At 37.5% G+C, this 67,812-nt stretch overlaps 2 protein-coding genes and 2 long non-coding RNA genes across 4 annotated transcripts; 3 read left to right on the top strand and 1 right to left on the bottom strand.

Moving 5' to 3' along the window:
• The first annotated feature begins 3,896 nt into the window (after window positions 1-3,896).
• LOC139139925 (uncharacterized) lies at window positions 3,897-7,040 on the top strand. Its single transcript, XM_070708891.1, has 2 exons — window positions 3,897-3,986; window positions 4,562-7,040. Exon 2 carries the CDS (start codon window positions 4,569-4,571, stop codon window positions 6,126-6,128), a length of 1,560 nt encoding a protein of 519 aa, XP_070564992.1. The 5' UTR covers window positions 3,897-3,986; window positions 4,562-4,568; the 3' UTR covers window positions 6,129-7,040.
• A 10,839-nt stretch (window positions 7,041-17,879) lies between these two features.
• LOC139145307 (toll-like receptor 13) lies at window positions 17,880-20,693 on the top strand. Its single transcript, XM_070716376.1, has one exon. It carries the CDS (start codon window positions 17,880-17,882, stop codon window positions 20,691-20,693), a length of 2,814 nt encoding a protein of 937 aa, XP_070572477.1.
• A 16,247-nt stretch (window positions 20,694-36,940) lies between these two features.
• Window positions 36,941-39,990, top strand: LOC139139919 (uncharacterized). Its single transcript, XR_011553905.1, has 2 exons — window positions 36,941-37,305; window positions 39,452-39,990. It is a non-coding gene; the product is annotated as an uncharacterized lncRNA (long non-coding RNA).
• Window positions 39,991-43,882: 3,892 nt separating this feature from the next.
• On the bottom strand, window positions 43,883-46,539 carry LOC139139913 (uncharacterized). The gene is made up of 3 exons (XR_011553904.1): window positions 46,499-46,539; window positions 45,019-45,226; window positions 43,883-44,055 (listed from the first exon to the last, which is right to left on the bottom strand). It is a non-coding gene; the product is annotated as an uncharacterized lncRNA (long non-coding RNA).
• Window positions 46,540-67,812: the final 21,273 nt, after the last annotated feature.

Genomic DNA, 67,812 nt, shown 5'->3' with positions numbered 1-67,812 from the left:
GCGTACCGTGAGAGCGGACGACCTCATGTGACCTCGTGCCCTCTCCTCTACCCCTTAAGACAGCCTCTATGTGTTGATCGATGTATACACAGTGATTAATTGAGGTGCTCGGCGATTTTACGCAATCAATGAAATTTACTGTATTTTTTAACTATTTTATGGCTATTTTGTGAAATTTGTGATTTTAGACTTCTGTAATTAAAATTTCATTCGTGTGTTTTAACAGACGAAGTATTGTGTGAGGGATTACTTTCCACAAATGAGTAAGGCTACAAGCAGTAATTAGTTATTTTTGTCAGATAAGCACGTTTTGTCAGATAAGCGCCGTACAGACGTCCCAAGAGAGTTAAATATGGGACTCTGAGGGACTGGGCGCCCCCAACGATGTGAATGGGCCATGGGCCAATCATCAAGTACAAAGACTATATTTTACGCATATTCTATATTTTACGAATATTCTATATTTCGTTTTTAGCAAAATAATTAGAAGAAAAAAAATTTCTTTACAGCCCATTCTTCACAATGTCCTGTCTTACGTGGCGCTTGGGTTGCCACCACTGCATGGCGAGAAAGGGTACAACATCATCACAAGCAGATCGTGCGTCAAACTTGATCGAAATGCTTGTAAAATCTGTCTGGAGACGCAAATCGCCAGCCAGAGTGGATTTTCCCGTGTGAACAGATGATAACATAGGTTTAACCAACGGTATTATTCTTAGAAACTGTGAAAATGACTATTGATATGCCCCGGGCAGTTACCGGGTAGAAAATAGTAGGCCTCGTTTGTGTACATTGCAGGCAGACTCCGTTTCTACGTTATTAGACGCACCGCGTTTTGATTTGTCCTGGATTTACCAGTATTCAGCATAAACAGGCCATAGCTGATGCTCTCTGGAACCCTGGAAACTTTGCGTACCCTTTCTTTACAATACAAGGCGTAAAATGTTGAAAGTTGGTAACCGCTGACATTTCTGCGGTGTAACCATGGCACTCGAAGACATTGATTTGGTTGATAAAATGTAACTTGATTGTTGTCGGGTTTCTTCGACTAGGCTTTGACGTGATTTTGACAGACCGGTTTATCGTTGCGTCGTTATGATTACTTCAAGTCATGTGCATGTTAAGAAAAAAAACGTACTGAGAAAATCGGACTATAGCGGGTTTATAAAACCAGAGGTGCCTCACTCATGTCACTTACCTAACCCGATTGAAAACACCGTATAGTCAGGGTAAAACCAGCAGAGTAACTCTTCAAACAAATGTCTCGACGCGACCACATCATTTACCGTTGATTTGAGTCAACATCTCAGCGAAAATATCGATGGCAGATTTGAGGATACGCCATCAACTTAACAAAAAATCAATTGACGAAAGACAAGTATTCGCCTTGTCTGATGAAGTAAGCGATGTTCTGCAAGCTACGACTCAACACAGGGACATGCAATGCATTTACAAAGCAGAACTGGTTATGTAAACTTCCTCAGGTAAGCATCACGTCAACATTTGAGGAAATTCCGTCTCTCGAGGATCTTAAATTATAAAGCGATCATTTCAGCCATGGAGTCAGTGAATTGGCTAGCAAAAGACGATATTGCAATGTTGAAATACGAATCGCTTTTTATATAAAACTGTTGAAACTAGAGAGAGAGTGAATATATGTACATTGGGATAATCTACGATCAGGCGGAGGAAGAAATGCAGGATGCAATATGATCGGTCGTTAAAGGCAAGCGGTAAACCAGCTCTGTGGAAGTGAATGAAGTGCCCTCTCAGAAAAAAGCACTGATATTTCTGCGGTCAAGAAACTAACCATTTATGTCATCAGAGTTATCGTTGATTATTGTATTCCTTGCCACAGACGCAAAATTTCAGTAGCGTCAAGGTGAGGGACAGCAAGGCTGAGAACACCGCTAAAACTTTTCAAGAAAACGTCGGTGCGCGTTGCAACGAACAGCTAGTTTCTCCAAGTTTTTTTTGAGCAGTTTATCGGCAGCGCAATTTTTATCATTAAAGCCCGATCGTACCCAAACATCGTGATTTGTTACGTTCGATGTCGTGCTTATGTGTCGTTACCATTCACATCGTTGGGGGCGCCCCGTCCCGCAGAGTCTCACATTGAAATCTCTGCACAATCCTATATTTTACACAGTGCGGGATGTCGATCCCTTATAAAGGGATCTTATAAAGCCGTATGTAGCAGTTTGCGTGCCCCGCACTTGGTCCCTCACTTGTCCGTTTTTTTGATACTCCGAAATACCTGATAAATCGCAGAGATTAAAATCGCAAGTTGCCCAGTAGTAAGGCCGCGAAGGCAAAAGTTCTTCCTTCTTTCGCCGCTAGAGACGCACTTCACAGTTAAAAGATAAATTGATGACTTGCAGGTTGTGCACAATGAAAGGCCCTGAAAAGCAAATATTCTTCTATTTTCACCGATAGAGACGCACTTAAAAAAAAAAACGCCATGTCACTCACATATTTACATACGCATATCATACGTTAGAACACGTAACACATTGTCTACATATATTGAGCATCTATTGTCTACAGAGTCTACCAAGAACAAATATTGATGACAATGCATCTTTTCGAATTTAAGGTATTTGCATTAAGGCAGCGACTACCTGCTGGGTCAGTATGCAGTCATTTTATGTGGCATTCTTATGACTGTTATGTAAACCAGTGTGAAATCCAGAGGAAGAATGTGCAAGACGTTTGTTTTCCACCGATTGCTATAAATTATCTTTTCATGTAACACTTTATCATGCACAACTGTCTAGTTGAAATAAATCGACCATTTTGGTTATGAAAACGAAGAATAAACGCAACTCTCTCTCTCTCTCTCTCTCTCTCTCTCTCTCTCTCTCTCTCTCTCTCTCTCTCTCTCTGAACTCTCTCTCTCTCTCTCTCTCTCTCTCTCTCTCTCTCTCTGAACTCTCTCTCTCTCTCTCTCTCTCTCTCTCTCTCTCTCTCCTCTCTCTCTCTCTCTCTCTCTCTCTCTGAACTTTCAAGGTCAAAGGAAACATTTTCCTTTCTGCAACAGTAGATCTTTGAGCTCCGTTATTTGCGGCATTCGAAGCCTTTTCTGTATTATCAGAGTCGATGGAGGAAGAAAGACGCTGAGTTCTAGTCTTTTCTATCTGATATCACAGCATTGCTGATAAAATATCACATGATTTCAATTTATAGTCGATTAGTTTCGTAGCAAATATGGTCGCTCCATTTCATTGTGTAGTGAACAAACTGCCATATTACGTAATACGCTCCGAGGGTTGCGAAAACCACAGGCCAAGAAGGCATTTATCGTCCACACAAAATTAATAAGTAGCTATGAAGTATGACTGAGTATGAAAATTAGATTGGTATTTGATCAGGGCTGAGCTTCCTTTCGGTTCTGCAAATACTTGAAAACTAAGTAAACGGATTAAACAGGGTTAAGTTTCCTTTCCGCTCTGTAGTACATGGAAAAGTCACTCCACCAACGCCTTCCAATCACACTTGATATAACTGTGTACGGTGTGAACAATATACTTAGTATATATGCATATTTGATGCTGACAGTTGCCCCTTTGCTATTATTGACATAATAAACATAATATATCAACATATGCAACATATATCAACATATACAACATATGTCACATTTGCTGGAATGACATACAGGCAAACTAAAGGCATTCCTATTTAATATATTGGTTTATGTGCCCGAGTGCAGGTGACAATTCGCCCGACTTATTTAAGTACACAACAATGATAGAAATATTATATGTTATCAAAAAGGTTCATAATCGTAAATTATTAATATCATAAACAAACTTTAGTTTTGTAATGACTAGTAATACCTTTTGGCCCGGTGGTAAAAAGCACACATCCACGGTGCAAAGGTCCCTCGCTGCTCGCAGTATTTCATTGTTCTTGGTTGGCGTCGACTGAACAGTCCTGGCTTACAGCACTTTAATCCATTCACACATTCAATAACGGCCGGTACGGTAAGTACAATTTTAAAACGAATTGCATCAGTGTAACATCTTGTGTGGGGTGAATTCTCTTGGTACAGGGTCGCAATTACTCCTTTCTTGTAGTTGAACTTGTACCAAATCCATGGTCACGGGGAAAGCATGCCCATGGGGCTGATTGGGCTGATTGCTATAGCACAGTCGTTCGATCAACAGGAGCTTGCATTATGTAACAATTTAACAAGCTTGTTATAAATCATTATTAAGAGCCATATTTAACCGCATGGTTAGAATTTCCGCGTAGCTCCAAGTGACGCGAACTTTCATAGTGTTTGTTTAACGTCTTATGTCTCATTCTACACAAATGAAGAGAATACCGGTATTAATATTTTGAGAAGAGCGATTAATTTGGAGATAAGGAAAGAAAACAAAATACGTTACCTTTGTTACCCAACACGTTGGTTATCTGATCTGTTTGCAGTATCGATGGCCATGGACGATTCTGTGTAAGACGTTCGATACCATGCTAAAGTCGGTATTGCTAACCATTGCTGATTATAATAGATAAGATTTTTCGGTATATGTAATATCAATATTTTTTGTCACAGAAAAATCATGGATGCCTTAACGTCAATGGATGGACAGCATTTTCTGATCCTGTTTACTTGCTTGGTGTCAGCTGTCTCTGTTTTGCTGTTTCTTAAAAAGAGAACGGTACATTCACCGTCTTCTTCACAGTCTGGAAGATCTGAAATCATGTTTTCGAAGAACGCGAGGAAACTTGGCCCCTTTGAGAGCATTTTGTACGAACTGAATACAAATACGATGGAAATCAATTGCTACATGGCATTTGTGGAGTCACGTACACCCCTGACACTAGATCTCCTGGAACAGGCAGCGAGTGTCTTGCAAAGAAGACATCCACAATTTCAAGTGAGAGTACTTGAAGATGAAGACGCCAATGGACGGTCTTACTACTTTGTTCCGATGGAAGATTTGGTGGTAGATGTTGATGAGGTTGAGACGGAATGCTGGGAAGACGTCCATGCTATGGAAACCAAAACGCCGCTCAACTTTTCAAGAGGTCCATTATGGCGCATGCGTCTTCTCCGTTCTAAAGACAAGAACATGTCTGAAGATGGGCTTTACAAGAATATCGTAGCAACCACGTTCAGCCATGCTATCGTAGATGGAAACTGTATTATGAGGGTTCTGAATGAACTAATGGACATCCTTTCTGCTTTATCTAATGGTGATGACATCGACACGAGTTCTTATCCGCGCCTGCCATCTGTGGAAGAGTTGGTGAATATTGAAGAATACCCTTGGTGGAAAAAAATCATTGCCAAAAGTCTTTTTAAAATATCAAAACTCTTCAAATCAAGAAAAGTTAATCCATACATTGAGCGCTTTCAGACAGAAATCTCAAGGAACCCCTCCGTTGTCAAGGAGACCAGGGCTCTTTCTATTGAATTCACGGAGGATGAAGTGAAGAAATTAAGAAATATCTGTCGTCAACATGGAGCTACAGTAAATGGTGCTACAACCGCAGCAGCTTCTATTGCTATTTGCAAAATCATGCAGGGAGGAAAACTGAGCCGTGATCAGAAAATTCCCACCAGTTTAGCAGTAAATATGAGAAAGTACTGCACCCCTCAACCTGATCCAAATAAATCTGTAGGACTATACATTTCAGGGATGAAGCAAGAGATCAAAGTGTCAAAGAATGGCGATTCAAGTGCAGAGTTTTGGGAGTTGGCAGCAAAATGTACAAAGGAAACAAGATACAAGTGTCGAAATAATGGCAAGGAGGGAAGAAACTTCCTTCAACTGATCTCGTTCTTCATAAAAGTCTTGAAACTGTCACTTCTTGATGCTCTTGCCGATGATATAGTTGATGAGCAGACTGGGCGTTCTGAGGAACTCTTTCTGATGTCCAATTTGGGAGATCTTTCGTACTTTACGAAATCCGCACCTAGGGAGTTTGAATTGGTTAAGAGAGTGAGTGCCTGTAGCGGGTTCAAGTGGGAACCTACATTTGCCCATTACATAGCTACATTACATGGTAAGATGTTCTGGAGTCTTGCATATCATACTAATGTGTGTACCAAATCCCAAGCCCAGGAGTATGCTGATACTATAGAGGAGGTCCTTATGATGGTGATCAATGACTAAATACAAACCTTTATTCTTTTTCATTAGACCTTCTAAAATATCATATCGTATATAATTCCTTCAATTTCTGAATTTTTGTGAAATGTAACGAAAGAGCACCCCATTCGACAGCATTGACCTGCCCCCCACCCCCCAACAATCCGACCCTAGATGAAGCAATTGGTCGTTTGCGCAACGTCAATGAAACATACTGTAAAGAATTGTGTTTGAAACAGTTCGAAATCGCCGATGGGGTGTAAATTTTAAAGTGACGACTTTTATTATTCTTTTCTTTTATTTCTTCGATTATTTTTCGTTTTTATTCATGTAACTAGTGATAATTTCAATAGAATTTTGTTCAATTTCTCTCGGTTTGCGACCAGTGTAAGTCACCTTGGGAATGCGTGACTGTTCCGTCATTAATTAAAATCTATTCATCCGCAATAAATGTGGACACAAATATAAATTGAAGACAGGTGACTGGTGAAGAGAGTGAATCTTGAATCAGAACTTATCCTGTTTCTTGCACAATTTGAAATATAGTCATCAGGCTAGAAAGAAAATAATAAATTGTTCATCGGAATCGTCGCTTCTACTTTGCCCGATTTGGAATTTTTTTATTTCGGCAAATTTATACTATATAACTGCACTCAGATCACAATACAGTGTTGTTAGACTATTGTGTACAATGTGTCGGGACAGTGGTAAATAGGCCCAAGACATGGGGCCAAAGTAAATTGGAAAACTCAGATGCTACGTTCTAACAGAAGGATATTGAAGTACAATACTGAATTGTTGGATTTCAGTGATTTCAGTGATTTGCTGTGTATATCAGTTTTATTCTGTTGTGCAAACATCGACTGTATATGTAATTCCCTATGTTATTGTTGAGAAATATAATGTTGAATTCAATAACCAGTATCTTGTCTGAGATATTTCTGGTTACCCTAAAAGGGGAGAAGATAGAATTTCGCTCGCTACTCCTGAACTTTGGTCCAAAATTCCGGTGACCAAGATTTGTTTTTCTCTGGCCTTAGGCTGGCGTATTTGTGTTTGGTAAAAACACGTCAACGATCGAGATACGCAACCCCAACTTGCTGAAATATTATTCGAAGATTTGCTCGACGTTTTTCCCCCCCCCCCTGAACGGTGTGCATTGTGAATGGAATCGCCGCTCTTGGTTATTTCTATCAGTGTTTGTGTCCGAACGTGCAAACAAATTATCTGCCTTCAATTGGCATACCTCAGCAGCCTTCACGGAACTACAGGTGTATCTTCTCATTGCACATTATGCAAAAGAAGAACTCTCCTCCTAGATGCCCGAATATTGACTTCCATTTTAACGATTTGGCGGAAGAGAACTATAGCGTTTGGAATTCCATAAAAATAAATAAAATACGGGGCGGTACCGAAATGGCAAATAACAGTATTCATTGAAATGGAAAGGGTCTTGGTCAGGGCATGAGTCATAGCATGGAGGCCTAGCTCCACGGTCATGGTAACCTGTCAACAATCAATACGGGGAGGCTTTCAAAGGCTTGAAGGGGACCGGTATGACGGTTACGCCGTGACGTAAGATTGAATATGCTGAACAATAAGAACACAAGTAAACAGTAGCAAATAATCCTGTCTGTGCCCCTAGTGAGCAGATAGAAAGATGGTGATGATAAGTTCCGGAGTAGATTCTCGCAGTGACACGTGCACGATACGATCACAGAATAGTGTAATGTAGATTCTACCGGGGAAGACTCTTTTGGGAGTTTTCTTATTTCCGCCAGAACGTAAGAATTGCTTCGGGTTTAACTTAGCTAGAAAATAAACTGTAGCAACCATATGCAGATGTTGTCAGTGTGGTTAACACTTAAATAAAGTGTAGGTTGTGTGAAGATACCGTCACTGACTGAGACATATCAGACATATGAAGGTTAGGGGATGAAGATGATAATGATGATGGTGACGATGTTGATGATAATGATGATGATGATGATAATTATTATTATTACTAAAAATTCTTTAAGCGCTTTATACATTCGTCTCAGCGCGTTGTACATGACAGACGAAGAAAATAAATGCATGACTAAAATGAAAGCAAAGAATGTTTTTAAAAAAGACTGGATTAAATCTCTTAATTTTTCAAGGCGTTCTCTGTATGATGTGCAAAATGTATTTTTGACGGACAAATAATAATTTGATGGACAAATTGTGTATTTTGATGTATCCTATTTTCGTCGCCGTTGTTTGTTTTTACGTCTGTAAATGTCTTGTGTTGTAATATTTTATGCTGTCGCTGGTTCATGTGCCATCCAGATACAGAGATAAGAGTCTTGAGATATCATATCAAAACGTGTGATGTGGGATAATTACTGGGCAAACGACTTGTATATCGGTATAGTACTTTTTTTAATTTCATCGTATTTGTTCGGAATAAATCAATCAAAATCTTAATGACATTTAATGAAGATGTGTTGATAGCGATATCGTAATAAAACCAAGTCTCGCGCTCCCTGAATTGTATTTAAATGTTTGTGAATGCAGTCGTGCAAAAAATATGTTTCATTTATGATATCCGACCTCGTGCAATTTTTGAAGCAAACACCAAAGCACACGTAAAAGATAGCCTAGATATAAGACCTAGAATGAGAAGGCAAAGGTTGTCGCTTTTTGGCCGTTGGAGACGCACTTCAAGGTAAAAATGCTGGGTCATGATCAGAGCTTCCGTTAGGATTTTCAGACCTATGTAAGGCTGTACGCAATTTTTTTTGCGTAAAATGTATAAAAAATGCGTACAACTACAAGTAAGTACCTATAAAATAGCTGTATACGCGATATCGAAAACTAGTTCAAAGTCAATGAATAAAGTGTTCAATAAACACTGCAGCAGTGACAATATTTTTCTTTGATGAGTTTTACAATCTTTAATACTGTTCTGTTCTATTCTCTGACAACGGTATTCATTTCTCACTATAATAATTTAGACTACATACAACTGCCAATGATCTCTGTGCGGCCTGAACTTTATCATTGCTGCTCTGAAGTCAAATTCGCTAAGTTTTGGCCCTTCCATTGTTACCACCGTCAGATCATTTATGACACTGTTTTGTGTACTGAACCCATGTTCACACGGGACAGATGAGACTGGAATCACGGCTGCAATTATGGCCAACTTTGCAATATTCGGAAAGAGTTCACGATAATCGTTGTAAAGAAGCGTGCAGACACTATTTTTTCTAAGTCTGCCTAGCATTAGCTTAAATTGTTGATATTCGACGCGGAGAAATTCAGGGTTTAGAAGCACGCATTGGGTGAAACGGGGAAAACATGTTTTAAGATAACGACGAACTATTGAACATGTTACATGTCTATTGGTACAGCCTTGAAAGAAGCAATTGACATAATTGACAGGATGTAGGACGAAATATACCGAAGGGGTACTGACGACAGACACAGCAGTCATGCAAATAGTTTGGCATTAAAATTGATAATAAGCGGACGCAAGTACCATCCAACGGAATGAGATGAAGATGTGCAGAGAAACGACAGACGAAGAAAGAGCAATATGAACGGCAAAGAGACGGAGACAGACTGAGAGAGAGACAGAGAGACAGAGAGATCTTCAAACGGTCTTTTAGCCCGGGGAAGTTTTTTCAGTATGGAGATATGAGCTAGCACTATAGATTTCTTTGCTGACCATTACTATTCGCTTTGCAAGTTTTCTGAGAAGATCACCAGGTGAATAACATTTCTACATTGGTTATCTAAGACTGACCATTTTAGCTACCAAATACACATGTATACTCATTTTGAGCCTGTCTTAACAGAGTTTTAAATGTGTGAAGGCTGTAAACAAGGGATGGAGAACAAGCCAATCATAGATTTTCACTGGGTGGTCATGTGATAAAAATTGCACCACCGCATAATCATTCAGAAAATTTAGATGAGATCTTTTAACTACGAGTGTATAGGGGAGATCATTGTATTCCTTCGTACTAAAAATTTTCTTGCAAGATAGGAGCATCTGTCAGATATGACTCAACACATAGGCTTAGAGACCACACTGCTTAAAAGGTATACATGTATGCAGTAAAATATGTAGAGTTGCATTCAAATGTAGCTAAAGGGGCAAAAGCTGTAACTTGTGGCAAGTTTTTCAGTTTTCTGCTTCTGTATATCAACTATCAACTATCCGTTTGTCTTGCTGAAATTTCGAGTATTCTTTTTGTCAACACAGCTTGTATGTGTGTAGTGATCACTATTTATTGTTTACAAATGAATTCTAGTCCGGACTTGAATACAATTTTCAACAATAACAATGGAGATTATACTCATATAGGTTGTGTTGAAATGCTAAATACTTGGTATTAAATTACAGTTTAGGGATTCAATGCAGGAAGTGTAGGGAAACCACAAACCAAAAGTTCTGAAAAAACAGCCAAAAGATACAGCTTATTTATTTGCCATATCAAAGTTGTTTACCACACTTTCATAACAAGTACACAGAGATTCAGAGTGTATACTTTAAAAGAGACATTTATTCTACTCACTTTACTCTCTGTTGATATTATTACAATTAAAATACTAGTATGTTTGCAATGCATGTTGATTTGCTCTCCATCATCATATCTGCTATAGTTATACTTGCAATACTCAAACAATGAAACACTTTTCGGCAAGTATCATATAATTAAACAAAAAAGCTATTCAAAATATACAATAATGACATTTTCTCAATATTTACAGTAAATTATATGTTTATGGCATTTTTCTCAAAATGCCAGAAAAGCAGTCAAATAATACAATACTGAAACTAAGTAAATTTGAATTGAATTCTAGTCTTCAACAGATCACAATATATCAGATTACCCACAATTCTCTTTGTTCTGTTCAATGATGACTTTTCTAAACACTGAATAGAAACAAGTAAATAATTATTTCAGTATATCAAATAATAGTATAGTTAGATTTTTAGTAAATGTTTAAAATTACTGTAAATGACAATGAGATCACTGTTTGTAGATGCAGATGCCATAACCTTAGGTAGTAATTTGTACCATATTTTGCTGTTCACTTTATGAGAAAAGTGAATATATACATTTCAAAAAATTAACAATGGCATTTTCAACTAACTATGGACCATTGATAAATGAAACAATGAGAACAATATGGTACACCTCCAATTTGAATTTCCAACCAATCTGGAAAGAGGTTTTAAAACACATGATTTTTTCAACCAAAAATGAAAAAAACTTACAAAACAATTTATTAGGAATTTGCAAACTATTTTAAGGCAACATGACCTTTGTTTCTTGAGTTGTTTACCATTTTCACAATTTTTAGCTCATTTGCATAATTTTGGTAAAGATACATTCATGTGAACATATCCCATCTACAGTTCAAAACATATCTGCACACCAGATACCAAGATGAAATGTGCAGCAGATCTTACGTTTTTGCAGTTAATGGACACACAGACATACAACAGTACTTGAGATATCCCATGATTCATTCTGATTTGTACCATCAGAGATTCCCTCGTCACGCCAGGCCGAGCTCACATGTGTAGAGAAAATTTTAGACTACAAATAAAAATTTTGAAAATGTACTTTGAAGGAGACTCTCATTATCAAGTACCATTTCAAATGGTTTTCAAAATCGTGCGTTATCATCGTTATACGTTTTTTGTAAAGTTTTCAAACAATTGCATAACCATCCATATATAAAAGTTTGAAGTAAAACAGGGATACTTGAAGCACCTGTTAAGTAAAAAAAAAACATTGATTTTTCTATTGACAAGACAAAGGCAATTTGCATGTTAACTTTCAACAGAGATTGGCCACCTCAGTTGGTCATTTGCTTGCTTCCTCCAAAGTGTGACATTAGCAGTATATGCATACTGTGACTTCTATGACTTTTGATTACAAACATTCACTCTAATTCCTTGACATACTTTTCTTAGGTACAAATAAATACTTTGATATGTTCTTTGTATAATTGTCAGTATGTAACAGAGAAAAAGTTATTAAAATGACAACCTTCAATGGTACAAATCATGGAGAATTGTGGGTAAAATATTGTACTGTGTATACATACATATGTCGACACAATACATGCAGGCATCACTGCTAGAAACTTACATTGCTAAACAAAATGTGAGCTAATAAAACTAATACATTTGTATCTATATTTGTTTACAAACTGGAGATATGCCAAGTCACAGTGAGGCATCTACAACAGTGTAAATCATAATGGATCATGGGACATCTTCAGTTGAAGTATGGATCAAGCTTAGATTTGAATTTTACTGATTTTTTAGGAAAATAGTAAATGTTTTTAGATAACTTTGTACAACTTTTTTTATCCATGGCTTGAAGACAGTCAATTTGAGGTTTTGGAGAGGATTACCATTGATATTTAGGAATGCTGAGTGTTGTCGTCCTGCGATAAAATCATACAATTTTAGATCTTCAAACTCTTTCACTATCAAAACATCTGCTTCTGTATTTTTACTTGTGTGTTTTCCTGATGGGTGATGCATGTAGCTGATGGCATTGTAGTTTCTGATAATTCTATCTGTGGTATCTTGACTCCTGGAAACGCGATCAATTATGCGCTGAGTAATGACTCCTCTGTGGGAAGTCACATCATTCTTAAATGATTTATTATCATGCTCGATATCAAGGTCTATTGGATGATTGGTGTAAATTTAACCTTGTTAGTTTACACTACGATCCCAAGTTAGTTGGTAAGCTTTTTTTTCACTAAGCAAACACATGGTACATCATAACTCAAGTGTTGCTTGTGCATATATTGGGCAGCCCGATACTTTATAAAATAGCAGAAAATATTTACATGTATACAAGCAAACAATACGGGAACTATCAGCCATATGAATTGCATTATCATCATTTCTATGAAGAAGACACAACATCACGGTTGTGTGTGTATAATTGAATACTTTATCTTGTGTAGCATGTACTATCTCTGTACTTGTATTGTTCGGATGTATGTTTTCCGCAAATTGAAAATGGGACTGCTCATGCCACTTGAGGGAAACTGGTTGAACAAACTCCAGCTCACAATACTTGCATTTAAATATATGTTGTTCTTGTGTTAATTCCGGCACCTTGGTCATAACATAGTTATCAATAAATGTCCGGGCTTCTGATAGAATGTACTGTTTCGCATCACTCTTAGAATCAGGATTGCCTGCAAAAAATATAGAAAATATTAATTGTTATACTGCATAAATACATCAACGGGGTAGGACTTGCATGTCTACTCAGCAGGGATTTAAGAGCAGATTGAGACATTACACTTAAAGCCTCAATAGCTGCTAATTTCATGCATTAGTTTCATGATTTTATTTTCATACCACAGTTGGTTTGTGTAAATGTGCTAACTGAAGGACGTGGATAGAAGTATCACTTCTCGCTGATTTTCACCATGCCTATGTGTTTTAAGACGTTAAATAATAACGGGTGCTGCACCCATAAAATGGCGCCCAGCAGAAAAGTACAACAAGTGACCTAGCGGCCGATATAGCTCCGCTGTGTTTATGTAGAGAATAACTATTTTTGACACATGTTGATGAAGGTGGAAATCTTTGATTGCTCATTTCAGTGGCCAGTAAAAATGGATAAAATAGCTACAAATATACACAATTGAAGATTTCACCATAATTTGACTATATCACATTGGATCATCACCAAGAACCTCAACCAAAGCTATCTGACGAGTAGTTTTTTGAGGAGAAAATTTTCGACCAAAAATGGGAAAAATTGTCCCCACATGCTGTAATTTTCCACGGCCCCTAACACAATGCATTTCAACACACTTGGGAGGAGAAGGAGATGGTACATGTACTTGTGTTTTGGCAATGACAATATGATCAATCTATTGTCACATTAGCCTTGGCACAGACTTGGCCGCTCATTGAACCAAATTCAGCACCTAGATCATTTAATTTTTTGACACAATGTAAGCACACTAAGAATTTTGTTACATTGTCTATATCACTCGTATACACACTAGCACTCTAGGGATTTCATTTCATTGTTGCTATATCACTCCTTTACCCACTGGCACCATAAAGATTTCATTTCATCATTTCTACATCACTCGTACACCTAGCATTGTTTCGGTGCATGAAGGTTCGCACTGATGCTGACAAAGCATAACTCTGCTCTACATCAAGGTGCACTGCCCTCACAGCCAAACATGATGACATAAAAATCTCCCCTCAAAAAGCCTAACACCCGAGAGATACATGTATGTCACGTCTTGACTTGTACAAATAAGTGATATGCCCAGTTCAATGAGGGGGTACTAATTTTTCTTATTTGCAAAATGTCATTACAACGTTTGATCTTTTGTTAGCCATGTGCAGGGGTGGATTTAGGCCTACAGTAAGACATAGAGGTGGGGCACGCATTTCTTATATACCGGTATAAATACCCTTTTCAGTGACGATGGAAACAAGATACCCACACATTCAAAACATACATGTATACATAGCCATCCATATTAAAGACTTCTGTCACAGAAAGTGGAGTAGACAGGCAAAGGCAGACACATGGAAATCACAGAAACATCCACACATGCTCCCCATATGAACCTTACTCAGATACCGGGGCGGTACCTGTTAGGAGGAATGCGAGGGGTGTGGCCACAAATAAAAACCCATAACACATTTTAGACTTAAAATCTTGTTATTTTTGAACCCCATTTTACACTTCTATAACTTTTGACCCCGGTCAAAAGTGTTGAAATTTGCAAGGCATTAAGGGGCAAAAACTAAGAACTTCTATGGCTGGGGCACATTCCAAATCTGGTACTGTTGTAATGGCCAAGCCACGATTTACTGAAAACATTTATGGGAATAACCAACAATTTGGGTGAAAGAACATATATTTGATTTAAACCCACTTTTTGACCCAGACCAAACTGAAATTTATACCCCGATTTTAGACCATATCGCTGAAAAAACAAACAAATGGATGGCCCATATACAGTGGTCTGTGTATTGAAAAGTAATAGGAGTAACCCCCATACAAAGACATGAACAAACACTTCACTTCCATTATCCAATACCTATAGCCATATGTACACTTTGAATTCATATGCTATGAAGCCACATATTCCATGAAAACAATTCTGATCGAGTATATATATCTGTTTCTGTTGAAAATCAATTATGTCTGGTGTTGGATTCTCCAGCCTGAATTCAACTTCTTGTTCAGCATGCATGGCTATTAAGGTTCACCGGTATGCTGGCTTTCTTGCCAAGGTGTTTGTTTTACATGTCCCAGGCTGTCTTCTGCCTCTGCTCAGATTAAAATTTGAGATACTGTTAGAACGCGCCTCTAGGACAGATATTCGGACTCTCAAACTTTTACAATATTCTTTTGGCCTACCACCACTTGTGGGGCTCATTTTGAAGTGTATGAAGAAAGTTTTTGAACATTTCTAATTTTCTTTCCCCATACAGATTACAGGAAACACAGGGATGGTGGCTATTTTGAATTTAAAACATCAATAAATATTGGATAATTTGTTTCTCTTATACCGAAATTTGCATGGTGAGTGGTGATTCCTGATTTGTATTCTTGTTTTTTGAAAGAGAGAGAATGGTTCAAAGTTTGCCTGAGGGAAGTCAATTGATGACATCCTTAACCCTTTGAGCGCCAAAGTCAATTTTTGTTGCCTTACAATATATCCCAGTCATTTTTTTCCCAAATTTTTAAAAACATTTTGATAAATAGCGTAGCAAATGAAAGGTGATGTCCATTTGGTCAAAAATGTATCAAAAAAATTCAGAAAATGCAGAAAAATTGTACAACGTTGCACTAAATTTTGGCGGGAAAATTTACAGCACTCAAAGGGTTATAGGGTCACTATCAAGCAACTGGGAGGATTGTAGCTTATTAGCTGACTGAATACCATTGTTATTACTGAATAATTTTCAACCAGCCAATTAGCTACCAAAAAGCATAGTTTTCAGACTCCCAGTTTAATTGATGTAAACAATTAAAATCTACCAATCAGGTACGATCTTCTAAGCTGCTGCACATAAGCAGCTCTTGAACTTCAGAGATGGGGACTTACCTGTAAAGGATCAGGTATCTTCTTGAACTTCTCAAATACCATTCAGAACGCTATGTTCTCCTCACTGAACTCCTTCTTCAGGAATTCCTGTCAGATGAGCAAGTCAAGCAGAAAATAATTTATCATGCCATACTGCTGAATTCAACTCAATGGGTCAATTTGTGATAAATATGTACAAAATTCTCAATGACACTGTATTTGAGAAAATCCCAACTTGGGAAAGTCACAATGAACTGTTTTCACACTGATGAAGTTTGCACCGAAAGAACGTCATATGGTGTATGATGCACAGATAGACTATGTGGGGATATCATTTCAGATCTGAACAGAGCTATATGGAATGTTTGAGATGCACTTTTTTTTCTTCAACAAAGACAACCAATGCAAGATACCGCATTGCACATACAGATTTATCAATGGCTGACTGAGTACAGCTGTACCTTACATGAAATTGTTCTTACAATATAAGTGTGACAGGTGTCACCTGTTCAGTATTTTCCATCATGTATAACGTGGTATATTTTCTTGAATTCCATAAAAACCACTGAGAACAAGTACTCGTTGATGACACAGTTCTCACTTGTTAGGGTACTTTGATTACGAGTCCTTGGAGAGGATAGAGTCCTGTTCATTAATTAGATCTGTATTTAATTAAAGATGAGTTCCATGGTGGTAAAAAGGTAAAACAAATGTGGGCTACCATCCTAAATACAAAAAGTCATTAAATAAGTCAATTAGTAATTAATCAACAGGATATTGCCAAATATTTTTGCATTCTTTTATGACATAGAGAGATTATCACGTGTACCACATTGCATAAATGATACCGTCAAGTGTCAATGAATTGTATTACATCACTGTGAGATCAACATCTGTACAAAGTTTCATCAAATTTGATGAAGTGTTTCTTGACGTATCATTCTAATTAGAAAGTTCATTACATATGTAAATCAACTATTAATCAACATGACATTGCGTAGTGTCTTTATTCTTTGTTAAAGCAACATGAGCTCAAGAAAGGGAACCCTAATTGTAGGATGAGGTTACCCATAATCCACTACCCTATATAGCAATGAGGAGTAAGTGTTTTTCTGAAGTGTACAACACACTGCTTGAGTGTTGATATTCACCATAATCTGATGGTGCGGTGAGTCCCTAACTCTGGCCACATCTGGGTTGATCTGAAACTCTCAAACTAACATAAAGCATTATTGAGTTTGTTTAGCCCGGATTTTTTACTGTTTTTGAAGAAATTTGAGCTTTATAGGCAGAAATAGAAGTAGACTAAACATGGCCAAAAGAGGATTTAAAAGTACCGTAAATGATATTTTCTTAGCACTGATTCTTTACAACTGAGAAATTCTTCTGTGCAAATAACAATAACTATCAGACAAAGGTAATCCTAAACTATACAGTAGAGAAAAAAAGAAGTGCTTTCAGAAATATTGAATTTCCATCTTTTTAAACTTCCCAAACTTCACTGCACTCATCGATCAAGACACACAGATCAGTATATGCTGTGGTTTTGATTGAAGTGGCATTAATGCCAACTCTGCAACAGAGCTGCACAGAATTTCAGAAGAAACTCAACATCTTATTGTTTGATATTGACTTAAAACTGTGACTTCTGATTTGGATAATTTGACTCTTAACTGTGATATTTCTACAAGGATGGCTGTGTTCTGTTTGATACTGTTCCTACTCCTACAGTGCACTGAGGCATCTACACAACAGCCCGTATGTAAAGTTTACAATGACACCCACATTGACTGCTCAGGGCGAAGACTTGAAGATGTTCCCAATGAGCTCCCAGTATTTGCATCGCATCTAGACATGTCATCAAACAACATCAAGAAAACTGGTTCTGATTCTTTTAAGGAACTGAACCAACTGCTACTGTTGAACCTATCAGGAAATGTGATCTACAGTATCCATAGTAAATCTTTCAGCCAAATCGTGGAACTAGAAATCCTGGATCTACACAGTAACAAACTTGCATCTATTCCAGAAAAGCTTTTTTCAGATCTTAAAAACTTAAAGATTCTTATCCTGAATTCAAATTCTCTGATTGAGTTGTTTCCGACATCTTTCCATGGACTTGGACTCCTGTCAAGATTGTACTTGGATCAAAATAATATTTCCTTACTGCAAGATGGAATATTCAACGATTCAACACAGCTGAGAGTGATTAGCTTGGCTCAAAATAAGCTGTCTTGCTTTCCTTCAGCAGCACTGAAACCACTGGTTTTCATCAGAGAAATCATGGTCAAGCAAAACCCCTTTAGGGAAAACTGTCCGACTGTTGATCTGAGAGTCTTTCCAAAACTGGAGAAACTGACACTGGCCGGATGGAATGATGGAAATGGCAAGTTGCAGACACAAACTCTAAGACGGAACGGAGTTCGATCTCCAAAGGCCAAGATACTTGGAAACGTTACTGAATTACACATTGACATGAATACCATGTCGGAGGCCACATTGGCTGAGCGACTTTTGGACCTAGGGCACCCAGACATTAAGTCACTGTATATTCGTGGTCTGTACAGCTGCTCTCATGATAGTGGTAGGTGCAAGTCTACAAGTTTAACAAATACAAGTTTTGAAACACTGCAAGAGACAAGACTTGAGAAGCTAGATATTTCAAATAGATATATCTATTCACTACCTTCCGGAGTATTTCAGTGGCTGAAACATCTAAAAACCCTTAGTATAGAGGATAGCCGATTTGAGTCCCTTCATAGCGGAGTTTTCCATGGTATTGATAATTTGAATGAATTGACACTGACAGGTAACTCACTATCTAACATCACAGATGTGTCTCAAAGAATTTCTGACCTTCATCAGTTGAATTATCTAAATCTAAGAGATAATGAATTTTCTGGAGAAATCCCTGCTCATGTCTTTGCAGTTCCTTCTTTGGTAGAACTGGATCTGTCACGTAACAGTTTTTCATCAATTCACCCACATGCTTTCACTTCCCTTCCAAATCTGAAAACGCTAGACCTGTCCGACAATGGTGTTTGCTATCGGGTTGATGGAGTCTTTTCCTTCCTGGTGTCATTGCAAACCCTTTACCTGCAGGGCAATGACATTGGTAGTTGGCCTGCAGTTTCACAAACAGAGATAATAAAGGTACACCCCTTGAAAGGCCTAACTGGTCTAAAATTATTATTTGTAACCACTGAATACCCTGAAATGTTACACCTGGAAGATGTTCCATCTCTTGAACATCTCCAAATTTCTTGTCCTTGGACATCTATAAAGAGTTTTTACAACATGGGATTTTTGAGTTTTGAAATGCTGAGAAAGGCAAATCTTTCCATGCTAAACACAATCAACATCAAGTATGCAAATATCTTTGCTGCTACATCCTTTTTAGATGCTGTTCTCAGTAACAGCGAGCCAAGCTATGAAGACTTTCTCGAGAGGGATCCAGTACCTTGGAAATATTTGAAAACCCTTGAAATTCATGAAGGCTCCTGGATGGTGAATGAGCAAGAATTTCAAGAGCTTTTGAAGTTATTTCCAAACCTGGAGGAACTTTCACTGACAAGCCTTGAATCATTTACAACTATGGATGTACCACCAAACACACTTGTACATCTGCGATCCTTGGACATCAGTTCAAACCAAATCACCAAGATAAACACCCATATGCTGATGTCTCTACCAAGTCTGAAGTACTTTGACATCAGAGGCAATCCCCTCTCTTGCTACGGATGTGAAATGAGAAGTTTTGTACAGTGGTATCAAAATGACAAAAACGTCCAGTTGTCAGGACACATTGACTGTGGCTTTCCAGTAGAAATGCAAGGCACACCAGTATTATCTCTGAAGTTTGGACTGGGCTGCAACCTGGCATTTGCCATCTCTGTTCCAGTGACATGTATTGTTGTTGTAACTCTGGCTACAGCACTCGGCATTCGATTCCGTTGGCACTTGCGTTACTTGCTGTTCTTGTGGAAAAAAAGGCGAGGTTGTTACAAGCCTCCAGAAAAAGATGAGGAACAGCCACTTAATAAGAAATACGATGCCTTTGTGGTTTACAGCGAGCCTGACAGAGCCTGGGTCATGCAAGAATTGATTCCTAACTTAGAAAATACTGATCCTCCAAAGTTCAAGCTTTGCATCCACGAACGTGACTTTGTGCAAGGTATCGACATATTTGACAACATTCTACACAGCATCGATAGCAGCAACAAAACACTGCTTGTACTATCCCCTCACTTTGCACAGAGTGAATGGTGCTACTTTGAAATGAGGATGGCACAACAAAAGTTGTTTGAAGATAAGAAGGATATCTTGCTGATGGTTATGTTACAGGAAATCCCAGACAACAAGATGACACGGGTGATAAGGAAAACACTCCTGACAAAGAGGTACCTTGAATGGCCAGAGAATAACTTAGGCAGGGAGATTTTTTGGCATGAGCTTGAAATGGCTCTAAAGGCAGACAGTAGAGTTAACAGGATAGCATACATGTGATATTATATCATATACCAGTATATTGATATGGCCAGAATACAGCGATCTGATTGGTCGATACACGAAAAGAACCGTGGTATATTGGCGATATACCACGGCGGGCATATGCGCAAGCTCTCAGCTTGAGCAACAATCCATTTTTGACGTTCCATGCCAGAATTTCAATATACTAATATGATATAATAGCAATAAATCACACCCAGCGACGGTAAACCAGTTCACTCCATACGAGCTATCGCTTGTGTATATATGGCACGAGACCACTAATTCATTTCCTATAGGCCACCACAGTAGCGTTGAACTCGATTTTCCTATTTTAAAACATTCAGCGGCACAAATCCTCTTAACAGGTGTTAGGTCAATGTCAGCTTGACTACTGATAAATTTTTCGTGTGGGCAAGTCCACGGAAATTTAGAGATAGCGATGAAAATAGCGCCCTATATATATATACACTGTAATATATATATATATATAATATATATATATATATATATATATATATTATATATATATATATATATATATATATAAATAAAGTTATGCCATTGAGTACAGATCAATTTTATTCGTAACTCAGTTTCATTGATCTTCAGTTGACAATAGAATTCAACACAGACACAGACACACAGACACATACACACATGCGCACGCGCACACACACACACACACACATATATATATATGTATATATATATATATATATATATATATATATATATATGTGTGTGTGTGTCTGTCTGTCTGTCTGTGTGTGTGTCTGTCTGTCTGTCTGTCTGTCTGTCTGTATGTCTGTCTGTCTGTCTGTCTGTCCATGTGTCTGTGTGTGTCATATTATTTTGCTACCTAAACATAATCCTAACTGGACGTGGGGGAAAACTCTTCAAATTGAAAGAAGTTGCAATAAAAGCCAGAAGACTGCCATAACTTAATTGCTTTGCTTGAACTAGCAACCTAAACATGACACACAATCAAAGAGAATCTTACAAGGGGATTTCAATACACAGAATTCTAATTAAAGCAAATGTTACACTGATAGTGTCAGTGTGAGCGAAACAACCAAATATTGTCTGCTATATGATGTCTGATAATCGTACAGTATTATTTTTCCCCAAACGAACACGGGATTACCTCTGACATTAGTTTTAAGTAAGAAAGTTGCTGTAGTAGCCTTGCATTCTGTTCCTGCATATCTTCAAATGCTTGCCCTGTTACGTCCATGTCTGACAACAACACCTCTTCCTCCTGTCAGACGAATATATACAACTTAGCTTTTTACTTTTTGATCAAAAATATGCATGAGCAATAAAGGAGATTGTTTTACTCCTGGATGCACTGTGTACAATGAGTGTCCATGTTTCCTTGGTGCTTGCAGATTCCAAGATCGATGTGCACACATTGCATGTCGAGAAGAACTCAGCATATACATGTATTCTGATCGATACCTGTACATGTTAGATCATTCCAAATTTGGTCCTCTTGTCTATCGACTGGCAAATTGTTAACTTCTTTTTGGATTATTTGGAAATTAAAAATAAATTTGCTGACAGTGTAAACTTAAAGAAGTTCATGGAACTTGCATAGAAGCTGGATATGTATTATGAAACTGCCTGTGGCCTTGCGAAGGGAAAACACTCAAAATACCTTAACCCTTTGGGTGCTGTAATTTTTCCGAACAAAAATTTCAGTGTAACATTTTACTAATCTTTACGAATTTTTCTGTAATTTTTTGATAATTTTGGACCAAATAGACATAACATTTCAATGGCTGCAACTTTTGATCAAAATTTTCAGAAGAATCTGAAAAAAGTTGTCCCGATCTAAAAAAAGTTGCCTGCTATGTCATATTCTATGAAGGCAACAAAAGTTGACTTTGGCACTCAAAGGGTTAACACAGCAATATGCGCCACTAATGCGAAAGAATGAACTTGTTTGCGTTTGTAAGAGGAAGAGTAGGACACCCCAAAGCTGCATGTTGATGGAAAACCTGACATGCATACCGGTACTTGTGCATGTTGGCAGAAAAAAATCATTTCAAGTCTTGAATCACTGATAAGATACATTATGTATTTCACAAAATTGGTATATTCTCTGTAATAGTATGTGATCTATTATTTAACGAGAAAAATGAGTTTTGGAATTTTCATTTCTGTTACAAACTTTCATTGGTTTTATTTCCTGTGATTACATTTGGACACTGAAAACAATTCTCAGAGACATAGGCACTCATTTTTATCAAGTTTACAAAGATAGAACCGAGGACTTTTTGCGATTAAAATAACCAGAAGAATATGGTTTGAAAGTACTAATAAATCGATACATGTATTCTATTTTCTGCCTTTATATATTATTTTGTACATAAGAGTAATGTGAAAAACACAATTGCTTGTGATATCAAGTGACAAATTCTCTCACTTTAGATGACGAACATTAACACATCATTATACATGTGCTTAAGACTGACAAAACATAACAATTCATATTTTGCTTTGCTACAAGTCTGCAATGAATGCAAAGGAAATTTAAAAAATTGCTTAGTTTTTAAGGTAAACAAGTTGATCTTTGATTGAATACTGATATAACCAAGACAAAGTTCCTGTTACATTTCTTCTCGTTAAAATAAACAACCTGTTCCATGTTCAAATAGCTTGTCCACTATCTGTGTTTTCTTCAATTGAAACAAATGTAAGAATGTTGTTATGATACATGTACCTTGAGTATAAAAACTGATGCCTGTTGATGGAAATCATAAGTTACAACATCCCATGCAATGACCAATAATCCAATTTGTTTCATTCTTACGACTCATTTCTACTTTGTGAGAAACCCCCTGACACGATAAAGTCATTTCTACAGAAGAGACTCATAGCACTCCACATGAGGTCTATTTCATGTCTTATTTCTATCACAATGTGACATCGTGGATATATATATAAGTCACCATGAAAATATCCAACTATACACTAAAAATGGCATTATATCTTTGATAATGATGCAATTATGAGAACATTTGAGATCAATCATGAGTTTCGAATAAACAAAATATGAAATCACGTAAAAGAAATACATGATAACTCACTTGTTTTGTTGCGGTAAGTTCTTTTTGAAGGTCTTGTATACAATCTTCTAAGTGTTTAATTTGTCTGATGGCATCTTCATCTGCTATTTTTTTACTTTCTTGCTTCTCCTTCCCTCCGTGTGCCTGAGATGCTGTATAAGATCTTCAACGTCTCCCCCAGCTTTCTTCTCTGCTGCCATCAGATGGACTTTGTCCCTCTGTTCCTTGGCACAGCCTTTGTACATGTCTAGAAGAAGTTTCATTTCTTTTTGACTTTCTTGAGATTTCCTATCACAGAAAGGGAAATGAAAACACCTCAACCAACAAGTTCATTACACCAGGAATAGTTTTTCACTCAACATTAATTTGCAAAAGTCTTTTATTGTATATTCAGACCGAAAAAGGTGATATACTCTACATGCTTTCAATGAGACTCATTGTACATTGATGAATTCATGCTCTGAACAGGCCACACTTTATAAATAAGGGACGAAGTAAGCCATTTTCATGAATTTTGTTTGATGCACGATGCTATTTATATTGTTTGACATGTTTAAAAATACTGAATGAATGGGTGACCATGAATATATTTGACCCAGGTTTTAGACACGATACATGAAACCATGGCAAAACTGAATTAATGGTCATGACCATTAATTCATTTTTGCCATGGTTTCATGTATCGTGTCAGAGGAGAAGAATTTAGACCAAAAACAGTAAAAAAGTCCCAAACTACAAATATGATATTTAAGCAATACACCACCCTCAGTGATGGTATACCACGAGATTTTGACCGGTTCATGTCATATACGCATGATCTGGTCAGAATCTCCTGGTAATCACTGGGGTAGGTTTATTGCTATGTGTATCGAGATCTGTCGTAAAACATTTTTAAATTTCTTTTTCTTTGGCCACGAGCTCCACTGGCTCTGTACATCACATGCTATAATAGTCACATGTTGCCTCTCGTTCAATCAGATCACTGGCTTTCTAACAGGTATTTTATATAATGAGAAACAAACAATTTGTTCAAATCTAACTCGGTTTGCCACTGGAACCTGTATTGAAAAGTTTAGAATAATCGGACAAGTAGTACCATCGGGTGTTGTAGATATGACCGTCCCCAGGGGCAGGGTTGGGGTGTCTTGGTCTCTGCACAGGTTTCTTCTTGCTATAGTTTATTTTAATACGTTTGACAATGATATGTATAGCCAATAAAGATTATACTGCCAACCTTTGGTGTCTTGGTCTTATAGCACTGGTTTTGTAACGATTTCTTTTTCTCCGACAGCGTCGCTTTGTCACATATTTGTCCTTTGACAATCGTAAGCGAAGTTTTGTCACTGTGCTGCGTCTATTATCTGATGCGTTTGATTGCCTAATTCGCCAAAGCAAGCAATGGTAAATTACTAATCTGTGGACGCTGTCACCAGATTATCACCGGATTAACTTTGAAAAAGTCAACAACAAACGCAGCAGTAAGGTATCGGTGATAATCTGGTGACAGCGTCTACAGATTGGTAATTTACCCTTGCTTGCTTTGGCGCATTAGGCAATCAAACGCATCAGATAATAGACGTAACTACCGTGGACGAAAACGACAATCGCCGCGCTGTGTTAAAAAAATGTCAACACAGTGACAAAACTTCGCGTAAGATTGTCAAAGGACAAATGCGTGACAAAGCGACGCTGACGGAGAAAAAAAATCGTTACAAAACCAGTGCTAACATAAAAATCGTTACAAAACCAGTGCTAACATAAGACCAAGACACCAAAGGTTGGCAGTATAAATGTTTATTGGCAATACATATCATAGTCAAACGTATTAAAATAAAGTAAACCATAGCAAGAAGAAACCTGTGCTGAGACCAACCCCCTACCCCCGCCCCTAGAGTTAGGTAGCGGAATTGTGTCTTTTCCTGAAAGCCATTTCTAAACTACGTGTATTCCCTATGGGAGCTAAACTAGCTAAAACGATAAACACGGCAAAAACAACGATAATTATCACTTTCTAAATAGCGCTCAAAGTTTAGAAATTAGCTGTAGAAAGTTTAGAAAGTCGGGCCTTAGGTTGAAATTTTTTTTCCAAGGATATATCGGATAAAAACGATAATTATCACTTTCTAAATAGCGTTCTAAGTTTAGAAAATAGCTGAAGTTTAGAAAGTCGGGCCTTAGGTTGGAAAATTTTTTCCAAGGATATATAGGATAAAAACGATAATTATCACTTTCTAAATAGCGCTCAAAGTTTAGAAATTAGCTGTAGTTTAGAAAGTTTAGAAAGTCGGGCCCTGGGTTAAAAATTTTTTTCCAAGGATATATCGGATAAAAACGATAATTATCACTTTCTAAATAGCGTTCTAAGTTTAGAAATTAGCTGAAGTTTAGAAAGTCGGGCCTTAATTTGGAAATTTTTTCCAAGGATATATCGGATAAAAACGATAATTATCACTTTCTAAATAGCGTTCTAAGTTTAGAAAATAGCTGAAGTTCAGAAAGTCGGGCCTTAGGTTGAAATTTTTTTCCAGGATATATCGGATAAAAACGATAATTATCACTTTCTAAATAGCGCTCAAAGTTTAGAAATTAGCTGTAGTTTATAAAGTTTAGAAAGTCGGGCCTTAGGTTGAAATTTTTTTTCCAAGGATATATCGGATAAAAACGATAATTATCACTTTCTAAATAGCGTTCTAAGTTTAGAAAATAGCTGAAGTTTAGAAAGTCGGGTCTTAGGTTGAAAATTTTTTCCAAGGATATATCGGATAAAAACGATAATTATCACTTTCTAAATAGCGTTCTAAGTTTAGAAAATAGCTGTAGTTTAGAAGTTTAGAAAGTCTGGCCCTAGGTTGAAAAATTTTTCCAAGGATATATCGGATAAAAACGATAATTATCACTTTCTAAATAGCGTTCTAAGTTTAGAAAATAGCTGTAGTTTAGAAAGTCGGGCTTGGAGTGGAAAAGTTTCCCCAAGGATATATCAGATAAAAACGATAATTATCACTTTCTAAATAGCGCTCAAAGTTTACAAATTAGCTGTAGTTAATAAAGTTTAGAAAGTCGGGCCCAGGTTAAAAAAAAATTTCCAAGGATATATCGGATAAAAACGATAATTATCACTTTCTAAATAGCGTTCTAAGTTTAGAAATTAGCTGAAGTTTAGAAAGTCGGGCCTTAGGTTGAAATTTTTTAATCAAGGATATATCGGATAAAAACGATAATTATCACTTTCTAAATAGCGTTCTAAGTTTAGAAATTAGCTGAAGTTTAGAAAGTCGGGCCTAAGGTTGAAATTTTTTTCCAGGATATATCGGATAAAACGATAATTATCACTTTCTAAATAGCGTTCTAAGTTAGAAATTAGCTGTAGTTTAGAAAGTCGGGCTTGGAGTGGAAAAAGTTTCCAAGGATATATCGGATAAAAACGATAATTATCACTTTCTAAATAGCGCTCAAAGTTTAGAAATTAGCTGTAGTTTATAAAGTTTAGAAAGTCGGGCCCCAGGTTAAAAAATTTTTCCAAGGATATATCGGATAAAAACGATAATTATCACTTTCTAAATAGCGTTCTAAGTTTAGAAATTAGCTGTAGTTTAGAAAGTCGGGCTTGGAGTGGAAAAATGTTTCCAAAGGATATATCGGATAAAAACGATAATTATCACTTTCTAAATAGCGCTCAAAGTTTAGAAATTAGCTGTAGTTTATAAAGTTTAGAAAGTCAGGCCCCAGGTTAAAAATTTTTCCAAGGATATATCGGATAAAAACGATAATTATCACTTTCTAAATAGCGTTCTAAGTTTAGAAATTAGCTGAAGTTTAGAAAGTCGGGCCTTAGGTTGAAATTTTTTCCAAGGATATATCGGATAAAAACCATAATTATCACTTTCTAAATAGCGTTCTAAGTTTAGAAATTAGCTGAAGTTTAGAAAGTCGGGCCTTAGGTTGAAATTTTTTTTCCAAGGATATATCGGATAAAAACGATAATTATCACTTTCTAAATAGCGTTCTAAGTTTAGAAATTAGCTGAAGTTTAGAAAGTCGGGCCTTAGGTTGAAAATTTTTTCCAAGGATATATCGGATAAAAACGATAATTATCACTTTCTAAATAGCGTGCTAAGTTTAGAAAATAGCTGAAGTTTAGAAGTCGGGCCTTAGGTTGGAAATTTTTTCCAAGGATATATCGGATAAAAACGATAATTATCACTTTCTAAATAGCGCTCAAAGTTTAGAAATAGCTGTAGTTTATAAAGTTTAGAAAGTCGGGCCCTGGGTTAAAAATTTTTTCCAAGGATATATCGGATAAAAACGATAATTATCACTTTCTAAATAGCGTTCTAAGTTTAGAAATTAGCTGAAGTTTAGAAAGTCGGGCCTTAGGTTGGAAATTTTTTCCAAGGATATATCGGATAAAACGATAATTATCACTTTCTAAATAGCGTTCTAAGTTTAGAAATTAGCTGAAGTTTAGAAAGTTGGGCTTTAGGTTGAAATTTTTTTTCCAAGGATATATCGGATAAAACGATAATTATCACTTTCTAAATAGCGTTCTAAAGTTTAGAAATTACTGTAGTTTATAAAGTTTAGAAAGTCGGGCCTTAGGTTGAAATTTTTTTCCCAAGGATATATCGGATAAAAACGATAATTATCACTTTCTAAATAGCGTTCTAAGTTTAGAAAATAGCTGAAGTTTAGAAAGTCGGGTCTTAGGTTGAAAATTTTTTCCAAGGATATATCGGATAAAAACGATAATTATCACTTTCTAAATAGCGCTCAAAGTTTAGAAATTAGCTGTAGTTTAGAAAGTTTAGAAAGTCGGGCCCCAGGTTAAAAAAAATTTTCCAAGGATATATCGGATAAAAACGATAATTATCACTTTCTAAATAGCGTTCTAAGTTTAGAAATTAGCTGAAGTTTAGAAAGTCGGGCCTTAGGTTGAAATTTTTTTCCAAGGATATATCGGATAAAAACGATAATTATCACTTTCTAAATAGCGTTCTAAGTTTAGAAATTAGCTGAAGTTTATAAAGTCGGGCCTTAGGTTGAAAATTTTTCCAAGGATTATCGGATAAAAACGATAATTATCACTTTCTAAATAGCGTTCTAAGTTTAGAAAATAGCTGTAGTTTAGAAAGTTTAGAAAGTCTGGCCCTAGGTTGAAAATTTTTTTCCAAGGATATATCGGATAAAAACGATAATTATCACTTTCTAAATAGCGTTCTAAGTTTAGAAAATAGCTGTAGTTTAGAAAGTCGGGCTTGGAGTGGAAAAAGTTTCCCAAGGATATATCGGATAAAAACGATAATTATCACTTTCTAAATAGCGTTCTAAGTTTAGAAATTAGCTGAAGTTTAGAAAGTCGGGCCTTAGGTTGAAATTTTTTTCCAAGGATATATCGGATAAAAACGATAATTATCACTTTCTAAATAGCGCTCAAAGTTTAGAAATTAGCTATAGTTTATAAAGTTTAGAAAGTCGGTCCTCAGGTTAAAAAAATTTTTCCAAGGATATATCGGATAAAAACGATAATTATCACTTTCTAAATAGCGTTCTAAGTTTAGAAATTAGCTGTAGTTTAGAAAGTCGGGCCTTAGGTTGAAATTTTTTTCCAGGATATATCGGATAAAAACGATAATTATCACTTTCTAAATAGCGTTCTAAGTTTAGAAATTAGCTGTAGTTTAGAAAGTCGGGCTTGGAGTGGAAAAAGTTTCCCAAGGATATATCGGATAAAAACGATAATTATCGCTTTCTAAATAGCGCTCAAAGTTTAGAAATTAGCTGTAGTTTATAAAGTTTAGAAAGTCGGGCCCCAGGTTAAAAAGTTTTTTCCAAGGATATATCGGATAAAACGATAATTATCGCTTTCTAAATAGCGCTCAAAGTTTAGAAATTAGCTGTAGTTTATAAAGTTTAGAAAGTCGGGCCCCAGGTTAAAAAATTTTTTCCAGGATATATCGGATAAAAACGATAATTATCACTTTCTAAATAGCGTTCTAAGTTTAGAAATTAGCTGAAGTTTAGAAAGTCGGGCCTTAGGTTGAAATTTTTTTTCCAAGGATATATCGGATAAAACGATAATTATCACTTTCTAAATAGCGTTCTAAGTTTAGAAATTAGCTGTAGTTTATGATATGTTTGATGAAAACGTTGGTTCAGCATTTGGTTTTAAATGTGTATTTTTTTCCCATTGTTTCAAGGGAAAATGTGTGAGCTTGTAGGAGTAGTCTCGTAGAACCAGGAAAATACTATTAGTTTCCCAAAGAAGTAATTTTTAAAATGCGAAGCTCAAATATGACTTATCCAATAGACCACCGAGATAGTCTACTTCCTATAAAATTTACCATTGGGCAAGAAGTTTAAAGTTACTAAGTAGGGAAATGTGACAGTGAGTAAACACAAACACAATTTGTGAGGAGTAATTGTAAATGTTTGTTTTGTCCCTCAAAAACAAAGTCTGTCGAATAACCACCCGGCTATTGCTTATGACAAATAAACCAGTTGTGTGTCTTGAAGACAAATGTAAATACCGTAAAAGTAACCAGACTGCCACAGTTCAAATGACCAAGGTGTGTTGGGATTATCTTAGTTCCACGACAGGAGCAGATTAAGTAATGATGCAAATTAATGCTAATGGCCTTATCAAACGTGTTGCCCCTGTGGTTGCCATCACCTGGCAGCTGCGTGCTCGCAGTACAATATGGCGTCATTAAGAAATCCGGGCCTGAAGTGAAACTTTTTCCAGAATAAATCGGATGAAAATCTGCGAGCTTGTAGCAGAATTATTGTAGAACCAGGAAAATACTATCAGTTTTCCCCTGAAGTAAGTTTTACAATCGAAATCTCAAATGTGATGCCCGAGATACTATACCTTCTGCTCATTGCATTAGGCAAGAAGTATAATGTTACGAAGTAGAGAAATATGACAGTGAGTCAGCTTAAAACAAAATTTGTGAAGAAAAATTGTAAATGTTTGTTTTTCAAGGTCTGGTCAAGCAACTTCCCGGCTAGTGTATATTGCAAATAAACCAGCTGTGTGACGTGAAGACGAATGTAAATAAAAGTGACCATATTGCCAAACTTAAATGACCAAGGTGTGTTGAGATTATCTTTGTCCACAACGATCGCGTCCATTTGTGCTGATTAATGCAAATTTATGCTAATGGTCTTATCAAATGTGTTGCCGGCCAGGCCGCCATCTTCCAGCTGCGTGCTCACAGTAAAAGATTGAATCATTCAGAAAATGGGGCCTGAAGTGAAAACAATTTTTCCTTGATATATCGGATAAAAACGATAATTATCGCTTTCTAAATAGCGTTCTAAGTTTAGAAATAGCTGTAGTTTAGAGAGTCGGGGTTGGAGTGGAAAAAGTTTTCCAAGGATATATCGGATAAAAACGATAATTATCGCTTTCTAAATAGCGTTCTAAGTTTAGAAATTAGCTGTAGTTTAGAAAGTCGGAGTCAGTGGAAAACATTTTCGAAGGATATATCGGATAAAAACGTTGGTACACCATTTCTGTTGTCATCTGTATATGCCCTAGTGTTTCAAGGGGAAAAGTGTGAGCTTGTAGGAGCAGTCTTGTAGAACCTGGAAAATACAATCAGTTTTCCCCAGAAGCAAGTTCTAAAAGCCAAAGCTGAAATGTGACTTGTCCAATAGACCGACGAGATAGTACCTCCAAATTATGCATTGGCCCTATCAAAAGTGTTGCCGGCCAGGCTGCCATCTCCAGGCTGCGTGCTCACAGTGAAATGTGGAGTGCGTGAGATGAAGTCCCGCAAACTTTTCCAAGAATATGTCGGAAAAAAGGCTGATACAACGTTTCTGTTGTCATCTGTATATTCCCAAGTGTTTTTATTAAAGTAAAAAGTGTGAGTATGTAGGAGTTTCTTGTAGAACCCGGAAAATACTATCCGTTTCCCCCAGAAGTAAGTTTTAAAATCCAAAGCTCAAATGAGCTTGTCCAATAAACCAAAAATGGAACAATACTACCACAGTTCTAATGACCAAGGTGTGTTCAATTACGATCGCGCGCGTCAATTTGTGCTTCAAGTTAATGCTAATGAGGCATTGATAAGGCTATTAGCATTAATTTGCACCACAATGGACACGATTGTCGTGGAACTATCTGACCCTCTTCTTGTCTGTGTCTGAACACACCTTGGTCATGCGAATTGTGGCAGTATGGTTATTTACATTCGTCTTCACGTCACACATCTGGTTTATTTGTCATTAACACTAGCGGTGGCTATTTGACAGTCTTTGTTTTTGACGGTCAAAGAATAAACATTCACAATTTTTCGTCATCGCTCACTCAGAGCCACATTTCTCTACTTCATGACATTCATCTTGCCCGTTGCAATGGTCAATTCAATAAGGGGTGCTTTTCTCGCGAGTTTATGGAAAAAAACATTTGAGCTTTGGATTTGCCGCTTGGCAAAACTGATACAGTATTTTCCTGATTCTATCCGACATATCCTCGAACAAATTTTTTTCACCCAAGGCCCGATTTTCTAAACTTCAGCTAATTTCTACTAAACTTAGAACGCTATTTAGAAAGTGATAATTATCGTTTTTATCCGATATATCCTAGAACAAATTTTTTCAGCCAAGGCCCGACTTTCTAAACTTCAGCTAATTTCTAAACTTAGAACGCTATTTAGAAAGTGATAATTATCGTTTTTATCCGATATATCCTTGGAAGAAATTTTTCACCCAAGGCCCGACTTTCTAAACTTCAGCTAATTTCTAAACTTAGAACGCTATTTAGAAAGTGATAATTATCGTTTTTATCCGATATATCCTTGGGAAAAAATTCAACCTAAGGCCCGACTTTCTAAACTACAGCTAATTTCTAAACTTAGAACGCTATTTAGAAAGTGATAATTATCGTTTTTATCCGATATATCATGGAGGTAGTACTACCTCCATGGATATATCCTTGGAAAAAAATTTCAACCTAAGGTCCGACTTTCTAAACTTCAGCTAAACTTCAGCTAATTTCTAAACTTAGAACGCTATTTAGAAAGTGATAATTATCGTTTTTATCCGATATATCCTCGAACAAATTTTTTCACCCAAGGCCCGACTTTCTAAACTTCAGCTAATTTCTAAACTTAGAACGCTATTTAGAAAGTGATAATTATCGTTTTATCCGATATATCCTTGGAAGAAATGTTTCACCCAAGGCCCGACTTTCTAAACTTCAGCTAATTTCTAAATTTAGAACGCTATTTAGAAAGCGATAATTATCGTTTCTGGCTAAACTTTCTAAGTTTAGATTTAGATTTAGACAATTCTAATTTAGCTTTCTAAACTTCCAGCTAAACTTTCTAAAACGATAAAAACACAATTCCGCACCTTAATGCGCCCCTACCCCTGGAGACGGTCATTTCTACAACACCCTATGGTAGTACCAGAGAAATAGACTTCTTTCTACAATGTTAACAGGCTTATATGGACAATCAAACTGGAGCTATGGCCAGTAGTTGGTGAAAATGCATGTTTCACATTGTTGAAGCTAACGTGCTATGGGCAATTGTATGCCACTGTACATTATAGAACCCAAACGTGTAAGGCAAACGTGCATGACTAAACACAGTAAAAGTCTGCACGTTAGACACTTTAGACACGTTAGGTCGGTACATGGTAGGTTGGCATGTTACAAGATAGGTTTGCACGATTGGCATGATACATTTTGACTCATGTTGAAAACCTAAAATGATATACACGTTAGACATTTTAGACACGTTAGGTCCGTACACGTTAGGTCTGCACGATACACGATAGGTTTGCATGATTGGCATGGTAGATTTGACTGATTTTGAAAACCTAAAATGACATACACGTTAGACATTTTAGACACGTTAGTTCCGTACACGTTAGGTGTGCACGATACACGATAGGTTTGCATGATTGGCATGGTAGATTTTGACTCATGTTGAGAACCTAAAATGACATACAGGTTAGACATTTTAGACACGTTAGGTCCGTACACGTTAGGTGTGCACGATACACGATAGGTTTGCACGATTGGCATGATAGATTTCGACTCATGTGGAGAACCTAAAATGACAGACACGTTAGACATTTTAGACACATTAGGTCCGTACATGTTAGGTGTGCACGATACACGATTGGTTTGCACGATTTGCATTGCACTTTGCAATGTTTTGGGCATACGCGGATGATGGGTGTAACCTATAGAAGTTCATAAATAACAAAAATAGCGTCAATGACACTGTAGCTCCCATCCTGGACTATTTAGTGTTTTTTCTCTGGTCAGATATTTGAACATGTGTGAAAGGGATAAAGTGCATGAAGTGAAAATACTTAAATGAAATGTACTGGAGACAGTGAAATATGTTTAATGTAATTATTCAGAATATAAAATGGAAAAAATACAGAATTAGATATATCGAATACTGTGATACAACCATTCTCAAGTCATTTACAACGACATAGTCCCCACTTGTAATAGGAGTATTAGTCTTGATGGGGCAGGAAAATGTGGTCATTAAGAAGTATCACTGGAGTGTATATGTTGAGATCTATGGGCACATAGGTCTATGTCGTTGTTCCCAATTTGAAACACATGAGGCATGTCTAAGTTATGGTTCTAAATCGGGAAAAAAGATCAGACCTCTAGCAGTATTGGCCAGCCAAGAAATACATATGCGCATTATAAATGAGGTACAAGATGTGACATCTTAAAGTGTATGTCCCGCATAAATTCAAAGTTAATTTTGCTTAAAATGAGCCATGCTATATGATTTTGCCACCCTACTTTATCAAATAAATGCATCACCCCAATGAAACGACGCGGTTAAATATTATTAAAATGCAATATGTTGTGCGACTTTGAAGTTAGCTGCCATTCGGGTCGTTTCGGAATTCGCGGGCATTGCCACCGGAAATGACGTAACTAATAGAATGTACGAGTGAGTGTGTTCACCTCGGCCATAGCGAATGCTTACCGCGTGGCTTCAACATGGTGAGAAGTTACGCCTTTGGTGGCTGAAGTAACTGCAGCCATTGTCAGTTTATTGCATTTTAGGATGAAGTATTAGCCGCATTTGACAAAATAACACGAAAGGGTCGGAAAAGAGGCATTCAGACAAGCGTTTTCTGCGGTGCACATTTTCGAGTGCCGTGACTTAGAATAAACACGGTTCGGAAGCCAGATGTACGGTAAGATAGACTTTAATTCCTGGAGTTACTACATCGATTATGTATCGCAATGCCGTACCAATACGACCATTGTCACCAGAAAGCTTCGCGTGTATCATCATCAACTGTGGACAAGAGCGAGAACAGCAGCAAGACTGCGACAGGTTGCCCAAAACATGTCAAGGATGCGGGGGCCGCGGAGAAGTATGCACCCCCCAAAGACTGATCGCCGATTCAGATGCTTTACGAAAGTGATTGTAAATAAATAAACGAATACAAGTACCAGATCTCATGCATGTGTGACTCTATAATTAATAACGTTAGGAGATATCTAATTTTATATTCCTAAAAGTTTACGTAGTGATGACTGACTCTTTGCGAGACTGAACGATAGGTTGTGTATAATAGTACAGCACGGCGCTGCCAGTAACAGTGACACAACGTGTAGCAAAGAAGTTTGATACTGTTGACGAAGCAGTCGCATTGTCGTCATCTTTTGCCTTCTGCCCGACTAAGTCTCCCCTAAAATATTTTAGCTTCTTTGAGAATTCCGCAGTCATGAAACAATGAACACTGTGCTTTATATCGCTGACACTTAATCAAGAAAAAAACTGCGGAAGCGTAGCTGATCACTCCGTCACAGAAATGGCCGGCTGAGCCGCCCGGCCTCAGGTGCCAGTGTGCCCGATATTTACATCATGTCAATTTTAATTTATCTCTTCCGAGAATTTGGCTAGACATGTCTTTACGGTCACATATTTTTAAAAGTGCCAATGTTCATGTGAGGTTTTATAACGCCAAACTGAAGATTTTGCGGCGAGAATACTACCTTTGGTGTTTATGCTAACATGACCCTCAGCCTGTTCCACTTCCAGCTGTGATGATAGGAAAGATCTGTGTTATGAAAGGTGGACAATTTTCAACTTGATCTCTACTACATTTATCTACAAGCGTCATGGTGTAATTCAAATTTTTATATACAGATTTTGAACGAGGCAATTTGTGTTGAGAAGAAATAATAAGGTGGGATGGCAACTCCAGACTTATATTTATATTTTGTTAGCTTGCGGTTGTGTGTACGGTAGTGCACTGGTGTGTTTGACTGTGGTCACGGTGGGCTTGTCACTGACGCGACGGTCAACAAGAGTTCCGCTCTTGTTCTCGTTTAGGTTAAGGTTCCGACTGTTTAAAATTTGCAGGCCTGTAAATTCTGAACAGCTGTGCATATCTTCTGTGACGATGATATTCTCAGTTGCACTGCTTTCACTCATGAAATTATCACTATCTCCATAGTCAATGCACGAAGTCACCATCACCCATTCTATTAGTGACGTCACAGCTACCTACGCCAAAACGGGGCGAGCTCGGCAATTTCCGGAAAATGTCGCCATGTTGGAAATCGAAAAGTGCAACTTTTCCTGTGTTTTCGTCGAAATAACAGAATACAACCGTCTGAAAACCGCTCAAATAAGCTTCAGTTGTGTGTAAATGTTTGTTTTATAAAGGCACATGAGCTGTAACTTTTTGCATTATTTCCATGATTTTACATTCAAATTAGAATAAGTTCATGTGTATTAACTTACTGAAGGGTGTGCAAAGACGTGTTATTGGCCACGTGCTCAAATCGCACGTGTAACTTTGAACGAGTCAAATAATAAAACGGTGCCGCACCCGATTATGGCGGCGCCCATGGCTTGAGTTCGCAAGAGTACACATAAAGTGTGAGTGTTGCGCATGCGCATTAGATTCCTCACAAGAAAATGGCGTCTCACAGTGGGAAACGCACGCCCGGTCATATCAGATTCTGACAAGGAATGGAGACAACAGCGCAGTAATGCGTCTAAACGCCATAGCAAACTAGACATCGAAAACCAGATCGGGAGATGGCTTCAGTTAGAGGAAAAAACAGGGCTTGCAAATCCCGATTTGGCGGAGGAGTTAAAGGCACATGAGCTGTAACTTTTGCATTATTTCCATGATTTTACATTCAAATTAGAATAAGTTCATGTGTATTAACTTACTGAAGGGTGTGCAAAGACGTGTTATTGGCCACGTGCTCAAATCGCACGTGTAACTTTGAACGAGTCAAATAATAAAACGGTGCCGCACCCGATTATGGCGGCGCCCATGGCTTGAGTTCGCAAGAGTACACATAAAGTGTGAGTGTTGCGCATGCGCATTAGATTCCTCACAAGAAAATGGCGTCTCACAGTGGGAAACGTACGCCCGGTCATATCGGATTGTGACAAGGAATGGAGACAACAACGCAGTAATGCGTCTAAACGCCCTAGCAAACTAGACATCGAAAACCAGATCGGGAGATGGCTTCAGTTAGAGGAAAAAACAGGGCTTGCAAATCCCGATTTGGCGGAGGAGTTAATTGATTGGTAAGTATAGGACCGGACAGCGAGTGACTGTACACACAATATACCGTGTCGAATAGTGCGTGCGAGTGCTTGACGCACCATGGGTTGTGCAACGATGCCTTGATAAATTCACTATACATGTATTAATATTCGAAGAAGGTCACGTTTTAGCCTTTGAAAGATCAACTTTTGACTCTCCAAATGCTAGGAAACACCATAGCTTGAATAGAAATCACAACAAATCTCATACTCGCGTACGGTAAGCTTTTACAACACAGTGAGTTATGTACTGAATCGTTTCACACATCTTGTCGCAGTTACAACAAGAATCGAAGTAAACAGTCACTGTCCTCCCCGGACCAAGCGACTGCTATTGCTACTGTCTTTAATACCGCCAGTTCTAAGCGCATGTTACGAGTTGGCAAACATCGGCTCTCATAATATGTGGTGACAGGTGCAGCTAACGGAGCTACAGCAATATTTGAGGGCAGGGGAACTATTTATTTTGCTTGGGTAGGGAACATATTTTTAGCTGGCAGGGGAGCAAATTTTATTTTTATTGTCGGGCAGGGCAGATATCGGTTGGTTGTCCCGGGGACAGGGCTTTGCGAAAAACGAGGAGAGGGGGAGCTACTTTTAAAACGGGGACGGGAAGTTGAGCCATTATGTTTTAAGGGGAAATTTTTTCACAGGGCAGCGGCTGGGGAAAATCAACAGGTTTTTCATCACAGGGTAGGGTAGCTCCATGTCTGCAGGGGAAATGGAATGACGAAATTTAGGGGGGAATTGTTTTGCAGGGCAGGGAAATAGGCAAGTTTTTCCGCCACAGGCAGGGGAGCTTCAAAATTGACAGTGGGGAGGGGAAACAGGCAAAAATAAGTGGGGAGAGGGTAAAAATGAAGTTTGAGTGCGGGAGAGCAAGTCGAAAAATTTTCAGTGACAGGGCAAATTATGAACAACTAATTAATTACTCTCATGACTTAAAATTAGTCAGTTCACATTACTTGTAATGCACAATATATCTTGTCATAGTAATGACCCCTTTAAAAGTGCATTGTTAATTGGCTGCACCTGTGTTGAGCCAGTACAGCAAGAAATTTCGTGCACATCATCAGTTTCATCTGGTCATGGGAAATAAATTATCCTGTTGTGTAACCTTTCTGTATAAATTGTCCGAACTATGGATACATCTTTGCTTAATGAGTCAGAAAATACTTGTTAGTAGTAGCACAGACACTAAAAAAGAGGGTCTATGGTAGTAGGAAGTGACGATTTAAGATTTGTATTCAACATGATTCAATTAAGGTGTAACTACCGATCCTTTCAAGCAAAGTAAAAAATTCCATTTGCTTTACAAGTGTATCTGTCTTGAGCCAAAATATAATGTAAACATATTTGTAAAGTAACCACTTTCTCACAGTAAGTGAGGCTACCCACAATTCCCCTTGATTTGTTCACTCAGATATTTTTTTGCTAAAGGCTTTTTCAATTTTATCAGTTTCTTAACAATTTTTAACTTGCAATTTAAGTTCAGGATTATTTGTTAAAACTATGTTCCAAAATTATTGATTATGTTTAAAATTCAAGAATAAATTGAATGAGAAGTCGATGTTTGGAGGTGCTAAAAATTGCACGCTTGTCAAGATAAAGTTATCAGCAACTAAGATGGTCTCATCATACCACCTGTCAGACATGCAAATTTCCTTTGTTACGAACATTAAAAAAAATCAACTTATTCCCTTAGTTTCCTTGAAAATATTGTGTATGACTGTCAAAAATCTATGTCGACAAAATTACAAAATTGCTATCTCCTCCGCGGAAAAGGGGTTGATCTTCTCATTATTCACAGGGAGAAATCAGAAAATTATGATTATCAGAACTATGTTGCCAGAATTTTAAAATATGGACTGAGTTGTTCTCTGTACAGAAGAAATTTGCTTCAGTTCAGTTAGTGATCTCCGTGTGTACAGATCATGGAGAATTGTGGGTAGCCTCACTTACTGTGTTTCTGTTTATCCATGGACACTCAAACCTCATGATTGTAGACTTACTTCAGCCATTCGGTCATGGTGACAAGCAAAAAACTGATAATGCCAGATGTTTAGATTGTTCAGCCTTTTTCTTCAATTTTCATCACACAAGTCTGCTAACATTTTATTCCTTTCAGTTTCAGGTTTTGCAAACTACCGTGCAATGTTGTGAATTGAATGGTGTCTTCAGTATGCTGTAGCTGCCCAAGTTGTGATGTACAGAAAGTACTCTATATGGATACATTTACCATCTTCCCTTTTAGTAGAGATGTAAACTTTCTTAAAAAGCATGACAATTGTATACATTTTAAAATGTTACCTTTTATTCAACACATCGTCACTGTTTTCAATCTTAAAAAAAGCTTTCACCTTTTTTACAGTAAATGAGACAGTAAGCATGCAAGATAAAACATTCAAATAAGAAAAAATTCATGTACAATTAGGGTAAATCCCTTTCAGGTCTAACCCCTATTTATAGGCTGAATTCGGGTACTTTACTGGGAACTCAGGCAGGAAATAAAAAAAAAATTAGGACAATGATTGCACTGAATGTCTTGTCACATTGAGGAATGTCTGTCCCCAGGACTGGCAAAATCCTGGTTATTGGACGAGTGTCTCTGTAAATACATGACATGTATGCAAATAAACGTGTACAACAATAAGTGTACATATAAAACTTTGCGTTAAAAATTCACATCAGTTGCTCCGTAGACATGAAGATAGCCATTGATGAATTTGATGGAAGCAGATATTCAAATTTGTACATGAAATGAGAAATGTGGCACACCAATACACATCACCATGAAAGGGTGATACAGTTGTTTGGCCAAAGCCAACTGTACTCCACAACTACTTGACACACAACAGTTACCAATACAATGGATGGTACGGTATACATGATATGTTGAGGTCAACAAATTAAAACAGTACAGTTCATGAGACTTCCCCCTGGTATATATACATACACCACACAATAAATTCCCACAATTTGGTTTGATTTCTACACACGACATTAGAATTTTTGTAACTTTTTCAGTTCTGCCTGAAAGCAATAAGGCAAACCCTCTAGACAAATGCCATACTTTTGGTGAGCAATTTATGACAAACTGAAGAGGTCATTCTCTTAGATAGAAAAGTCAGCATGTAAATTTCTTTTGTCTTTCTGGTGGATGGGGAAACAATATCCTTTTGTATCATGAAACAGGTGCAACTAGTCTCCCTACTTTCAATCACATTCTGTATGGCTGAGGACACAATCAGTTGGAAATTTATGAAAATACTATCTCCTCTCTCAATCAAGCATAATTTTCTGAGTCATTTAAAATGGCAATTTAGAAGAATGGTGTCCTTAAAAGTACATTTTCAGAATTAAAGAAACCAGTCTGTGATTTGTGTACACAGGGGAGACTTTGTAGATTTCACTGAAGAGTCTCTGAGTGTATAAATCATGATTAACATGTATAGGAAATATCAAGTACTGTGCCAAATGGGAGGTAACCAAGCTGCTGTGTTTGGGTTAAATGAGCTATATATCTTGTTATAATTTGGTCACAATTATGCAATTCAGCACCATTTTACAAGTGGTATAGCCACAAACTGATTACATCAAATCACTGTACACAAGACACAGACGCCCTGAAAGTTATGGCACTGTGTATCGTGTATGGCAGTTTTGACGTCATCAGTTTGTGGCTATATCACTTGTAAAATGATGCGTGCAATTCCCTTTATGCAAAATGTGTTGGAATGAACCCAGGTCCCTGTATATTGACCAAACTGATCAGGATATTTATCTCTTATTGCCCAAACACAGCAACCTGGTATCACTCTACAGTTTCCTGCGCCAGGTTTCCCATGCTCCCACAAAATAAATTGCTGGTATGCAGCATGCCTGTTCAGTGTTCTCGCTAAAAGCCGGCAGCCGGCGAAAATAGCCGCCTGGCAAGTCAAAATAGCACGTGACCTGCCGGCTGGTGTCACACTAGTAAAGTACAATATGTCGCATTTTCACTGAAGCCTTGCTAACGTTCGCCACAGTCGCAAATTGCGAATAAATGTCCGATGTGGCGAAAAAAATTGCTACGCCTTCGCCACGCGTGGCGAAAGCTCGTGACCGAATACTATAAAAATAGTAGAAAGTGAAGAACCAGCTGAAAGTTAGTTGAGGAGACCATTTGCATCTCATTGTCGGCTACATGGACTGTGTTTCCGTGACCGGGTGCCGTGTTGACCCCAGACACCTTCGAAAGTCACGTCAGTCCTGCAATCCCAGACCGACGGTTTTCCCTGAGGACCAAGAATTTCGACATGCGGGTGTTCATTGTGATCGCTCCAAAATTTGTGCTGGATTATTTATGTAGCCTACCATTCTAACAACTAGTCGTTTTTACAAATAAGTCTACGTTATTTTCCGCAATCCAAATTTTCCAGCACAAACGCTGCAAGCATCGTACGAAACATTTGACCACGTACGTCGCGTCAGGATGCAAGCATGAAGCCTTGAAGGGTAATTTGAGTTCACGCCGCGCTGGCCAGCAGTTCAGAAAGTATTCCAAACAGCGTGCACCCTCGTTAATCACGCCGGTTCTGTCACTTTTAACGTATCATAATAACTGTTAGATCGGTCAGACTATCGAAATATTCAGTCATTTAAATATCTAGCCTTTGAACAAAATAATTCGTTGCTTTGTCGTACGTCAACCAATGATCAACGGCAGAGTTTCTAAAATGACCATGCAACTGACAGACTAAAATGATCGCGTTGGACTTTGCCCAGAGCTTAAATGAGCATGCGTCAAAAAGTTTCAAGATCCCCAGTTTGTATACTCCGGTCCGTGTACGGTTTGGGTAGTTTCGAGACACCCAAACAATGCAAATGTGTTACGAATGCAAGGTACGATGCGATGCGGCTTGCGGGCAGCTACGATCCCGGGCTATGATTGCCAACTACAAATAGTTTATTGATTGTTCTCAGCTGGGAAAGAAACTAGGTTTAAAATAGCTTACGAAAAAAAGGAAATAAGGAAACCACCGAGAAGAGAACAAAGACAGACGAACCACGGTCTAGACCATGGTCGAACAAATTTCAGCAAGGTTTTTGTCTGTGCATGGAAGTATAAAATGTGAGACTACAGATGAGTCGGTTGACCATAGGTTTGTGGTATTGACGAAATGCTCTTTTGATTTTTCACTGAGTTTGCGAATTTCAGCCAGGTTTTTGTCTGTGCATGGAAGTATAAAATGTGAGACTACAGGTGAGTCGGTTGACCATAGGTTTGTGGTATTGACGAAATGCTCTTTTGATTTTTCACTGAGTTTGCGAATTTAATTAATTTTCAAAAGATAACGGTATATAGCTGTTTTTAAATCATGTAAAAAATAAAAAAGAGGAACAATTATGGCCAATGATTATACTTTGATGATTTTTTTCATAACATGTTGTGCAAGTTTTGTTCACATAACTCTATTTTGTTGTTTGTGTCATAATAAAGGTAAAAGTTTTTTGTCCCTGTCTATAAAGAGAGGGGTCAATTTATTCACCAGTATTCATGAAATATAGATCGGAACGGAGTTAAGACCAAGTTTTGTTTAATAAATATTTTTTTAATTGAAGGACAGACAACTTTCACAAAGGACCTGGAGTTTTACCGTGCTCCTGGTCATTATTATCTGCAGCTATAAAATTGGCAGAAAATGTGCTCAGCAGTTTACCTGTCAAGGAATTAAAGTGTATGTACAACAGCCCTGGCCCAATATTCGGATAATAAAGTACAAACGTTATTGAAAATAGGGTTTGTGTAATTTGTATGTGAAATTGCTTTGTTGGGTGTGGCTAATAAAAATTGCTTGTGGCTAAAATAATTTTGATCATTTTAGCCACACTAACAGACTGTGGCTACAATGAAAATATTCCTAGCACCAACACTGTTTTTGTATTTGCTGATTGTACCGGGTATAATGTCGAGCCGATGCCATCAACATCGTGATCGTGCCGGACGATGCACGAACGATCAACAAATTTCGTTCACTCCGACGGCGTCGTTTTAAGGCTGTCGTAAAACGAATTTTCATAAACTTGTCATGTGCTCGGCATTCTGTTTTATTTCCTGTACTTTATCGCCGGTAAAATACAATTTTAACAAAATACAAAATAAACGGTAGCATATTTTAGAAGTTCTAACGTGAGAAATGTCAAAGAGTAAAACTGCCAATTGGTGTTCAAGTGAGGCGTACGTTGAAAGATTTAGTACAGTCAACAGTTTGTTTATGCATGGACGTTACGTCCATGGTTTATGTCAGCATATGTTTTCATTTTGTTTGTAATATGTTCTTTTTTTTCATTTCAATAATTGGTGATGATTACTGATAAAGGTACACAAAAAATGAGAAATGAGATGCTAAAAACCTTACTTTTCAAACAATTTAACAAGATCTTTGGTAATAAATTGTAAAGAAAGTCAGGTGCTCAAGTGTCACCAAATAAGCACAATCACACATAGTCACACAAAAAATCGCCAGCGTTTGGGAGGGGGGATACCCCCTCCCAAACCCTCCCCCCGCTCGGTCGCTCCGCTCCCTCGCTCTTCATCAGCCGCCTGTTATTTTATTTCTGCCGCCTGAAATAAAACTTAGAGATAACCCTGCTGTTGCACTTGTGGTAGTCATCAAAGTCATTGGTGGCCATCATATCCATCCATAGGCTCTAGCAACTGCAAGGACTCCTTCGTCAAGGCAGATAACTCTGAAATCATGAAAAATATGATATTTGTTTCAATATGTATTACTTTTGAGTATATTTGCCATTATTGGATAAATTCTCATTGATCTCTACTTCCTTTCCCAAAGTTCTGAGTTTGGTACTAGTTTGCTTGTCTCAAAAATATTTTTGGAAGAACAGTAACACTGTTACAGTATCTATGCTGATCTTCTGAGAGGTGTTCTTCCTTTGAAATACCAAAATGAGGATTTTCATGTACACATGTAACAGTCTCGTCTTACATTTTAGAATTCCTCTGTGACCATGCCAGTGCATTCTCAACACTCAAGAGCATTACATATCCAAAAGTCATTACATAAATAATTTGCCCAGCACACATGGCTTTCCATCTCAGTCAGTTGATATTCATCACATTTATAACAATTATTACATATGCACCAAGACTGTTTACCAGATCTGATCTAAACGCAAAGGATGACTTGCAGTTGATTGGATTTATTGCATTAAATTGACAATTCAGCCCATAAATGATCATGGGTAGGGACAATATGGTTAAAGTAGGAATTCCCTAATAACTTGTATGATGATTTTCTTAGAAAAATTTCATGGCAAACTGTCTGCTTGTTTGCATTGTTCATAAACATGCTGACTCGCAATCTGGAGATACAGAGCCCAGGCACCTCCCCACAACATTTTCTCTCAGCAAGGGTTGGCATCTGCCGACAGTTTTGACGGACACATCAATCCTGACTGCTTTGTGAAGGTCCAGGATGGGATCCTCCAGCCTGTTCAGATAGGACTGCAAAGTCAAATATTAAACTTATGTCCCTCTCAACCACCTGCAACAGAAGATCATGCTTCTGTTCTGGTGTCATTTTCTGCAGCATCTCCTGAAAAGAAGATGATGTTATTGCGATGGCTATATGCTGATGTCAATCTGTATGCCCCATTATCACGGTGTGTATACAAAGCAAAAATTTTACTTACATGAAGAGTATTTTTCCGTTGCTGCACATCTCGCAATGCCTCATCTGCTCTTGTCACAAGCCTTCCCCATCTAGCCCCTCTTCCTCTGCCCAAACCTCTGCATCCCTGTCCTCACCCTCTCCCTGTGCCTCTCCCTCTACCCCTGTCTCCCTCTTCTTGCTTGGGATTCAGTTATTACAGAACTATCAGTAGAATCGGTCGGTGATGTCTGCAAAATGAAAGAATCAGAAAAATTACAAAGGAGATTCAAATGTAGATATACTGCACTCTGCCGGTCACTGATCAGTGTTGAGTTTTTCTTTGTTACCATCTTCTCTTCTAAACAAAGCAAAGTAAGTAGTCGACACTTTACTTTAATTCTTGACCATTACATGGCAAGTAAACTTTGGGTTAACTCTTGGTGGAAATTAAGATGTGTAAAGTCAGACTAAAAATCTGGAAGGAAATATGCTTTTGATGCATAACATATATATTTGACATTTTCAAAGCCACTGCATAAAAGGACCACCTTTGTCATTTATGTTGTATCATAGACCCTAGAGAAATCCACTGAAAATGTGTTGTTTACCCTTCAAATTTCCCAGCAAATTGTACTTCAATCAAAAGCCATGGCGTAAATACAAATCACAATAAAACAGCTGTTTGTCCTTGTTTTTGTATCACCATAGCAACGTTATAGTCACAAGTGCGAACAACGCCGTTTTCTCCATGCTCAAAGTTCATCGCTTTGAAAAGAAAATTTCTAAAACGAGTTGGCATAAGTTTACAGCTGTACTACACATCACACAGCCGCCTTGTACCTTTCTTTCTACCTCCATGGTTGTAATGCTACCGTAATCATCACGAAGCTTGCTAAACTCGTCCTCTCAAACATAGAAGTAGGATCGGGGCCGTATGTCTCAACAGTTCGATTAGAGCTGACTAAAAACACACGAAAGGCATTGTTAAACTCAAGGTTATTCACACAATAATTCCGAATCTATGTGAAGTAAGTAATCCGTTTGCAAAATGACTCGGAAATTGACAGTGTTCAGAAATAAGATCGACTGCATTTGGTCAATGCCGCTCATGGTTCACGCATCATGCGCATGGCTCACTCAAGTCAAATATAATCGAATACGTTCGTAATTACAAAACCCGAACGGCGTATCGCTAACTGAAAACCATTCTGGGTAAATCCAGATTCAAAACGAATTACTAGTTCTGGAAATCCATGCGAAACAACGAACCACAACGAGACTCTAGCGTACGCGATGGGCAGCTACCCGTAGCGTACGCTTTACCGGACTGCGACCAGCGGCCGCCTGGCCGGGCCAAATTGTCATTTCAATCGCATCGTTTATGCCTACAACTGTTGTAACACCCTCTTTGTTCAAATGAAACATCGAACTGGAGAACAATCAGCATTAAATACTAGGTTTGAGGGGGCAGAAAACACGTGAGTTTGTTTACAAAATAGACATAAGCTAAGTTACATTACCTCATGTGCAGACTCCATTGTTGTCGCGAGTTGCGAATGGGGTCACGCTCCCACATCGCGCAGTATCACACAGTAAGATCCCGCTCTCGTCCTCCGTGTGACGTTGCATTTGCTGTGTTCTTTGTCACGTGACTGCTTTTGCGAAATGGCGGTACATTTAAAACGAGGCGAAATCGCGAGAATTCCTTGCGTTCTGTGTCGTTTGTGACTGTCCTAGTATTTTAGTTGAAGGGTATATCGCTTAATTGCAAGAATTCAATCAACATTCGAGACGTTTGGGGGTTATTTTAGGGTAAATAAAATGTTAAAAGTTACAGCTCACGGGCCTTTAATACCAATTTCATTGACAACCAGAACTATAGTATATGCCCCAAGTCAAACGAAAAACTCTCAAAATGTGGCAGGACTCACACTTTAAGGTCTAATATCCTATCAAAATTGGAGGGTATAGAACTTGTGGTTACTGAAATATGCATATATATGTATTATCAAGGTCAAAGGTCATCGAGGTCACATGACATTTTGAAAAAAAAAATTATATTGCTAATTAATCCCTATATGCCAAAAAATCAGATCTCCAGCTCTATTCGCTTGCCCAGAATTAGATGTGTACATAATTAATGAGGTAAAGCGTGTGTTTGTCATAAGGTCTCCATCCTACTAAATACAAAGGACATAGCGCTTGTGGTTACTTATTTATTGACATAAACATATATTTTAGGTAAAAGGTCATCGAGGTCACATGACATTTGGTCAAAAAATTTCTCTCCTATAGTTATCCCTATATACCAAAAATCAGACATCCAGCTCTATTGGCTCACTCAGAATGAGATATGCGCATAATTATTGAAGTACAGTATGTGGCGTCATAAGGTGTCCAAACATACCAAACATGAAGGGTGTAGCACTTGTGGTTACTGAGTTATGGACAAATATGTATATTTGAGGTCAAAGGTCACCGAGGTCACGTGACATTTTGTCAAAAAAATTGTATTGCTAAGTTATCCCTATATACCAAAAATCAGACCTCTAGCTCTATTGGCTCGCTCAAAATTAGATATGCGCATAATTAATGAGGTACAATATGTGGCGTCATAAGGTGTCCCATCATACCATACATGAAGGCTGTAGCACTTGTGGTTACTGAGTTTTGGACAAATATGTATATTTGAGGTCAAAGGTCACCGAGGTCACGTGACATTTTGTCAAAAAAATTGTATTGCTAAGTTATCCCTATATACCAAAAATCAGACCTCTAGCTCTATTGGCTCGCTCAAAATTAGATATGCACATAATTAATGAGGTACAATATGTGGCGTCATAAGGTGTCCCATCATACCATACATGAAGGCTGTAGCACTTGTGGTTACTGAGTTATGGACAAATATGTATATTTGAGGTCAAAGGTCACCAAGGTCACGTGACATTTTGTCAAAAAAATTGTATTGCTAATTATCCCTATTAGTCGGGTCGGAAGGTAGGGTTCCCATGCACCCCATGGATGTATTTTTTTAACCTACATTTTTGTAATCCTTAGGGTCTATATTTAATGTATTTTGATGTTCCCAAAATCAAATCGTGTCCCATTGGGTTCATTTGGCGCCATCTTGGCCGCCATCTTGGCCGCCATCTTGGATTTTAACGATGGGTAGGGGTCACGTATCTACCGCTCGCCGGAAACAGAAACAATAAAATACTATAACCGTTACCTTTTTAGAAAGCCAAGATCATTGCCTTTTCATAGATATATAACTTAATAGGGATTAATTAATATCCGAACGTCGATTAGACTTTATATCGGTCATTGGCCGTATATCGTAAAATTTGCGAAATTTCACACCCAATAATTAGTTCCCCGTTCCTCCAAACAATTTTTCATAAGGTATTTATATATTTTTTTGGAAGAACTCAGTGCAATAAACAAGAAAACAAGATTAAAAGTATGTGTCTTGAGATTTAGTGGGTGCATGAGCTTGTTTTCTTATTACGCGGTATGCCACATATCCGTGTGTAACATAAGGGGTAGGGGTAATGTTTCCCTTTCTGTTTCGAATCATGAATGATGAAACCATAAAAATGTTACATTTTTTGAAAGTGCTGCACCAGACCTTTCTAAGAATATGTAGATTTATGGGGAAAAGTTGCATATTTAAAAGTTACAAAGCTTAAACCTTTCGGTTTGTGTCGATTTGAAGTGATTTTTTAAGAACGAAATTACAACATATGGGGTAGGGGTAATGTTTCCCTTTCTGCCTCGAACCATGAATTACGAAACCATATAAATGTTATACTGTTTGAAAGCTCTGAAATGGCCTTCCCAACATGTATAGTTTTATTGGGAAAAGTCCATATTTTAAAGTTACAAAGCTTATGCCTTTCAGTTTGTGTAAATTTTAAGTGATTTTTAAGGACAAAATTACAACATATGGGGTAGGGGTAATGTTTCCCTTTCTGCCTCGAACCATGAATTATGAAACCATATAAATGTTATACTGTTTGAAAGCTCTGAAATTGGCCTTTCCAAACATGTATAGTTTAGTTGGGAAAAGTCCATATTTTAAAGTTACAAAGCTTAAACCTTTCAGTTTGTGTCAATTTTAAGTCATTTTTTTAAACAAATTTTTAATATAAGGGGTAGGGGTAATGTTTCCCGTTCTGCCTTGAACCATGAATTACGAAACCATATAAATGTTATACCGTTTGAAAGCTCTGAAATAGGCCTTTCCAAACATATATAGTTTTATTGGGAAAAGTCCATATTTTAAAGTTACAAAACTTATGCCTTTCAGTTTGTGTCAATTTTAAGTGATTTTTTAAACAAAATTATAATATAAGGGGTAGGGGTAATGTTTCCCGTTCTGCCTTGAACCATGAATTATGAAACCATATAAATGTTATACTGTTTGAAAGCTCTGAAATTGGCCTTTCCAAACATGTATAGTTTTATTGGGGAAAGTTGCATATTTGAAAGTTACAAAGCTTAAGCCTTTCAGTTTGTGTCAATTTTAAGTGATTTTTTGAACAATATGCACAAAAAAGTTAGTCCGTTGGCCAGGTATCGAAATCATCCCCTCTAAGGCATTTTACCCACTATGATTTTCTGTTAGCTAGTATTCTCAGCTGTCATAATCTGCTTATTTTCCATTTAACTGATGGTGTTTAAGAGTGTAACGACTTGTTTGTGAAGGGCTGTCACGCCCTCAGTAGTAAAATAGGAATGGGTTAGGGGTAACATATTTACCGCTAGTCGGAAACAAAAACAAAAAAGTAACATAAACAATACATTCTTAGAAAGCCCAGATATAAGTTTTTTACTTTTTGATAATTATTCGACTTTAGATGGTGCCAATATTCCGTATGTACATGGCGGTCAGCAGCTGAATCATTCACATAACAATCGTTGATATGGCCTGAAACTTCGGTCAATTCATTCAAGCAAACTCTTGTTTGATTAAGTTGATAGTTTTCCTTTTTTTTTATTTCGAGTATTTGCCATGGCATGACTGAAACGAACCTTAAAACGAAGGCTGTACGTATCTATATTAGTCCGAGCCTGAGCGTGATCTGAGAGCAAACAGATCCGCAGATAATGCAAACGATCGCAACCGTTACCAACAGACTCATTATGCAGAGCCATGCCCCAAAACGCCCAACCAAACTTGGCACTAATCATGATCCCAGTCCATTTCGAGCCGGGCTTTAAGGGAAGTGCGGTGGCCTTTGAAAGACCCTTTGGTTTGGTTTTGTACCGTAGTATAGGAAGAAAACCCGACCTGTCGTCGTTGCTGTGAATGTTTGTGTTGTTTTTAGCCTCTTTTTTGCCTATTTGAAGAATCGTCTTTGCAGCCTTCCATCCTGCGTTCTGTGTAGCGAGTGTCTTCGATCGCTCTCTTAAGTTTGTGATGTACAACTGTCTTGAGTCCCGGTGCTTTATTGGGTGTAGAGGTAAATAGTTAGAGATCAGGGTGATAAATTGGTTGCCGCAGTGCTTTCCAGGTGTTGCCACTTTTGAAGGAATTCAACACTCGGTATTTTGGCCTGGTAAGTATTCTTTAAGGTGTACCTGTAGGCTACGTGGTACTGAATAGGGGCCACTTAGGTTTCAACACATTCGATACTCTTGGCTTTCGCTTATACCCCGTTGTATGAGTAACTGGGATCGGAAATGGGAAAGGCTCAATTAATATCCATCTTTGCTAATATTAATTCTCGTTTGGCTTACAGATGGCCACCTCTACTTGTTTCGGTGAAAATTTGACTTTCAATTGGACAAAACATTGAGTATGACTTTCTTCTGTGTGTTATTTAGGCCTATGAAAAATATGAAAATTGCATACATATTGTTGTCAAATATCTCAAATCTTAGATTGTAAGAGATAGGCTTAGGCTTCCCTGTAATCATACAAATGAGTTAAATGGGAATTTATTGGAGTAGATTACAGTAATCGAAGAGAATGGTTGACACTATAGAAAGACTTATCTCGGATTGCGGGGACCTAACTATAAAAGAACAGCACAGAATACTTGCCGGATGTATTGACTGTTCATGTATAGTACAGGCTAGTACAACATGGAATGTAAAACATACAAATCATAGAAGTGGCAAATTTTCTCAACTTTTCACAAAGTTTATATTCCATCATTACTATCAGGATTAGGATTTTCCCAATCTATAAATAAGCTATTACTTGATTACACCTTGATTCAGCATGACTAACATTTTGCATTTGCCACACCACCAGCCATGCCCGTCCCTGGGATCGCGAACAATGCCTTTAACGAAGCTTTTGAACGCTTTTTGTGAATTGTGTAAGAGTGATCCTCTCTGTAGAGTATAATGTGTGAAGCCGTTGGTTACCTCGCTTGACTCTGATGATTATGTTGACTTATTTTTTCTCAGCTGCTGGTGGCTGATCTAGCTCGAAAGTTAGATCATATCTAGTCTCTCTGATTCGATCATGCTAGTGGGAATGGTATCTTCAAGCATTGACCCTAAAACGTCCGTTTGTAGGGTCTTTGCTTCAAAGACGTCAGGGTCTAACATTGGTTAAATGTCATCCATGATAAGAAACTAATGATAGATTCACTCACAAGGCATTTTAAACATTGAGGTGTCAATGGGAATATAAGCCTTTTTAGTCATTGTCTGAGGTTTGTCTCGCCTTCTTATTGCTTGGTGTAGAGAGTGTTTGTTCGCCTTCTGTTTACTATTTAGTTGCGTAATTTGAATGCATTCTGTGACATTTGGCTTTTCGGGTTTTAGTTCCAGAATTATTTTGCTATTGAATTTTAGTACCCAGTCGAAAATGTAATCCTCATTGGGAGTATATAGTGTTCTGCGTTGTAAAATAATTTCGAAAAATTGGTTATGATCTCTTGTTTTCTGGTAAGGAAGGTAAAGTGTTGTCGATCCATCTTATCTTATTATGGAGAAGCTATATTGTGGATTAATGGTGATTGGTTTTCAGCGATAAAAGATTCTCTCGTGTTCCCGTGTGGTATTAAAAGTAACACTATTAATAGTGAGCTCTGATTTGCCCAGACGGTCACGTGACTGTGCATGTATTTACGATATACTGTAAAGTTGGCCATTCCTATCTCCAAAGTGGGTTTCTTTCACATTGTTTGTATTTTCATCACAAGTTTCAATATACTGATATAATATAGCGATAAACAACCCCTATAAGTTGGGTACACCACTCGAGCTCGGTTTTGACCATTCCACTCCTTATACAAACGACGGAAGTTCGTGCGTATATGTTGTTTACCGGTCGAAACCGTGTGGTATCCTTTCAAAGTGGTGCTTATTGCCTATATATCTCTCGCGATACAATCAAAGAAAAGGGATTGATTGTTGCTGCTGTCATATCAACTTGGCATGACGACTATGACATCCAATTTAGTGTTTGTGGGTTTGGAATATATAATTCTTGACATTTTATAGCTGTTTAACTTTCTTTCCCTAATTTGAGTTATTAAAATGAGTAAAACGTCTTTTATTAACCACCATTTTAGCTTTTTAGTGCTATTCATGCCTATAGAGTATTTTTCTATGTTCCTTTTAACAAGTAAATGTCAGTAAAGTAACACAAACTTTTGAGTTTAGGCATTGTCACTGCATAATTTTTGAGTTTACCCAATCAAGCCATATCTTGTTGGAAAAACAACTGCGTTAGTGTTTCAGAGATATGATATTTATGTGGCTTCCTTATTCGCTGCGTTTGGTAGGAGAGGAAACATTACCCATACCCCTATCCCTTAAATGTATATTATAGAGGGATGTACGGCATACCATATATTAGGTAAACAATCGACGCACCCCATAAGTCTCGAGAAGATACACTCTTTTAATGTTTTTTACTTCTCTATTGCATTAAGTTCTTTCACATGATATAAAATACCTTGTAAAAATTGTTTGGAGGAACGTGAACTTAATTATTGGGTTTGAAATTAAGCAAATTTTACTATTTACATTTCATGTCCGATATAAAATCTAATCGTTGTTTGAATATCGATTTATCCCCATTTAGTTGTATACCAATGGTAAGGGGATTATCTGGGCTTTCTAAGAATGTATGTTTATGGTACGTTTTTGTTTTTGTTTCCGACTAGCGGTAAATATGTTACCCCTAACCCATTCCTATTTTACTACTGAGGGTGTGACAGCCCTTCACAAACAAGTCGTTACACTCTCACACACCACTCAGTTAAAGCCGCACTTTTCAATCCCTGGTTCTCGCATTAGTGGAGTTCTCCTCCCAGTCAAACACATGGCCAGTACGATGTTTGATTTCTATAACATTAATTACACAAACTGATTTCAATCTTTTGTCACCTTTTGCTAATCCTGCAAACAGAGCTTATATAATCGTTTGATTGACGGTCGGTTCAAATTGCCAACGGTCATTTATTCCCCAGCACCACACTCGAATTTCCTTAAAAAACGTCTTCCAGTCACGTTAGAATATGAATATAACCACTGAGTTCGATCGGCAGCAGCTTCGTGCTGACCGCTTGGCAGTCTGTCAGCGTTTTTGCGGTCGGAAAAAACTAAAAAGTGGCATTTTCTGGAGCGTGTGCCCTCATGTTACCTGCTTGGTGTCCACTTACACAATGAACGCCGCCATAGGTTGGCGCCCTTTTAAGGGAGGCTCCGCCTTTAAATGGAAAATAAGCAGATTATGACAGCTGAGAATACTACCTAACAGAAAATCATAGTGGGTAAAATGCCTTAGAGGGGATGATTTCGATACCTGGCCAACGGACTAACTGTTTTGTGCATATTGTTCAAAAATCACTTAAAATTGACACAAACTGAAGGCTTAAGCTTTGTAACTTTCAAATATGCAACTTTCCCCAATGAAACTATACATGTTTGGAAAGGCCAATTTGAGAGCTTTAAAACAGTATAACATTTATATGGTTTCATAATTCATAGTTCAAGGCAGAACGGGAAACATTACCCCTACCCCTTATATTATAATTTTGTTTAAAAAATCACTTAAAATTGACACAAACTGAAAGGCATAAGCTTTGTAACTTTAAAATATGGACTTTTCCCAATAAATATATACATGTTTGGAAAGTCCATTTCAGAGCTTTCAAACAGTATAACATTTATATGGTTTCATAATTCATAATTCGAGGCACAAAGGGAAACATTACCCCTACCCCATATGTTGTAATTTCGTTCTTAAAAATGACTTAAAATTGACACAAACTGAAAGGTTTAAGCTTTGTAACTTTAAAATATGGACTTTTCCCAATTAAACTATACATGTTTGGAAAGGCCCATTTCAGAGCTTTCAAACAGTATAACATTTATATGGTTTCATAATTCATAATTCGAGGCAGAAAGGGAAACATTACCCCTACCCCATATGTTGTAATTTCGTTCTTTAAAAAATCACTTAAAATTGACACAAGCTGAAAGGCATAAGCTTTCTAACTTTAAAATATGGACTTTTCCCAATAAAACTATACATGTTTGGAAAGGCCAATTTCAGAGCTTTCAAACAGTATAACATTTATATGGTTTCGTAATTCATGATTCGAGGCAGAAAGGGAAACATTACCCCTACCCCATATGTTGTAATTTCGTTCTTAAAAAATCACTTGAAATCGACACAAACCGAAAGGTTTAAGCTTTGTAACTTTTAAATATGCAACTTTTCCCCATAAATCTATATATTTTTAGAAAGGTCTGGTGCAGCACTTTCAAAAAATGTAACACTTTTACGGTTTCATCTTTCATGATTCGAAACAGAAAGGGAAACATTACCCCTACCCCTTATGTTACACACGAATATGTGGCATACCGCGTAATAAGAAAACAAGCTCATGCACCCACTAAATCTCAAGACACATACTTTTAATGTTGGTTTTCTTGTTTATTGCACTGAGTTCTTCCGAAAAATATATAAATACCTTATGAAAAATTGTTTGGAGGAACGGGAACATAATTATGGGTGTGAAATTTCGCAAATTTTACGATATACGGCCAATGACCGATAAAGTCTAATCGACGTTCGGATATTAATTAATCCCTATTAAGTTATATATCTATGAAAAGGCAATGATCTTGGCTTTCTAAAAAGGTAACGTTTATAGTATTTTATTGTTTCTGTTTCCGTCGAGCGGTAGATACGTGACCCCTACCCCATTGTTGAAATCCAAGATGGCGGCCAAGATGGCGGCAAAGATGGCGCCAAATGAACCCACTGGGACACGATTGATTTTGGGAACATCAAAATTCATTAAATATAGACCCTAAGGATTACAAAAATGTAGGTTAAAAAAATACATCCATGGGGTGCATGGGAACCCTACCTTCCGACTAGACTATCCCTATATACCAAAAATCAGACCGCTAGCTCTATTGGCTCGCTCAAAATTAGATATGTTCATAACTAATGAGGTACAATATGTGGCGTCATAAGCTGTCCCATCATACCATATATGAAGGGTGGTAGCACTTGTGGTTACTGAGTTATGGACAAATATGTATATTTGAGATCAAAGGTCATCAAGGTCATATGACGTTTTGTCAAAATATCCGAGATATTTTGATGGATGGACTCACGGATGGACGAACAGACGGACATGACCCAATCTATAAGCTCACTGGACTTCATCCGTGGGGACTAAAAATTGTGTCACTGCTTCCTTTTTGCAATATGAATACGATGAGAAACTAAATTTTTATTTTTCGTGCCTTATAAATTTTTATTTTTCGTGGCCTTATACATGGGAGTCTATGGAGATCTGCCTTATACATGGGAGTCTATGGACGTGTAAACTACAAATATGCAAATTTCACCACGATTTGCCCAAATTTGGGAAAGGTCACTCCTATGCACTTCCATACCAAGTTTCAAATCAATCGGACTTTTGGTTTCAGAGCAGGAGATTTTTTGACCAAAAATGGGAGAAAATATGAAAAATAGCAAGTCCAAGATACTGACCCAAGATGTGCACAATCATTTCATGTCAGCCCAAAGTACTTACATGCTAATTTTTCATGTAATCTGCTCAGTGGTATTGAGTTTTTTCAATTTTGACTGTTTTTACATTTTTTCACTTAATTTGCATATTTTGGCAATGACAACTTCATTTGAACAAAATCTCATCTACAGCCCATCATCCATGTACACACCAAATATCAAGATGAAATGTACAGCGGTTTTGGAGTTTTTGATGTTGACGGACAGACATACAGACATACAGACATACATACATACAGACATTTCCCTAGCCTATAAGAATAGCTTCCATTGCCATATCACGGATACATATGGCTATGGGAGCTAAAAATCATTGTAATGTCAGCCGGTCATCGAAACTTCTGAGTAATGTACAAATTGTTGTCGACAGATTACACTTTAAAAACCACTTATCTTCCTGGTGTAAAAAGAATATGAATCCGGATGACCACGAAGTTCTCTGCAATAAAAACACGGAGGCATGTGAACAGACATTTTTCTAGAGGGCTCGCTTTAAACATGCTGTTCGACATATGAATTCTGTGAGGTTCAACTTATTTCTGCTTACTGCGTGTGACATGTATAACTGGAAAAAAATTAAAACGCAAATTCTGAACACAAACTGACGGCAACGCTTTGGACAGCACACAAATTTACTTAGTGTGCTATCATAATTGTTTTGTGTTTGTAAATAAATGCAGCTTTACTGTACAGTATCAAATATCGCTCTGTCTTCTCACTTCTTTCAATTTGTACCATGCCAATCGTGTAAACCTATATAAGTAGGGCCTATAATGGGGCCGACCTAACGTGTGCTGACCCAACGAACGTGTGCGGAACTACCGTGTTTGTGGGCCATCGCGTTAAACTGACGATGATCTGTCCGTTAACTTTGCAATCATACCAATCGTGCATACTATAGTGTAATTTGCTGTGTTACCGTGTACGGACCGAAAGTGTCTATAAACGTCAAAAGTGTACGTCATTTTAGGGTCTCAAGATAAGTAGAATTGTATCATGGCAATCGTGGGACATATCGTATAACGTGCCGACCAATAGTTTACGGAGCTAACGTGTCTAAAATGTCAAACGTGTATGTGATTTGAGGGTCTCAAAATGAGTCAAGAGCTATCATGCCAATCGTGCAAACCTATCGTGTATCGTGCACACCTAACGTGTACGGATCTAACGTGTCTAAAATGTCTAACGTGTATGGTCGAATGGTACCATGCAAATCGTACAGTCGTGATATACACATTTTAGACACGATAGGTGCGTACATGTTGGGTCTTATGGGGTGAGAACACCGCCAAAATTATCTTGAAATCTTTATTTAAACTTATCTCATCATTATTATTCCATTATTTGGTGATTTGGTCATTTTTACGTCCTTATTTGGTCTTTATTATGCGATTATTTGGTGATTATTACGACATTACCTTGACATTATTATGAATTTATTATGTTAATTCGGTTCTTTTTCAATTATTCGGCATTGATGTCTTGATTTGGAACTTATTTCATCATTATTTTGCCATTATTTTGTGATTTGGTCATTTTTATGTCATTATTTGGTCTTTATTACGCGATTATTTGGTCATGATTATGACATTATCTTGATATTATCTTGACATTATTATGAATTTATTATGTTAATTCGGTTCTTTTTCAATTATTCGGCATTGATGTCTTGATTTGGAACTTATTTCATCATTATTATTCCATTATTTGGTGATTTGGTCATTTTTACGTCATTATTTGGTCATAATTATGCGATTATTTGGTGCTTATTACGACATTACCTTGACATTATTATGAATTTATTATGTTAATTCGGTTCTTTTGCCATTATTCGGCATTGATGTCTTGATTTGGAACTTATTTCATCATTATTATTCCATTATTTGGTGATTTGGTCATTTTTACGTCATTATTTGGTCATAATTATGCGATTATTTGGTGCTTATTACGACATTACCTTGACATTATTATGAATTTATTATGTTAATTCGGTTCTTTTTCAATTATTCGGCATTGATGTCTTGATTTGGAACTTATTTCATCATTATTTTGCCATTATTTTGTGATTTGGTCATTTTTATGTCATTATTTGGTCTTTATTACGCGATTATTTGGTCATGATTATGACATTATCTTGATATTATCTTGACATTATTATGAATTTATCATGTTAATTCGGTTCTTTTGCCATTATTCGGCATTGATGTCTTGATTTGGAACTTATTTCATCATTATTATTCCATTATTTGGTGATTTGGTCATTTTTATGTCATTATTTGGTCTTTATTATGCGATTATTTGGTGATTATTACGACATTACCTTGACATTATTATGAATTTATTATTATGTTAATTCGGTTCTTTTTCAATTATTCGGCATTGATGTCTTGATTTGGAACTTATTTCATCATTATTTTGCCATTATTTGGTGATTTGGTCATTTTTACGTCATTATTTGGTCTTTATTATGCGATTATTTGGTGATTATTACGACATTACCTTGACATTATTATGAATTTATTATGTTAATTCAGTTCTTTTTCAATTATTCGGCATTGATGTCTTGATTTGGAACTTATTTCATCATTATTTTGCCATTATTAGGTGATTTGGTCATTTTTATGTCATTATTTGGTCTTTATTACGCAATTATTTGGTCATGATTACGACATTATCTTGATATTATCTTGACATTATTATGAATTTATTATGTTAATTCGGTTGTTTTGCTATTATTTAGTATTTATGTCTTGATTTGGAACTTATCTCATCATTATTATTTCATTATTTGGTGATTGGGTCATTTTTGTGTCATTACTAGCCATTATTATGCGATTATTTGGTCATGATTACGACATTATTATGACATTAGCTTGGCTTTCAATTATTTGACCTACTTTATTATCTGAACTCATTATTTGACCTGCATTTGAACCCTACCCAGAAATCATTGCACATCACAATGGCGGCTGTGATTTGGTCGGTCTCCTCGGACAGAGAGAAAAAACCGGGCTTTGCTTAAGTTTTAAAGCGCAGCTCAGCATATCGCGTATCTAGAATAGTTTTGCGTGCTCGAAAACATAGGTCGACCACGATTTCGGATTAAAAATCGATTGTTTTCGGCGGCGGAACTGGGCGCTCCATACTGGAAGTCAGCGGGCTGTCGACAGCCCCAGCACTGCCACGTAGACTCTCGTAGAGCCACTAGCACTATCGTAGTTGATAGCGCTTTTAGTGTTGTAGAAAAGGGCGTTAAAAACGCTATCAACTACGGTGGTGCCTGTGCGTATTAATACCCGAACTCTATCATATAAATCGGCCCGACACGGTTTACATCATGAACTTGGGTATAAGGACGTAGGGCACACCAATGGTGGGGTCCGGCCTCGACCTCAACGCCTATCTGCCTGAGTCTATGACGTAGCTGTGGGTCGATCCATAGCTGTGGTGTTTTCTGACCGGATTCCTGCCTTTTAAAGGCTGGTTTTGATTTTTTACGATTTTGTGGTGGCGGGGTTAAAATAGTAAAAGTCAAAACCAGCCCGTAAAAGGCAGGAATCTCGTCTGAAAACACCACAGCTATGGACCCACAGCTAGGCTATACGCATCGAGGCAGCATTTTTAAGCTTACTCAATTTTAATAGAGCCGTCTTTTTAAAATTGTGTCCTAAACATTGTGTTTAGAAAACTTCAATGTGATTCTGAACGATTCCTTTTTGAAGAAAACGTCGAACCTTTGTAATTGAAATATATAAACCATGATTTATCAATGTGATATATATTATGCTAAATTACAATAGGCCTAAATCCGAAATTATTTATAGGTGATTAGAATGGCATGATGTAGGCCTAAACAGGGCGGAACTTTCCGATTTCCACTGTACCCGATTATCAGAACTTACTTTTAATTTTCTTGGTATAGTTCTGAACGTTTTAAAAGAAATCCGTTTCTCATAACTGGCTTCACCAAATGTAGAAATTATTGCGGTTTTTCAATATGATTTGAGTTGGGCCGGTGATCTTTCATTTGTACTTGAGTACAACGCGTCTCTATACATGCTATAGCCGAGATATTGAGATGTAAGGTTTTGAAATCATTTTTCTAGACGATATTATATGTAAAATTCAATAAATTTAACAAAATGGAATCGTACAATATTTGACAAACAATTTATATGGACAGAGTCGGTTGCAAAATGTCAACAATAAGCAGGGAGGAAATTTTAATTCCCGTAAGTATTTCAATGTAAAACTTCCAAAAGGTAAAATATATTCGTACATTTCCAAGAATTTTCCATAACTGATGCATCTTTTAAGTTACGGTTACAGGTAATATTTAATTTCTTCCTATATGCCCGTGGTATAAAAATTGAGTGTGTTTCAAGTCCTCGCATATCGTCCTTCCCGACATGTTATTTTCAAAAATACTCCTTGCAGTAAATGTTTAAATTTGTTTTAATAATTGCCAATGTCATGATACTGTACAAGACACGGCACAACAGCTGTGTGTATGGCGATGCTTCGGTGTATGCAGTATGTTTATTTGCCTAATCAACACAGCAAAAAATACGTAAAACTTGCAGCTTGAGGAAACAGCGACTGCATGTTCGGCCGTGTGGACTTGATAAAAACAATTGTTTTCGCTATTAATATCGCGCTCTGCGGAAGAAAAACAACATCGCATAATCGAAAGGGAAAACAAAAGAAAGAATCAAAATCGTGCATGGGGAGACAATACAGTTTTAAAGGTTGGAGTCCTCACAACGAATCAACATACTTCTTTACGGGGAAAAATCATAAAGTTTCATGACAAACAACGCAATAAAAAGTCGTTAGGTTAGCGACCGTGCCCCTATGAGTTTACGATAAAAATAACATATGTTCGAGAATAGTTCCTGACAAACAAAAATGTAATGTGGCATACGTATGATAAGACATCTTCACTGAACGAATATTTCCTTGATACTTATCACCGGCTTTTCAGACTGTAGCATACAGATGCAACTCTAACTGGCCTTAAAATAAGATAAAAGAAAAGTAGGCCCTATTGCTTTCTCATTTTTTTTCATAATTCTCATCTGGACTCATCTGGATGAGAAGGCTTCAATAATGGCACGAATATGCTGAGATGATTTGGATTCTAATAATACAATCAAATGCAGTGTGGTCTATATTTGGCAAATAAATACGACAATATAATCGCTTTGTCAAGGTCAAACATATTTACGAAAGAGTATATAATAAACTATAGATCATTAGGAATAAATCAAAGAATGATTTCGGCGTGAACTTCTATTGAAGTCTTGCCTTTACAGTCACATGTAGAAATGTTTTATATTCATTACATTGTAAATAAGACTTGACAACCGGAAAACTAGTTCCTGCAGAAGTATTTATTTAAAAATATATGGGGGTGTCGGAACACAGGGATGTCGCAACATGGGGTGTTGGAGCTTCAGGGCGGTCACCATCAACTGCCACCGCATTGGCAAAATACGAGAAACTTTCGTGTCTAATAACATAAACGTCTAAATAACATAAACACATAATCTTGGTCGCACTTCGCTCCATGGAACTGGGGTAACATAATCCTTATACCTTTACTGAGCTGTGCGCAGTGTGCGAAACTCACCGCGCAAAATCTTTACTGGTCAAGCGGGCCAGCAACTTTAGAAAATCAATGGCCCTGAAGGAAATCAACTGGTCCCATTATCAGGTCAAATCCGTTGAAATATAGAGGATTATTTACCCGCGCTCAGTATAGGGCCAAGAACATGTGATTGAAAAAATAAAAAGACACCACTTCAAAAACCTAATATCAAACTGTTTTTGTGTCTTTAATTCTTTTAAAGCAAAATATGAAGATGACTATCAAAACCAAAAGTTGGGGTAACTGATCTCAGTGCCAAAAAAATATGGAATCAGTGAAAGGTTAAGCACAAACTCACAAGACTTTTTTATTTCATAAAAAATAACCTTTCACAAAAATATTTCTAACAATGAGAAAACGAGCATTAAGCGCGGGCTTGAAATATGTCCCAATATGGAAAAGCTAGGCGTCCAGAACACCGATCAGGGATGGGTAATTAAGTTTTGGCAGCACAAACACCGGATCAAACACAAATGGAGTCAATACAACATTTGACTCTTCAAAAAAAAAAATGCTGGCTTCTCCTCTTTGAGGGACTAATCGTCAAATTCAAGGAAGGGAATACAAAATAAGGGCAACTGATGAAGAGAAATAATACTGAAGTGTCTAAATCCACGTCAAAAGACGAATCACAAATTTAAAATGTAATCTTAACCACATAAAGGGACTGTGGCTTAACCTTAACTGTGACTAAGGCAAATAGCCATCAAAGTCAGAACTACTTTCCACAATGTTAAATGTCGGACATTTACTTTCTGGTATTGAAGTTTGACGTCCAACATATTTCCGTCATACACAATCTATATATCGGGTCTAATATCGGTACTAGACGACACAAAAATGACTTGCCGTCTGTCGCAGCACGCCGGGTTTGAGAAATTGCCGATATTTTACTTCAAGCTGATACATATCGGCGATTTTGGGACTCTAAATTATAGTAATCGACACTGGGCAATTCTAGAATGACTTGCCTTGCGTCTCAACACGGCGGATCTGTGAAATCACATATATTTACTCGATATTTATCGGCGATTGGGACCATATGCATATGGTCACTAGAATGACTTGCCTTGTGTCTTAGGCACGTCTGATCTATGTAAAATCTCCGATGTTTATCGGCGATTCCGTGACAAATGATATATATGTCAGAGATTTGCAACCTCACAGATCTTGCAAAACCCGCCCGGCAAACCCGATTTCCTCAATATGGCTCTAACTTCGATACTTTACGATACTATACTTGTCAATCGTGGGCAAATAATTGATGTTTATCTGAGAGATCACCATGTGTAAAAACTGGTCCAGTGGTCTAGCCAAGCCCGACTTCCGTAGTCCGAATCTGACTTAAATTATACGATACTTGTCTAAAACAGTGGGTAAATATCCAACATCGGAGATTTCACCATCTCACATATGTGACCATAAAACGTAGTTTTTCTCGAGGGTCCACGATCTGACCAAACAATTCTAATTTCGATACTGTGTTGTCCAAAAGTCCAATGCGCTATAAAACAATTTAATTACGCTATTATGACCACAAGGAGATCTTGAACCTAACAAATGAAATGCTTTACAAATGGAGAGGATATTGCATAGCGCCACTCATTACTTTGGCGATAAAACGTGAGGTGGGCCTATAAGGTCTTTGGCTTTGACGTCGTGCCGATCAGTCTGTTAACCTTTAGGCCTATTTGCGAATTTCGCGTTTTGCAAATCTCTTGAAAGAATAAATTTCGTATCTTTGAATAATTTTGTCGGGTATTTAGCTTAGCAAAACATTTTGGTAAACATCTGTACATACAGGAAAAGTTTAACGTTACTGTCCCTCGTCTTTAGGGACAGCAGGACATCTGTCAGTGTTACTGGTCCGGCATGAAAACAGTTGGTCTTAGGCCACGGGGTTAGCGTGAATTTCGCACGCTGGCTGTGCGTGGCAGGTTGGGTGTAACCTCGCTCTGCATGGCAGGGCTGTGTGTTACCGGCATTATACGGCCTGCCCAATGTGGTGGGAGGCCGTATAACGCCGGTAACACACCGCCCTGCTACGCAGAGAGCTAGGTGTAACCACAGTCCCTCTGGGGATGGAGGGACTGTAACTGCCTAGCCTATAGCTATGGAGACATGACACCGTCGGCTACCCCCACCACAGCCCAGTTCCGCCGCCGAAAACAATCGATTTTTAATCCGAAATCGTGGTCGACCTATGTTTTCGAGCACGCCCAACTATTCTAGATACGCGATATGCTGAGCTGCGCTTTAAAACTTAAGTAAAGCCAGCTTTTTCTCTCTCTATCCGAGGAGACCAACCAAATTACAGCCGCCATTGTGATGTGCAATGATTTCTGGGTAGGGTTCAAATGCAGGTCAAATAATGAGTTCAGATAATAAAGTAGGTCAAATAATTGAAAGCCAAGCTAATGTCATAATAATGTCGTAATCATGACCAAATAATCGCATAATAATGGCTAGTAATGACACAAAAATGACCCAATCACCAAATAATGAAATAATAATGATGAGATAAGTTCCAAATCAAGACATAAATACTAAATAATAGCAAAACAACCGAATTAACATAATAAATTCATAATAATGTCAAGATAATGTCAAGATAATGTCGTAATCATGACCAAATAATCGCGTAATAAAGACCAAATAATGACATAAAAATGACCAAATAACCTAATAATGGCAAAATAATGATGAAATAAGTTCCAAATCAAGACATCAAAGCCGAATAATTGAAAAAGAACCGAATTAACATAATAAATTCATAATAATGTCAAGATAATATCAAGATAATGTCATAATCATGACCAAATAATCGCGTAATAAAGACCAAATAATGACATAAAAATGACCAAATCACCAAATAATGGCAAAATAATGATGAAATAAGTTCCAAATCAAGACATCAATGCCGAATAATTGAAAAAGAACCGAATTAACATAATAAATTCATAATAATGTCAAGGTAATATCAAGATAATGTCGTAATCATGACCAAATAATCGCATAATAAAGACCAAATAATGACATAAAAATGACCAAATCACCAAATAATGGCAAAATAATGATGAAATAAGTTCCAAATCAAGACATCAATGCCGAATAATTGAAAAAGAACCGAATTAACATAATAAATTCGTAATAATGTCAAGGTAATGTCGTAATAATCACCAAATAATCGCATAATAAAGACCAAATAATGATGTAAAAATGACCAAATCACCGAATAATGGCAAAATAGTGATGAAATGTCCCAAATCAAGACATCAATGCCGAATAATGGCAAAAGAACCGAATTAACATGATAAATTCATAATAATGTCAAGATAATGTCATAATCATGACCTAATCATCGAAAAATAAAGACAAATAATGACATAAAAATGACCAAATCACCAAATAATGGCATAATAATTGTGAAATAAGTTCCAAATCAAGACATCAATGCCAAATAATGTCACAACAACCAAATTACCAAATAGGTTCGTTATTATGTCAAAATAATATCCAAATAATGATCAAATAATTGCATAATAATGGCAAAATATTTACATAATTATCACCAAATCACCAAAATAAATGGAATAATAATGATGAGATAAGTTTAAATAAAGATTTCAAGATAATTTTGGCGGTGTTCTCACCCCATAGGGTCTGCACCGAAAGGTTTTGCACGATTGGCATGATAGAATTAGACCTTACCGTGTTTGTTGGCCATCGCGTCAATCGATCGTGAGACATATCGTATAACGTGCAGACCTAAGGTTTACGGAGCGTGTCTAAAATGTCAAACGTGTATGTCATTTTAGGTTCTCAACATGACTCAATTTCTATCATGCCAATCATGCACACTTAACGTGTAACGTGCCGACCTAACGTGTTTATAATGTCTAACGTGTATGCCCGGGCGTGTATGGCCAGATAAGTCGTATGGTCATGCCAATCGTACAGTAATGATATACACGTTAGACATTTTAGACACGATAGGTGCGTACACGGTTGGTGTGCACGATACACGATAGGTTTGCACGATTGGCATGATAGAATAGGATTTATCTTTACGCCCTAAAATGATGCTACGTTAGACATTTTAGACACGATAGGTTCTTGAACGTTAGGTCTGCACGATACACGATAGGTTTGCAAGTTTGGTTTAGTTCCGACCTAACATGTCAAACATGCACTACTAAAATGTAAAAATGTCTAAAATGAAAAAATCCCGACTTCTGGCCATGGATGGTTTAGTGTCTAAATTGTGTTTTGGCTGTTAATGTGAAAATTAACAAACGGGTTGTTCATTTTAAAATTAGCCATGGCGAGATGTGGGCGTGGTCGAACGTGTCTTAGACAACCGTGACCCTTTGACCTCACGTTTCGAAACCAGCTCGGTCTCTTCCTTAGTCGCCTATGTATATCTCTTTCTTATATTTATATATTGTGTCTATGATGTTGGTCTCTTCTTTTTTTTAGTAGGGAAACTAGAATTTTATGTTTGGATCGATTTGTGCATATTTGTCTCTTGCCTTGTTGCTTGTTCCAAATGCCGTGGACTTTGGCCTGTATCAGTATATCGCTAATGTTTGGATTTCTTTTGTATGCGATGATCGGTTGTTGTGGAAATTTCTTTCAGGCTTAGTGTTTACTGTTCCCATTTCTGCCAATGGCTGTGGTGTGAATGCCAATCGCTACCACTGCACCCATTACACTCAACATGCTCAAGATTACATACACCACATTGCGCCAGCCGACAATGGTTGTAGCGTAGGAACTTGGCTAGACTTGGTTCAAGTCTGTGATTTGTGAATGTTTGAGTGGAGTGAACGCAATGATTTGTATTCTGCTTTCATGTGAAACGCGCGCGTGAGTGGACGCGATGAGTAGGGTGAACGCCGTACAGCGGAGTTTCATCCGGAATCAGCAGAAACTAACTCACTACTGCGCAGACTCAAACGTGACGCATTCAATCGCTGGGAAAACCTGGCGTGAGCTGCCAAATTCCGGATAGGTTTGTACGAAATAGGAGAGACACAAGAGAAACTATTATAATTTTTTTTTTTTTAAATTCACCGACTTGAACCAAGTCTAGAACTTGGCTCGCTGACCCGAGCTTTGCTCAGCTCAACTGCTGAGGGCGGTATTATGGTCTGAGGTGAAGCCGGCGAGGGACTGTGAGAGTCTACGACTAGACAAAATTTTTAAGGAGATGTTATGCAATGTTTAGAGACTTAATCACGATAATCGTAGCAGTAAACAGTAAAACAAAGAGAGACATTATCTATCCAAAATAACACACAAATGAGGTGGGGTTGAAGGACTGACATTGGAGGGACTGTGATTGAATAGACAAGACCATGAATGTAAAAAATAGATTTTACATCCATGACAAGACGTACTGTACTAGATAATTGCACAGTCGCTTGGTGGGCTATTCAGCTCTGGGACTATTCGCCCCATAGACGAGTGTACAGAAGCGAGAAACACCCCAAGTCAGGAAATGAAATGGCTATTTCGTATGGGGATTGTGCCACCATGTCATCTTCGACGTTCGATTTTACCTTGAAAAGTAGCAAGTTCATCTATCATGTAACCGTCGACCGTTCCCTATCATTCTCAAAATTCATACCTGGTACTTAGTTTGCTTCAAGTATCAGGTATGAATTTTCGTGTGATTTCCGGCCGAGTTCAGAAGACACCTCGCCAAAACATAAGGCATGAACAACCTTCCAGTCACCCCTCATGGGTACGCGGCGCTAACGTCAGTAAAGTGGAGGTGCCCAACGTCCACTGTGAGGTGACCGGAATGTGCTCACGCTTATGTTTTAGCGATGTGTCCGTCGAATTCGGCCGAAAATCACACGAAACGAGCGTTTGTGAAGCAAATAAAGTACCAGGTATGAATTTTGAGAATGATAGGGAACGGTCGACGGTTACATGATAGATGCATAGGCGCACGACGAATTTTAAAATCACTTATCTGAATTTTGAATGTTGAAACATGCATTTTATCACAAAATGTGTAAACGGAAATCGTGCGACCAGATTTTGAGGCATAAGCTTACAGTGAACAGTGCCCATCAGTGCAGTGCATGGCTGTGGCCGTTTAGCTCTGATGTTACTGATACACTCGGCGAATTTTAAAACCACTTGTCTGT

This window comes from Ptychodera flava, chromosome 1, assembly GCF_041260155.1.
Source record: "Ptychodera flava strain L36383 chromosome 1, AS_Pfla_20210202, whole genome shotgun sequence".
NCBI classification, from domain to species: Eukaryota; Metazoa; Hemichordata; class Enteropneusta; family Ptychoderidae; genus Ptychodera; species Ptychodera flava.
This window is presented reverse-complemented; position numbering and strand designations above follow the sequence as displayed.

Bases quoted from the DNA above. Each gene is read 5' to 3' on its own strand.
- LOC139145307 (XM_070716376.1), top strand. From the start codon at position 17,880: ATGGCTGTGTTCTGTTTGATACTGTTCCTACTCCTACAGTGCACTGAG.
- LOC139139925 (XM_070708891.1), top strand. From the start codon at position 4,569: ATGGATGCCTTAACGTCAATGGATGGACAGCATTTTCTGATCCTGTTT.